This window comes from Vicia villosa, unplaced genomic scaffold, assembly GCF_029867415.1.
Source record: "Vicia villosa cultivar HV-30 ecotype Madison, WI unplaced genomic scaffold, Vvil1.0 ctg.002354F_1_1, whole genome shotgun sequence".
NCBI classification, from domain to species: Eukaryota; Viridiplantae; Streptophyta; class Magnoliopsida; order Fabales; family Fabaceae; genus Vicia; species Vicia villosa.
In genome coordinates, this window is record NW_026705905.1 from 120,708 (window position 1) to 192,796 (window position 72,089).

Below are 72,089 nucleotides of genomic sequence, written 5' to 3' on the forward strand. Positions count from 1 at the left end.
AAGAAAGAAGTGGTGCTATTCATGCAAGCGTTGTACTAGCTAGATTCATAATACAATTTGGTGGATTGTAATTTACAAATCTAGCTAGAGCAGAAAAACAAAGATTCTTACTCGGTGCCGATTTTGAGAGCATGTAAGGCATGCTATTGCACAGGGTCCGAAATTTTAAATAAAGTCTCATAATATATTGTCATTGTTCAACTTCGCTTAAATAGAGCCTCTTTGTTTTTCTGTTCAGTATTTGAATGTACGAATGATAATTCAGATCCATCAAAGGCGCATATAAAAGTAATATTTGTATATTTTATGTGTCACTTTAGTTTTAAACAACAAATCCTTGGAGGCTTTAAGGGGATCATGAAGTGAGATATGTGTAAGGAGAATGTCCTGTTATATATTTGAGATTGAGAAATTGGAACACCAAAAATGCATTAAAGATTTTTGGAACCGCGTATTTTAATTGGTGTATCTGAACAACAAAAATACGCAAGTAGAGAAAATTATCAGGTCCACCCCCTTTAGGGCCCAAAAAAATCTTTAAGTCAAATGTATTTTTTATTCTTTCTTTTGGGCCCGTTAGGTCTTACAATTGGTATCATACTCTCGCTCATAACAACATTATTGGGCACAATAGGAACCTTGTGCTCAAGGTCACCGTTTTGGCAACGTGAAAGGAATACAATCATTGGGAAAAGTTTGTTTTTTTTGTTGGCAAAATCAACATATTTTTGGAATCCAATGTGAAAAAGGTGGGAATCAAAGGTTGAGATCAATTCTTCAAAAAAATAGGAAGATGTTGCGGGTTTCAAAGTCTGACTTTGACAAGTTAAAAGATGTGTGAGGAGTTAAACTTATCGGAGAGATTTGAGAGAGGACATGTGGAAGATGTTGATGTGGAAGATGTCGATTGTATTGAAATTTTTCACGTGGATCAAATAGTGTATGGAAGGAACACTCTATGTGTGGCAGAGCACATGTTAAGAGACAAGGTCACTTTTTACATGTTGGGCGTCAAGGGAAATCATGATAAACTTAGTGGATAACATTGCAAATTTTTCCTTGCAATGGATCCTTACAGAGCACATGTTAAGAGACAAGGTCACTTTTTACATGTTGGGCGTCAAGGGAAATCATGATAAACTTAGTGGATAACATTGCAAATTTTTCCTTGCAATGGATCCTTACTAATGATTATAATTCAGAGATCAATTAATTACCTTTTGTAGTGTAGTTGTTTTTATCGTCGAAACAAATTGATCATAAGTGCAACAAGAACACCTTTACTTAGTCCACGCGAACAAAACTTACAATGAAAAATTATTCTGCCTGGAGTTCTAGCTGTGAACAAATGAAAGATTAAAAGAGAACACGAACTCAAAATCCTAGTGTGACTAGGTTTTGAGGATACATGAATAATGGATTGTCACTTTAGTATGACTGTTTGATTTACAGAGTGGAGCTTACAAAGTAGCGTGTTTCTCTAATTAGCATTAGTGCTTTTGGCATTGAATCATAAATAAATCTTATTCATTTATTTAATATATCATTATCTTTCTTCATGTGAGCGACAACGAAGAACTTTGTAACGATAATAATATTAAATTATATATTTAATTAAATTACTTATTCAATATTATAAACAAAGAGCATCGTTGTCTAGTAACATATTATCGTATCTAACTGATGAGAATGTCATATGACCTGTTGTAATTTTTTTGATAATGATCACATGTATAATTATGTTTTTGCCTTTATATCTATATTAAACACAAGTCATAATTTGTTTTACTATTATATAGTATAATATTATATTTCTTGATACTTGAGTATACTTAGTCTAATAATATATTTGATGACCATGCATTTGACAATCATACTCGATCAAGGGGTATGTAGATAATACTCTTGCATATGTAGAAGAAAAAATCCCATGAATGTCACTTTTGTCCTTCCACATGACTCGTTGAGTACCTAGCTTATCGACTTTATAATTGTTTTATTGCAAATAATATTTGACGGTACTAAAGTGATCAATTTCTCGTGTAGGGACTATAGTGGTTTCATGTCAAAGAGTGCCATACATCATTACTGATATGAGAACAACTTATGACATTTGCATAACTTATAATATTTATACCTATCTGAAAACTCGATATCTCATATGCATTATCTGTGAGATATGATCATCAACCTGCTCATATAATAGTCTTTACGCAATACATTTGTCCCATTTGACATTAAGGCTTAACTACATATACTTTTAGAATGACATCCTTGATTTAATGGCGTCTCACATTTAAGTCACGTTTAATGTTCCATTGGACGAATTAACTATTCTAGGGACTTCATTACTTTGAAAATAAACATGATAAAAAAATAATTTTATCTTAAATAGCTAACTTGATACAAGTTTTAAGTTGAATCATAAAAACATCGACCTTCAGGATTTACACTAATAGGACGCTACTCGAGGTCCCTATGTACAATGTTCATATCTGATGGGCATAAAGTCGGAGAAATCCAACAGATATTGGACGAAAGTCGTCCTCTACTATCTAACGATAACAAATGAATTGCATGCTCTCTCATATTTACCGTTTTTGTTCAAAGAATTTAAACTATTGAAAGGGCTTACCAGTAATTAACAAATGTACCAATTAAATTCCCCCTCTCCATCCTATTACATTAGTATCATCGTTAGATCAATTCTTTTAACGGTTGAGATTTGGTGTCAAATTAAACTTTGACACCTTGGTGTCATTTGATCCTATCCCTATATATATATATATATATATATATATATATATATATATATATATATATATATATATATATATATATATATATATATATATATATATATTTCACCCCCTGCAATAGTAGCGATATTTGATTTACCCCCTTTTAAAAAAACAAATTGGATTACCCCCTATCATATTAAAATTGTAAGTCTTTTGCTCCCTAAGAGGGAAAAATACCCCCTGTAAAATATATTTTTTTGATTTACCACCATCGTTTTTACACGCTTAGGGGGGTGCCCAAATATTACAGGGGGTAAATCATTTTTTTTTAAAAGGGGGATAAATCAAATCTCGCTACTATTGCAGGGGTGAAAACCATTTAACCCATATATATATATATATATATATATATATATATATATATATATATATATATATATATATATATATATATATATATATATATATATATATATATATATAAAATTTAGTTATGTAAATGTGTTTTTTTGAACGTGTACTTTTTATGGTGTTAATTATTTGTATTTGAGATATAGTAAAGGTGTTTTTTTTAATATGGAGTTAGTATTTAATCTTTAGTTTAATGACTTTAATTTTTTATTGAATTTGAAATTTTTTGTATTTAGGACATATGTAATTTGTTATATTTTTTTACTATCACTAGAAGTATTAATTTATTTATTTTCTTAATTTTAATAAATTGAAAATGTATTTTATCAAATTGAATAATACTACATTCACATACCTAATTTTTTTATCTTACGGGTCGCTATCACCACAATATTTATTTGATTTTAATTAATAATTTTTTTTATTTGAAGACAAAATTCTTATTTTTAAATGTTAAATTTTTTTTCTCTATGCCACAAGTTGTCTTTATTTTTTAATAAATATTTAATACAATTGAGTTTATATAATAATTATTTATTTTACAACTAAGTAATCCAATTTAAATTCATATTATAATCATATTGTAAATTTTTGTTGTAATATTTTGACTTCATATTTTTTCATTGCACTTTCTCAATTAAAATGTGATTTTACATATGTATATAAATAAATTATATAGCAATTAAATTTAATTGACTCGTGCGGACGCACCGGTCTTTTTACTAGTTACTATTAGGAAAAAAGCATGCACCTAAACTAGAGCTTATCCAATTGGTTCCAAGCACATGAGGGACGCATTACCCATGGTCGTATATTGTGATCCTCGATGTCTATTGTATGCTACAACACGATGGTGTGACATAAGAGGCTTGTAGATCCCCTTAAAATGAGTATTTAATGAACAATGATGCATTTCCACGTGGTATAAGTTTGAATTTTTTATGGATGACTAAGATCTATTCGTTAGATTTGATGGATTGAGAGGAAATTAAGGCATTAACTCATCTGACTTAACCTAGTGAAGTGGTGTCTTGGACTCATTCCTAATCTAAATCACAAAGGCCAGATAGTTTCACAAATTAGAAGAAGGGAAGAATATATCTTTTATATGATAAGCTATAAGGTACTTCAATTCACAATGCGTACAACAGTTGCATAATGGGTAACAAATGGCTTTGATACAAACTGAGTCATGTGTTGCATTGAGAAAAAAAAAGATCAAGCTTGATATTTTTCAAATAGAGAAGTCCTTAAATGATTTTTCAATAGGAGGAAGGATTCCCCAAAATTATGTATCCCTTTAGTGTTGGTCATCTATGTGGATCCATCCTAACTTCAATGAAAACATGGTGGTACTCGAATCATAATTGATCGCTATCGAAAAATACAAATTTAAGATCATATCCATCATTATTGTTGAGAGGTTGGCTCAAATCATGCCATCAATCATTTCCAAGGAGCGACTAGAGTACAATTAGTCTCAAGAATAATTCAAAGCAGCATTATTCATTATTATTATTTATTCCTTATTTACTAGTATTCTTAAAGATTTGGAAAAATGGTTAAAGAATTTTATAAGGACTGAAGACTTGAAAAAAGAAAATGACAACTGGAGCATGGCACAAGGTTTTCATACCAAAAGATGAAGGAGGTATAGGCCTAAGATCTTTTTCACAACTCAACGAAACTGCAAATTTGAAATTATGTTGGGATTTGATTGAATCCAACACTCAGTGGACTAGGTTCTTAAAAAGTAGGATCATGAAGAAAAATAAAATTATTAGTTACTATATTTACTATTCTATTTTGAGTGGAACAAAAGGTAAAGTTCAAATCATTCTTGTTAATAATAGTTGGCTCATAGGTAACGGATAAGATATAAACTTTAGGTTGGATACTTGGCTCTTCGTCCATTATTGACTTTTCAATTCTAAAAGTTCACAAAGTTATAATTTATCATCCTAAGGCACTAGTGATCAAGGAAGTGGCTTTGATGCCTTCATTCTTTAACTGGATAAAATGTAATATTGATGACACTGCAATTGGTAATACAAATATGCAACATGTTCGGATTTTTTCATAAATAATCAGGTTGCAGATCTTGGTTGTTTTGCAATTAATTTAGGTAAGATCAGTGTTTTTATATGCTGAGGTTTGTGGAGCCATTTATGCCATTGAGATAGTTGGTAGTTAAAGTGCATCAATTATAGTTAAAGTGTGACTCCAAACTAGTTGGGGAATACTCATTCCACCATATAGGATGTTTCCACATTTTGGTGAAAAGTCAAATGGTCACGTATAGTGACTTCAAAATAGTAAAGTTACCATGACTTTACCCTATTCTCCCTATTATTTTACTTTTTATTTATTTATATATCATTTGTTAATTAGTTTTTCTTGCAATAAACAATTAAATATGTGTTAAAGCTATTGTGACCTTCCCGCCAGAAAGTCATTGAATCTATTTCCAAAGTCACAACTGTTCATAGAATTCGGAAATGTGACGCACCCTTTCCACTCGCATGTCAGCTCAAATTACTAAGACACCCTTATTTTGTTAAAATTTGGTTCGGATATGCATCTCTGTATCAATATTAAGGTGAGTTTGGAGATGCATCTCAGTAACAACCCTTAATTTAATATTCAGTGAGTTTTCAACCACAAGCGCCTGTGAATTATGCTTTGTTAGGTCAAATTAGAAACAATGCCAAAATGTTGGAAAAAGAACATAAATTAACATAGAATACTTAACATTACATAAGTAATCGTTAACACAAATTTAACATTACATTTCATTACAAACGGGTGGTTCAAAACGTTGCAATTCCTTAGAATATCTTCGGTCGATCATGCAATCGTCACATCCACTTCAATGAGACCCTTTTTTGAGTAACAGTAAAATGTACTCCAAACAACCTTTAAATCCTCATTCGTCTTCATTTCAAGCTTGGCGTACCATATCTTCCCTTTGTCGTCAATCGAGGATGAATGTTACTCGAGCTTGACAACTCTTCGATTTTTCTGGATATTGTAAGAGAGTATTCAGTTTGGATTTTAGATCGATGAGAGGTATGTCCTTAAAGACCCTAAATTGAAGTGGGGGAATTTGCGCCATTGGAATACACAAATACAAGATGAGAATATGTTTTCATTCTGGTTTTATAAATAACATGGAATGAGAAACTTCTATTTATACAAATTTTAGATTAATTTGGACCTTAGAAACCATATCCTTTCTGATAACGCGAAAATGTATCACATATTTGACTTGATTTACATAGATTATTTCCCTATTTTATTTTAATTATGTTTTTTTATGTTGGTATTACGCTGGTATTTTAATGTGTTTCAGGAATTTAATGTTTGCGAGGCTCCCCGAAGAAAAGGAGTAAAAAGGAGAAGAAATGGATAAATATATATATAAATATAAAAATATATATAAATATATATATATATATATATATATATATATATATAGAAGTGGGCCCCATGGTTCATTTATATATATTTTATATATACATGTATATATAAATGAAGTGACAAACGTCACATGTGATTTGTGATGTAGCTAAAAGGGGGAGACGCCCGTCTCCTAAAAAATAGGGGGCAACGTCTCCTTTTGGGGGCGTCCGTCTCCTGTATTTTAGGGGGCCACGTCTCCTAGTGGAGACGTCCGTCTACCTATTTTTCTCAACTACACACGTTTCTAGTCTCCTCTGCGCAGTCAAGTAGTGTTCCTATAATTGAGGAGAAAAAAGGGGACCAGCTAGAACGAGCAGTTACCACAAAGAGCACTATATAAAGAACTGGATATTCACGTAAAAGGGGTTGGACCATGCTTTGTCCCAGCCATTGTTTTTAATATTATTTTCATTTCAGCATTTTACTTTTCCAGCAATTGCTTTCTGTTTTTGTTCATCTTTTCTCACAACAATTTCTACACCGGAAATTGTTGTGAACCTTTAACAGATCTAACTTTACGTTAGATTTAGTTTTTATTTCCTTATTTTAATTCCTGCGGAATAATTTCTGAAGAACGATCCAGCCAACCTGTGGTGGAAGTTCGAGTACTTCAAGATTCAATTTCATTTCAGATTAATTTTATTCAGGTTTATTATTTACCGCCTTTATTTATATTTATTTGCATGATATATTGTATGCCAATTAATATGCCTAAAATTATGAACCGAATCTATTTATGCATGTTTAACCATATTAATATGTCTGGCTAATTTATTTAGATATCGGTATGTAAAGTAATTTAACCGTAGGGATCCGAATTAAATTGGTTTAAATATGTTTTATTAAAAATCACTCGTTTCTGGTTTTGTGTCTAATTTAATTTGATAAAGTTATAAAACCAACAGAGCGAGAGTTTGAGGTTTTAGAACTTATAAAGGTTAAGGTAGGGGTGTTCATTGGTCCGGGCAAATCCGAACCAAACCGGAATCCAAACCAAACCAATATGTTCAGGTTGGGCATATTTTCAGTTCGGACAAAAACCGAACCGAACCAATGAAACCCGATGTTAATTGGTTCGGGCAACGAATTTCTAATTTACTACCCGTAAGCCCAACCCAAACCAATTAAAATTAAATTAATTAATTAATATATTAATATATTTATTAATTTTTATAGAATTAATAATGTTATTAGCACTTACCAAGGCAAATTGAAAAAAACGTATCAATTTATTACCATGGTCCATGAGCGAGTCTTAATAGTTACTACCATGTACCAAGTACCAACAATATATAATGAAAAAAAAGCCAAGAGTATGTGTGTTAACATTTTTCAATAAAAGAAGAAACGGCAGTCGGCGGAGATTATCAATACCAACTTTATCATTCTTATTAATCAAAGCCACAATCAATGATGAAACATAGAGAAACCAAACATCACATTAGAACCGTTATAAATCGAAATCAGTCTAACAAATTGCATATCAAGCATCTGGAATTCCTCAAATCTCAACCTTCTTTCCGAATCGCAAAACTGCAAATCCCAAATCGTTATCGGCAAATCGTAAATCACGTATCCAAAGTTGTATATTGCATATCTGAAATTGCAAATCTGCAAATCCTAAATCCCAAATCCCAAATACCAAATCGCAAATCCTCAAGGTATGATTTAACAATACAAATTCTTTTATCAGATACAAACTCTTTTTTATGTTTCTCATATAAACTCTTGTTTCTCCTCAAGTTATTTAAATCTGTTTATGTGAAAGATATTTCCTGAAAGATGAAATGTTTTACTTTTAACTCTTGAACTCTATTTTATGTTACTTATAATATTTTGTGAAAGATGATGTTTTAATTTTAACACTCCAAAAATTCAAAGAACCTGTCCAAAATAATGATTTGTTATTTATATTGTTTTAACTTTGTTTATGTTATTTGTAATGTTTTGTAGACATGGAAAACATTACCGATGGTGTTATATCTCCTCAAATTCAAATGTCAGATGCTCAAAATCAACAAAATATTGAAGTTGTTTCTGCTGTGCAAACAGGAGTTGAAGTTGTTGATTTGGTTCGTGAACAAGGGCTTGAAACTCCATCAACATCACCTACCAAGGTAAAGAAAAGAAAACCTTCTAGACCTCCTTCTAGTGCTTGGAGACATTTTACAAAGAAGAAAGATTTTGCATTTTGTAACTATTGTTTCACATCTTATGCTGCAAATAGCTCTAGCCATGAAACTAGTAACATGCTGAAACATTTGAAGGTTTGTCTAAAAAACCCATATAGGAAAATTAGTAGTTCACAAAAGACACTTGCACTAGGAAAGGGTAGTGATGAAGATGACCTTAACAGTGTTAGCTTTAAGCTTGTTGATTTTAATCAAGAGAACTCTAGATTGGCGCTTGCAAAAATGATCATTATAGATGAACTTCCTTTTAAGTTTGTTGAAAATGAAGGGTTTAAGAAGTTTATTAATGAGGTACAACCTAGGTTAAAAATTCCTTCCCGTGTCACTATTGCAAGAGATTGTATCCAAGTCTATAATGCTGAAAAAGAGTTGTTGAAATGCGTTTTGTCTTCAAATAACCAGATGGTTTCACTTACTACTGACACATGGACTTCAATACAAAACATGAATTATATGTGTGTTACTGGTCATTATATTGATGATGGGTGGGCTTTAAAAAAGAAAATATTGCATTTTGGCTTGATTTCTGACCACAAAGGTGAGTCCATTGGGATTGCTCTAGAGAATTGCATGAAAGAATGGGGGATTAAAAAATTTGTTGTGTGACAGTTGATAATGCAAGTTCTAATAGTGTTGCTATTTCATATCTAAGTAGAGGCATGTGTGTTTGGAATGGGAAAACATTGTTGAAAGGAGAGTACATGCATTTGCGTTGTTGTGCTCATATCCTAAACTTAATTGTTAGTGAAGGATTGAAATACATTGATGTTTCAATTTCTAAAATTAGGGTTGCTTGTAAGTTTGTTAAGTCTTCTCCTTCTAGATTGGCTTCTTTTAAGAGGTGTGCACAAGATCTAAATGTAGAAACTAAGGCAAGAGTAATACTTGATGTACCAACTAGGTGGAATTCCACTTATTTGATGTTAGATGTGGCTGAAAAATATGAACAAGTGTTTTATCGATTGGAATATATTGAGGCTGCATATAAGATTTCTCTTGAGAGTGATTTTGGAAGCTGTCCTAACCAAGATGATTGGAACCGTGCTCGTGTATTCACTAAATTTTTGAAGGTCTTTTATGATGCAACACTTTCTTTTTCTGCGTCATTGCATGCTACTGCCAACACTTTCTTCAAGAAGTTGATTGAGATTCAAAAGTCATTGAATATGTGGGTGAATAGTGATGATGATACATTGAAGAAGATGACAACAAAAATGCAAGAAAAGTTTAACAAATATTGGGATAGTGGTGAGATAAACTTTTTACTATTTGTGGCTATTTTTCTTGATCCCCGTTATAAGTATGATTACATTGAGTTTTGTTTTAAAAAGATGTATGGGGTTGACAAGTCTAAGGAGATGATGACAAAGTTATATGATCTTGTGAAAAAGTTGTTTGAACAATACATGGTAGAGTATCTTATTTCTATTGAAACATGTGGGGCTAGTATGATATCTTCGAATGTTGCTGCCCCTGAAGCTAATGGTGGGAATGTTGAGGAGGAGGATTGGGAAAACCAATTTAGATTTAATGTGAGGATAAAACAAGGTAAAGTTCAAAGAAATGAGTTGGAAAGATATGTAGAAGATGGTATTGAGGAAAGTGTGGCTGATTTTGACATTTTGAAATGGTGGAAAGTGAAAGCAAATAAGTATCATGTTCTTTCACGCATTGCTAGGGATGTTTTGGCAATCCCAATCTCTACGGTATCCTCCGAGTCTGCATTCAGTAGTGGTGGTCGAGTGCTTGATGCATTTCGTAGTTCTTTAAGTCCCTCCACAGTTCAAGCTTTGATATGTTCCCAAAATTGGATTAAGTCTCCAAAGATAATAGATTTTCAAGCTGAATTGGATGAAGAGGAAAAGATTGAATTTGGTATGTTTATTTATTTATAACTTTTCAGCATTTTAAATTTTTTACTTTTAATTGTTGAAAATTCTGAACTAATTTATTTTGTTAATAATTTTAGAGTTGTCCCAACTAGCTCTTGATAATGATGGGGCTGCAACTGGTGTTGGTCGTAACACATGAAGGTAATTTATTAATTCTTTTAGGGTTGACTTAATTTAAATCATTTGTTATAACTTTGTTGTTGTTAACTTGTTACTAATATATTACTATTGTTATTTTACAGTTTTGGTGTTTATTCCTTGTTTTTGGATGCTGTCTGGTGCTGCTTTGGTATTTATTTGTTGCTGTTGGATACTTGTATGCTGCTGTGGCTGTTTATTTTGCTGTTTGGTGCTCCTATTTTGCTGTTTATTTGTTGCTGGTGAATGTTGTCTACTGCTGTTTAGTGCTGTTGAATGATGCATGTTGTTGTTTGTTGCTGTTGGTTGCTGTTTGTTGCTGTTGGATGCTGTTAAATGCTGGTTGCTGCTGAATGCTGCTGGCTGGTGCTGTTTGTTGCTGTTTTTTTTGCTGTTTTGGTGTTATGTCATGTTGTTTAATTGTTGTCTCATGCTGTTTTAGCATGGTTTTTTAATACTTTATAAGCATTATGATGCTAGTTTAAATATATTTGAAGTTTATGTGGACAAATTATGAATTTTGTATGCATTTTGCTCTTGCTTATTATATAATCCTATTTTAATTTGAGTTATGGTGATTCTCTATTAGATTGTTTTTAGCTTGTATCAAAGTTATAATGGGTGAAGTAAGAATTTACTTGTGTGTAAATAAATTATGTTTTAAAAATATTTTTGTATATTTATTTTTAATATACCCGATCAATTCAATCCAAACCAATCCGTTATTTTTCGGATCGGTTTGGTTTGGGTTTTATGAGAAAAATATTAAAATCCAAACCAAACCAATCCATTTTTTTCCATTGGTTTGGGTATCGGATTATCTCAAAACCGAACCAAACCGGCCCGCGAACACCCCTAGGTTAAGGTCAATAGAGCGAGAGCTTGAGACTCTTAACTGGATAGTAGACATAGGACATTAGTTTTAAGGATGACGAAAGCGTATTAAAACTGATTAGAATTTATTCACTTTCAAAAAGTGTTTTTAAACCCGACGCGGGATGGCGAGAGCGCACGTTAGGGAATACTAGCATGATCCCAGTCAACAGAGCGAGAATTTGAGACTAGGAGATTTAAGTAGGTAACGTCTTCATGAAACGGGCATTTTATTAAATATGTTGTTTTCAAAAAGCGTTTCTAAATCTGGTGGGATAGCGAGAGCGTACATTATGAGTTAGGATCGTAGTCTGAATCAATAGAGCGAGAGTTTGAGAGGAGGACTTTTAAATGACATGGTTAGTAAAGGTTTTTGATTTAATAAGAATCTGGCCAATGGAACTTCGGATCACCTAAGTTAGACGAACTACATACCGATATCCGCGCAGTTATATTTTATTTAGATTTAGGATTTTAGTTTCCCCTTAAACATAACCAACTATCATTAGCCTTAGCTTTACATAGTAACTTTAGATAACGGTAGATCGATTTATAGTCCCTGTGGATTCGATATCTTTTAAAACTACACGACACGACTGTGCACTTGCAGTTATCCCGACTAGTAGACACGTAAAGTCGCGATCACTTTCATCATGACATTTTTCAGATATGCATATTCGTACACGCCCTATAGATAATATAACAATGATGTGATATTAGACAACAATTGGAAAAGCATTGGCCCAATTAATAACAGAATTTCAAGAACAACATAACGTTGAACAACATTTCACATTACAACATTTCAAATTAGGGATGAAAAACAAACCCAAACCCGCGGGACCCACCCGCACCCGAACCCTAGTCAACGGGTGAAAACCCGAGTTAATTGGGTTTGGGTTCGGGTGCCACCCGATATTTCGGGTGCGGGTTTGGGTAGTGTAAAACCCGCACCCGAAACCCGAAATCACACCCGCTTATATATATATATATAATATACATTGTGGAAAGTTATAGGAAAATTGTAGAAAAAAATGTATTTTATGTATTTTGCTGCGGGTTCGGGTTTGGGTGAAAAACCTGAACCCAACGGGTGTGGGCGTGAGAGTTATTTTGCCACCCGAACAACATTTCGATTTGGGTTCGAGTTCGGGTGCGGGTTTGGGTAGTGTGAAACCCACATCCGACCCGACCCGTTCTTGTTCCTATTTCAAATTACAACAAATCTTCTGGAAACATTACCCCTAATTACATTGAAAAACATTTCAAATTACACATCCTACTTCATTACACTTCCTGAAAAACATTTGACAGAGTCACTCCTCATCCTACTTCAAAACACATCCTGAAACTAGTCATACTACCAACACAATAATAATGGCAATCGAAAACTTCCAATACTTGATCTTCATATTCAAATTCTTGATCTTCATCTTCTTGGATCTTCCCTTTGTCGATTTTGACCTTTGCATTATTCAATCTCTGGTTCAGTGTTGCAATCATGTCTTTGGCTCTTGGGCCCATCTCTTCATCATACCAAAGAAAATGGTTGTATCGTTTGTACCCCTGAATCTACATAAGATACAAATTCTCAATGATTAGAAGAATTGGAAAAGCTGAGACTCAAACATAATTGATGGAATTTACAAAAACTTACCTTGCACATCCCACACCCGTAAAAACGACATCATGGGTTAGCATCAATGCATGATGTCATCAACGGTGCATCAAGACCACATCTACATTCGCCATGGACGGAGAGAGATTTTGTTCGACTGCTTGCTTCAGAACACCGAGACATGGTTGATTGACAAAGTAAAATGCGATTTTGTTATGCGGATAAGATGATTTCGTTATGAGGAAGAGGTGAGCTTGAATGTGCATATAATTAATGAAGAAGATGAAGAGAAATTTTTGGATCATTTAAAATTAGGGTTCATCAAAATATTATGTTCTCTATCTAGTTAATAAAGAGAAATTGATAACATCATTAATTTAAATAATTTTAAAAATTCATTTTAAAATTAAAAATAATGAATTAACTCATTTAATGACGTGACAATTTGTGGACAAATCCATGTAAAAATAATAGTGCAAATAGAGAGTCTTAAAACTGTATTTAAGCCAAGAATAAATTAATACTAGTACTACTACAACTTAAAAAATTTATTTTATTAAATTAAAGTTATGCAAAAATTATAAAATAAGTAAAAAAAAAAAATTCAACTTGTCTACTATCTAGCAATCAACACAATAGTCCTGCACAATTACATTATTGCCCTTCCTTTTTAACTAATTTTCTACTCAAGGGTTAGTTTGGTCATTTCATAAACCAACTATTTTTCTACACTTCCCACGTATCCTCACCTTTTCCTTTTCTTCTTTTCATTCAAATTTCAAATTTCCCCCCACATTTCTTTTTCTTAGACTATGTACAATAGTTACATTATTCAACACCCTACTTTTTCACTTTTTATCTTCCACATCATCTTCTCTCTCTTCCACCTAATAATTCAACACCTATTCAATTTTTTTTCACTACAATGGTTTTGTTTAATAAAATTCAACACCCTACCCCACATCATATTCTTATTTTCTTTTAAAGTTTTGTTTTTATGATTATATATTAATATCTATTATCAATTAAAAGTGAATTTTTTTTATGAGTCCAAATCAAATGAACCAAGTCTCTATTTATAGAGGAAAAAAAATAATGAATTTTGATAAAAATAAAAATAAATAAAAAATTTATTTACTATGAAATAATTAATTTTAAATGATTAAAAGAAAATAAAATCTAAATAATCACAACAACCAATAAAATTGTGTAAAGTGTTGCATGTGACCCCACTTTTTTCTCATTCAACATGTTGAATCTTTTCAACACCAATTAATCCACATCACATTAAACACCTCATTCAACAAACCATTGTAGACATTCAACTATTGAATAATTTTTTCAACACCCCCATTGTAAATGGTCTTACACTTACTTTCTTACATTTCAACTTTCTTATTCATATTTATTTTCTTATTTTTCTTACACTACTCTTATTCTATCTCACTTCTCTCTCCACATTTATTTTTCATTTCATTTCTACTTACTTTTCTCTCTCTTTCTCTCTTGCATTTTTCTCTCCAATATTTTCACTTTTATTTTAATTTTTTCGCTCACAATTTTAATAAATTGAATTAACATAATTATTAAAAAAATTATTTTCAAATGTCAAAATGATTCATAATTATTAAAAAAATTATTTTCACATGTCAAAATTTCTACTTTTCTCACGGATCACTATGAACAAAATACATATTTTGTTTTAGTTGACATTATACTTATTTGAGACACAAAATTCTTATTTTCAAATGTCAAAATTTTCTATTTTTCTCACGGGGCACTATCAATTAAATAACCATTTTATTTTAATTAACCATTCTTATTTGTAACGGAACACGATTAGTTAAATTCACACAAATTTTTTTTTGATAAAAATTGCTTTCAATATGCATTTGAATACAAATTAACTATACAAAATTATTTTAACCTATACAAACTCATTAATATCTAATTTTTTATATAATTATACTTATCATTCAATATTCTAAATATCTAAACAAACTATATGTTTATTTAAATAAAATCTATATCATAATATATAAATTTGTAACGGGACATGATTAGTTAAATTCACACAACTTTTTTTTTATATAAATATTGCTTTCAATATTTCTATTTTCTCACTGAAAACTATCAGCAAAATAAATACATATTTTATTTAGCAATTGTTTTTATTTGAGACACAAAATTTTTATTTTCAAATGTCAAAATTTTTATTTTTCTCATGGGGCTAGGGGTGATCAAAACCAAACCAACCCAATAGAAAACCGCAAACCAAACCAAACCAAACCGAAACCGCAAAAAACCGCATTTGGTTCGGATTAGTTTGGGTCATCTTTTAACAAAACCGCATGGTTCGGTTTGGTTTGCGGTTTGTATTTTATAAACCGAACCAAACCGAATCAAACCGCATTATGTTACAACCTAACTTTTACTTAACTCACATCCAACCCAAAATTAAATCTATAATACCTTAATCTTATGATTACGAACAATTTTCTCATCCTTATACATGATTTTAGTCCCGATCTTCTCAAATCTCTAATAGCATTATCGCGTCTTCTTTGCCACATACATCTTCCCTCTTTTTCTATAATCTCTACTCTCTTATATTCTTTCTTTTTCACCTTCTCATTTTTAGTCAAATGTTCCCTATTTTAGTTTCGTTTTTATCGCACATCTTCTTCTCTAATCTCTCAACTCTTTTGTTTTTTCTTTTTCACCTTCACTAATATCTCGTATCTTCTATTTTTTTTTGTTTCATTCTAATAATTTTTATATTGTTTTATACTATTATTTTATGTTTATTATTCCACTTTTGTCTAATTTAATTTTTACATATTAAATAGAAAGTTATTGTCAAAATATGACGGGTTTTGTTATTATTTAATAGTGTATGAATGTCTAAATACAAAGTTATGTTATCATCTATATGTATATGAATGGTTCAATAAAATATTTCTAAAAAACCGAACCAACCGCACCGAACCAAACCGCATTAGGTTGGTTTGGTTTGGTTCGGATTTTTTTTTAAAAGCCAACCGAACCAAACCAAACCGCACGATTTTTTCTCTTGCGGTTCGGATGATTTTTTTCGTCAAAACCGCCCAAACTGCACCGCGATCACCCCTACACGGGGCACTATCAATAAAATATCTACATGTTTATTTAAATAAAATCTATATCATAATATATAAATTTGTAACGAGACACGATTAGTTAAATTCACGCAATTTTTTTTTTTATAAATATTGATTTCAATATTTCTATTTTCTCACTGAAAACTATCATCAAAATACATATTTTATTTAGCAATTATTAAAATTTTTATTTTTTTCACGGAACACTATCAATAAAATATCTACATGTTTATTTAAATAAATTCTATATCATAATATATTAACGGTACACAATTAGTTAAATTCACGCAACTTTTTTTTTTATAAATATTGCTTTTAATAAGCATTTGAGTATAAAATCACCATACAAAATTATTCTAACGTATGCAAATGCATGAATATCATTATTCTTTATACAATTATATTTATCATTTAATATTATAAATATTTAAACAAATTATAGCCGCACGGGTGATTTACTAGTTACCAAAGAAATTTTAAGACTTGATTCTGTTGCCCTGCATCTTCGTGCACCGTTGAAGCTTGAAACTGAAAGAGAATTGAAGCTTGTAACACAACAATGGAGGAAGCATCTAAAACCATTGCACACCTAATCGGAGGTATCCAAAACGACATTCTCCGGTTCGGACTCCCCGGAGTCAAAAGCGACATCGTCGGCTCTCACCCTCTCGAATCATCTCTCCAATCTGTAATCCAATCCTCTCTCTCTTCTTTTTAATTTACGTTTTGTTGGATCTAGTAATTTCTGTTGCTACCGATTCCCCTTTTTAATTAGGGTTTTGAAAAAATTGATCGAAGAAAATCCTAAAAGTGCCCTATCTAATTGATCGAAGTTCGGTTTTTGAAGTGTTCTGTTTGTTTGTTCTTCATTTGGGTGTCATTGTTAGGTAAGGGGAGTGGAAGAAGCTATGACGAGGCAATGCAAAGTGAATCTGTATGGAGCTGCTTTTCCACTCAAGGAGGAACTTGATAGGCAAATACTTTCTCGGTATGACTGTTTCTAATTTTATTCTTCTGATTTTCAACTCTAGTTAGCTTTATAAAATGATTCAAAATCAAAACAGGTGGTAACATGATTTGAAACGTTGTTTGTATAAGTAGTGAGTGTTTTAATGTGTATGGTAGAAATTTCAGTCGCAGTTTATGTATTGGAGGAGATAGTAAAAACAATGGTATTCTAAATATGTGTTGGTATGTGAATGTGAGTAACTGACAATGACTCTTGGTGTGGTGTTTTTATTTTTGCTGTAGAGTAAATTGCTTAAATATCTTTATTGAAAAAGGTCAGTCATTTGAATTTGATGTAATCCGATTGTTTCCTATAGGTTCCAGAGGCCTCCTGGGGTGATTCCTTCTTCAATGCTGGGTTTGGAGACTATTACAGGAAGTCTTGATCACTTTGGTTTTGAGGATTTTCTAAATGGTGATATGATTTGCCTTTCTTTTTTCTTTTTGGCAGTTGTTATTACTCTATTTTCATTATCTGAACTATTTTTTTTTTTAAACTAGTAACAAACCCGTGCATACGCACGGGTTCTGCTCTGATACGCGCATTTGTTTACATAATACATTTATTTTAAATAGAACATTTAAAAAGAAAAAATATTTAGATCAATAATAAAGTTTTTCCCTTATATCATTCTTGGATCATAAATTTCATCTTTCTTATATAAAAATATGTAGACAAAAATATTTTTTTTTCTCGTATTCAAATATTATTTATGTTTAGATATCATCTAAAAAAATATTTGAATCAATAGTAAATTTTTGTATATCAAAATATTTAGATTAATAGTAGATTTTTTTCCCGTATATCATTTTTGAATAAAAAATTTTTGGATCATAAATATCATTTTTTGTATATAAAAATATTTAGATCAATAGTAAATTTTGTCCATATACAAATATTATTTTTGTTTAGGTTTCATTTATAAAAATATTTGAATGAATAGTAAATTTTCGTATAAAAAATATTTAGAATAATAGATTTTTCCCCGTATACAATTTTTGAATCAAAAATTTTTGGATCATAAATATCATTTTTCATTTATAAAAATATTTAGATCAACAATAGATTCTTCCCGTATTTAAATATTATTTATGTTTAGGTATCATTTATAAAAATATTTAAATCAATAGTAAATTTTCGTATATAAAAATATTTAAATTAATAATAGATTTTTTTCTGTATACCATTTTTGAATTAAAATTTTTGGATCATAAATAACATTTTTCATATAGAAAAATATTTAGATAAATAAAAGATTTTTTCCCGTATACAAATATTATTTATGTTTATGTATCGTTTACGAAAATATTTGGATTAATAATAAATTTTCGTGTATAAAAATATTTAGATCAATAATAGATTTTTTTCGTATACCATTTTTTAATTAAATTTTTTGGGATCATAAATACCATTTTTTATATAGAAAAATATTTAGATCAATTATAGAATTTTTTAAGGATTTGGAGACTATTACAGGAAGTCTTGATCACTTTGGTTTTGAGGATTTTCTAAATGGTGATATGACTTGCCTTTCTTTTTTCTTTTTGGCAGTTGTTATTACTCTATTTTCATTATCTGAACTATTTTTTTTTTTAAATGACTAATGTTAGTAGTTAGCTTTTATTTTTGTTAGAAGGGGAGTTTTACACATATCACTTTAATTCCTATGTTCCTCTCCCAAACCACCTCATGACTCCCTTTAGCTGATCTATGTATGGAAGCTACATGTAGTCAGTATCCAGTTCGGCAATTTGATAACACTGCTTGGCGGGACACATGTGAATTTAAACCAATATTTGAGTATGTTGAAAAATGTGTGTTAGAGGTCTGTTGCTCACACTCTTATAAAATTATACTTCATTACTAACATGAAACCGTTAGTGTAAGTTATTATGCTTCATTCACAAAATGAAATAGTATAGTTTTGATTCATTAACGGGAACTCTACTATTTTCACTTCTCTCTCCATTAAAAATGCCTAAAGTCAGGCAAAGGTAGAGAATGGAAAGTCAGTGAATCTGAACCCTATGATATAGTTGGATTTCATACGTTATGAATTGTTCTTTTGATTGGTGTAACTTTTTAAGTCTTTTAGACCTTTTCTTATGCATAACTAAATTTCGAAAAGAACTTATACTCTATACCTTATGACATTGTGTTCAACTTGTTTAAACTTAGATTATATTCATAAGAATAAGGTGTTTTTAGGTATATATAATTAAGTTCTTTGTTGTTTTGAGATGAGTATAGTTGTTTAGATTAATATTCAATGAACTTTGTTGTGAATCTTGTGATTAAGATGGGGGTACTTGCTATTATGCTCTATTTGTTTTCTGAGGATTATAAAAGTTGGAGGACTTATACGACACTAAGGCTCGATAATCCAACAGAGATATTAATATGAAAATTTTATTAGCTGATTTAGAATATATTATGAATAATGTTATCAAATATACGCCATGGCAGCGTTATGGCAGATATACATGACGGTTTTTGGGCTCGCCACAATAGTTAAAATCGACTGATATTGCGGGTTTTTCCGCCATTATCTGCTATAACGGCGCCGCAAAGCGGCTGATATAGTGGGATTTTGGCTCTCTCCATGGACCGTCATCAGCCAAACTGTTATTGTCCTAAAAGTGTGCATTCCTTAATTATCTGGAGGTTTCTTGTTTTAGTAAGTGATGTTGGGACCTTTATGGTGGTCCTTCAAGTGACCCAAACTCAATTAATCCATACGTATAGAAAAGAGAAAGGGGGTATGACTGCTAAAGTCAATGCTGCTGCTGCTGCACATGCTGGCATCCCTGTTATTATAAAACAGCTGTGTGCTATGACACTCATATATTTGCTGCATCCAATAGAAGTTGAATTATTGTGGATTAGTGTTATTGTCCCAGCTATTTTAGAGAATTGAATTTGTTTTAAGCACTATTTATACCCTTGGACTGAAATTCTACTAAATAGTTGAGTTACTTTCAATCCAAAAAAAAGCTATTGGATTGACTATTACTTTCAATTCAAAAAAAAGCTGTTGGATTGACTATGTTATTTTAGATCCATGATAAATAGTTAAGGATTATTACTTTTGGTTCCAAAAAAAAGCTATTGGATTGACTATTACTTTCAATCCAAAAAAAAGCTATTGGATTGACTATGTTATTTTGGATCCATGATAAATAGTTAAGGATTGCACTATTATATGATGCTTATTACTTTTGGTTCATTGGCATATGGCACTTTGTCAGTACTTCTCTGTACCTTTCTCAATGTTTTTAATGTTGCATGCAGACCCTCGCGAATCAGAGACTTTCCGGCCATTGGATATGCATCATGGAATGGAAGTTCGTTTTGGGATATCTAAAGGACCTGTCTACCCAAGTCTTATATGATTAAGTTTTACTGTTATTTTTGTACTAAGAAACCAGTATTTCTGTTGAGGTTATTAGAAGTAAAGGGTCCAAGGAACTTGCATATTTACTTGTTGACTTGTGTTTGCCTATGTTTTGGATACTATAAATGTTCTGGTCCATATAAACTTCGAATATCTATCTCTTAAAGTAAAGCATACTTTATGTATTTTAGGCATTTGAGTTGATCCTACTGCGTCTAGTCTAGCATGTCTCCTACTTCTGTGATTGGAGAATTCATAAAATTATCCATTGCTATGATGTGAGAAGTGCTAGTCATTGTTGAGATGATAAATTTAAAAGCTTTTAATGATTTTCATATTTTATATATCTGAGGTGCGAATTAGTAGAAACATGATGAAACTCAGGGCTGGACAAAATAATAGAAACCGGTCCAATCCGACCTATCCGTGTGGCCCGCTAAGGCACGGTTCGGGTGGGCTGGGTCTTCGGGTTAACTGGTTCAAGACAACTGGATTCACATGGGTTGGACCGGTTGGTTTCAGATGGTTTATTGTAGCCCACCGAAATCCAAACCCGACCGGCCTAGTATCAGATTTATTATCTTGTGAGGTTTTAATAGAGGTGGATTGGGGGTGCCCTGGTTTGAATCACTTGGCCCAAATGAAAAAAAACCTCTATGCAAACACAAACCCTTCTTCAATTCGAGACATTTCAATTGCAATTTTCATTTCAGTCTAGGGTTTTGTTATGAACATTGTCTTCCTTCCTCTACCTCCGCCGTCACTTGTGCTTCGTCTTTACATCATCGCGGCGCACCACGACGCCACCACGAACCACCGTTCATGTAAGTTCTTCATCTTTCTATTTATCCTTCTCTCTCTGTTTGTTTATCTTATTATTAGCATTTCTGTTACGTTTACCTGGGGTTTGACGTTGTTAGTTTGATGTCGGATGTTGTTTGATATGTTAGTTTTGTTACGAACACTGTTATGAATCAGTGGTATTATATCAATGAATGATCTTGTTCATAATATTGTTTGATATGTTAGTTTCATTTCAAATTCTGTTGTGTATTTTACAATGTCTGATTTCTCTTTGACTAGCAGGGAAAGTGAAACTCAACCTTTACATTTTATTTAAAATGCTCTACCTGAGGGTTCCAAAAGATTTTTGAGTTAGGTAATGAATAATACTCTTTGTGGGACTTACATATATGGATGTAAGTGATCTTACTTTGAGCTGCAGGTTGCTGGGGAAAATGAAACTTGAGCTTTACATTTGATTTACATGCTCTTTTAGGATTATATTTCTTTAAGAGATATGTCTAATTTTTCTGAGACTAAAATAACATGGATAATCTTTGAAGTCTTCCTATTTATAAAGCATTGTATGGTATCTCTGCTTGATAATTTAAAAAACCATTTAAGGCATTCTGTGTTGCAATATGTTACAGTTTATTATGATTACAATTTTACATGCTGTATGGATTGATTTTGCAGAGTGCAGTCTTGGTGAATTTTGCAGAGTGTCGTCTTGGAGAATTTTGCACTGCTGTATATGTATGAATTGGTTCTGCTGAGTGCAGTCTTGAAGAATTTTGCAGAGCTTGTTATGTGAGATGCTGTATGAGTTGATCTATGCTCTTCCGTTTAGCAGATAGGTTTGTTGTAAAATTTATCTAAAGTGAGTGGGTTTGCTTGAAATCACATGATGCTCCTTCCATGGCTGTCCACAGTTGTTTTCTTTTCTTTTTTTTAAACAACTTTTACTCTCTAAATTGGACTTTGACTTTCATCAGCATCTATACTTAACCGGAGTTTGATGCATTGGTTGACCTAAGAGCATTCCTATTCATTCATCACCTGTTCCTAGAAAAGGTGTTTATGCTTGCTCTGATCCTTGTTATCTATTAATAACATGAGAGTTTTATGCCTTTTTTTGGCAAATTAAATATTTGGTGTTCTATCAGGTTCTTATGTCAAAATGAATAATTTATTTGGTTGCATAATGTTGTAATAGCTAACAAAAATAACAAACTGATTTTAATGTCTTAATAGAACAATTATAGATGGATGGTGGTTTTTGGATTGCAGGATCTCATCTCAAGGGATTGTATTATTCTTGTCTGCTATTCAGCAAGTTGCTGGGATAAGTCATGCATCTTAGGCTTCCTTGCCTTTTTTTTCATTTGCAGCAGTATAGGGCTAGTAGACTGGTCTTGGACAAATATGGATAGTGGAATGTGTAGAACATGCCACTTGATTAGTTCATGACTAGTAGACTATCTTGTTCAAGAAGCTTATGACCCTCTTGTTAATGCAAAAAGTGTTAAATGGAACATTTTGTTATATTTGAAGGCCAGGTTTTTTTTTTTTTTTATATAATATTGCTTTATTTAAAAAAAATTAAAATGTAGTTGAATTTTTTTATGACAAAATTAAAGATCAATTAACCGAACAAACCAATCCATTTTACCCGATAAACCGATCAAACTGAATAAAAATTCAGTTGGAATTGAACCAAGCAAATGTATCCATGGTTTCAAATGGTTTGACATATTGGGCCCGAGCCCAATCCAAATCGATCGGTGTCCTGCCTTAGTACAACCTGTAAGTCGAGAATTTATCTTGCCACCCCCAATTTATACATGCCACCTCTCATTTTACATTATTCTCATTTCCAAAATGACTCTGACACTGTTTACTTAAATTTTTTATCTCTTTTGAAAAAAATTTATTGTTGCCAAAATCATTAAAAAGCAAATTTTGGGAGAAGTCAAAAGCTGACACGGGTGTCTATGTCAGAGGACACGGCCGTGTCAGCTGGAGCGGCCATATTTTACTGATTTTCTTAGTTTCGATATTTCAAACTTCATTAAGGGCGTTCTGGAAATTTCGCATGGATGAAAAGTAATCTAACATTACTTAGCCCAAGATTGGAAGGAGTCTTGGTATCTTGGATCGTATTGGAGAATTTTATAGAAGGGAGAGCTAACAACGGTTTCGGAGAACGAAGATCTTCAAAGGCAATCGCAATTGAAGAGTAAAGAATTCCAGAATTTTGTAATGTCTATCATCTCTGTTTTTAATTCTTAGAATATTAATACGAGTAGCTAAATCCCCCAATGCTAGGGGGTGTTCCTGAATTGCCATTGTTATGAACCTTATTTCCGTCAGTTTATGTTATTGAAGTTTTTATGAGTTTACTTTTATTGTGCAAAAGTATTAATGCCTTTTCTATCAAACAAATAATTATCGGATTCATAGTTGAGATTTATGTCAGACAAACCAACTCAACGCATTTTGCACAATAAAACTACGGTGAAATCGCTTAGGAATGAAGATTTAACCGTTAAATCTTGATAGATATTATTATATTGCTTGATGTTATCTTTAATGGCTAAGGAATTAGGATTAGAGATAAACACCAAAGGCATTACGTTATTTTTATTGTTATATTATATTGTGACAGAACTATTCACGTGAATTCCATGAAATCACGCATGGCAGATATCATGCGCCCGGTAAAAGGTGTTACAATCAAGGAAGCGATCGCGGATCGATTTTTATTTCAGTTCTCACATCATCTGGACATGGAAGCGGCGCTAAAAGGATGTCCCTGGACCTATGATAATCATCTGCTGATACTGGAGAAAGTGCAAATCGGGGTTCAGCTTGAGAATATTTCGCTATCTCATGTTGAGTTCTGGGTGCAGGTGCATAACCTTCCTGCAGGTATGATGTTAGAAAAAGTGGGAAGGACCTTGGCAAATTTTATTGGCTCTTTTGTAGAGTACGACAAGAACAACAATACTAGCTTTTGGCGACAATATATGCGTATTCGAGTAAGGATCGATGTTCGTCAACCTCTGAAAAAAAGTACTAGAGTGAAAAATAGAGGTGGAGATTGGTGCATTGTGAACTTCAAATATGAGAAACTCAGTTTGTTCTGTTTTGTGTGTGGAAGACTGGGTCACTCAGAGCAGCGGTGTGAGGTGCGTTTTGCGATGTCAGAGGACGATGGCATGCGAGAATGGTCGAACGATATTCGTGCTGACACTCGTAGGTACGGAGGAGCTGGCAAATAATCGAAATGGCTGAGGGAGGAAAAGCAAGAAGGACCTGTTATGGAGGAAGGAGTAGCAAACTCCCAGGCGCGTGAATCTCACGCTGGTGAAAAGGCGTCTGGCGGTGGCTGTACAACATGGGACCATCAAGGAAAAAAGTTTACTTTTTTTCCTAACGTAACTGCTCATTATTTTGAAAAGCAAAGTGCTTTGAATGCTGGTTATTCGCAATCATTGGTGAATCATGGACTTGAATGACCCAATCCACCTGGTCCCCCACAACCGAAACAAGCTATAACCCAAATAACAAACTTCCAAAACGTGCTCCCCACCCATTTTGACTTGTCCCAACCTATCCAAATAGACCATATTAACCTTAACCAGAATTCCACCAAAATACCAACCCCTTCGGTCCACCTGGCCACCCATCAAACTCATCCTGGCCCCACCCAATCACAAATTTCCGTGGCCACTATTACCAACACACCCATGCAACATGAATTTCTTTTCAAAGCCAACACTTCTCAACCCGACGATATGCCTCCCAAACCAATCGCCACACAGATATCCAACCCCTCAAATAATTCTCTTAACCCAAAACCCTTCAATTTCAAGACTAAAAATGCCCAACAGAAACATAACCTTAAACACCCCCTCAGTTCAAAAACCAGTAACACACCCAAAAGCAGTAACACACTTATCCATCCTCCCAACACCCTTCATCTCACACTATCAAAACCTGTTTCAACTGAGTGTCACCTTGGGCCTGAAAACATGGAGAAGAAAAGGAGACGAGAAGAATCTACTGTGAATGCGCGCGAAACTGAAACTGTATTAGAAGAGTCTCAGCATTTTTTAACGGCACGTTCTGGCAGCCAGGAGTGCCGGGACTTATGAAAATTCTAAACTGGAATTGTCGGGGCCTGAGCAACCCGCGTGCAGTTCCGAACCTGAAGAAGCTAGCTCAACAGCACCGACCTGACATTATATTTCTCTCTGAAACATTGACGAATAAACGTAAAATGGAAAGCATTCGTGTTTTACTTAAGTTTGAAGCATGTTTAACTGTCGAAGTCGAGGGCAGAAGTGGAGGTCTTGCTGTTCTTTGGAGAAATTCTGCTGTTTGTAGTGTTTTAAATTTCACTCGTAATTATGTTAATTTGCTGGTTAAAGAAGACAATAAGGAGGGTTGGAGGTTATCGTGTTACTATGGTTTCCCAGAACGTAGTAGACGCAAACTCGCTTGGGATATGTTGAGGGATTTGCGGAATATGGCGAATATGCCCTGGTGTATCATTGGAGATTTTAACGATCTCCTGACTCAAGACGATAAACGCGGTATTCACCCGCACCCCAATTGGCTTTGTTCGGGTTTTCGTCAAGCTATTAGTGAATGTGACTTGGTGGATATTCCTTTGTCTGGCTGCCAATTTACTTGGGTTAAAAGTAGAGGTACTGAGCATATGATTGAAGAACGTCTTGACCGAGCATTTGCGACCCCGACGTGGCTGGATTTATTCCCGACAGTGTCTCTTTCGAATCTTATTGCCTCTCACTCGGACCACAGCCCCCTTCTGCTGTCTTGTACAGCTAATCCACCTTCGCGCCGCAACTTCAAATTCCGGTTCGAAAACAATTGGTTGCAGGAGAATGATATTGATACTGTGGTTCACTCGGGATGGATGGGTGGAGTTGTTAGTACGGTTGAAGACCGTCTTGCCTCTTGCGCGGAAACTCTTGAAGCTTGGAATAATAGAAACCGTAGCAGCAGGAGGAGAGAGCTCGGTAAAAACTTAGAAGTTATGGAAATGTTTCGCGAGGGGAATGATAGTTATTCGTCGGAAAGATTCTTTGAAGCTCAAAGTCAATATAACAGAGCTCTTATTAGAGAAGACTCTTATTGGAAGCAGCGGGCTAAAATGTTTTGGCTCCGTGACAGTGATTTGAATACGAAGTTTTTTCATCAATCCGCGTCGGCTAGGCACAAGTTTAAAAAAATTGAGTCGTTGCAGATGGAGGATGGTAGAATAAGCAGTGATCCCCAAGAGCTTGGTGATATCGCAAAGAATTATTTTGAGAAGTTATTCCAAGCCGGCAGTGGTAGTTATGAACCGGTGCTTAGAATGGTTACCTCCAGAATTGAAGATAGTGACAACTTTCAGTTAACTCAGCCGTTGACTAGAGAGGAATTACATACTGCTCTCTTTGCTATGCAAGCCGATAAATCACCGGGGCTGGATGGTTTTAATCCTGCGTTCTTTCAGAACTTCTGGGATGTTTGTGGGAATGATATTTTTGAAGCGGCAACTTTGTGGCTGGAGCGTGGCTTTTTTCCTCCCTCTATAAATGACACTCATATTTGCTTGATCCCTAAAGGGAAAAATCCTAATTCTATGAAGGATTTCCGACCCATTTCCTTGTGTAACGTGGTTTACAAAATTGTTTCGAAAGCTCTCGCGAATAGATTGAAGGTGTTGTTGGAAAAATGCGTGTCAGAGAAACAATCTGCATTTTTGGAAGGAAGATCCATCCTTAATAATGCTATGATTGCTACAGAAATTATTCACACTCTGAAAAGAAGGACGAAAGGTCATAAAGCGCATTTGGCACTTAAAATTGACATTAGTAAGGCTTATGATCGGGTGGATTGGGGATTTTTAAGAGGTATGCTGTCTAAGATGGGTTTTGCGGACAAATGGATTCATTGGATGATGATGTGCGTTACTTCGATTCACTATTCTGTTCTTGTAAATTCGGATGTTATTGGGCCTATTGAACCAGGAAGAGGATTGAGACAAGGAGACCCACTGTCACCTTATCTGTTCATTCTTATTTCTGAAGGATTGTCTGCCCTTATTAAAGGGTCTATGGCCAGTGGAAACATTCACGGGGTTCAAATATGTAGAGGGGAACCTACTGTGTCCCATCTACTTTTTGCTGACGACTGTTTTCTGTTTTGCAGGGCAAACCTTACGGAAGTTAGACATCTGATGGGTTTACTTGGTACATATGCAAGCGCAACTGGTTAGGAGATTAACTTGACAAAATCAGAAGTTTTCTTTAGTCGTAACTTGAGATTGTCAGCGCAAGAGGATCTTGCCAATATCATGGGAGTTCGACATGTCTTGGGAACTGGTACTTACTTGGGTTTACCGTCTATGATAGGGAGGAGTAAGAGGTCCATTTTTTCTTTTATTAAGGATCGCATTTGGAACCGTATCAATTCATGGAAAGGGCGGTCCTTATCCAGAGCAGGAAAAGAAGTTATGATCAAATCAGTTCTTCAAGCAATTCCAACTTATATCATGAGCATATTTATTCTACCGGATGGGGTTGTTAATGAGATTGAGAAGATGTTAAACTCTTTTTGGTGGGGAGGAGGCTCTAATAGCAAAGGAATAAGTTGGAAGGCTTGGGATAAAGTGACTTGTGCAAAGGAAGCGGGAGGTTTGGGATTTAGGGACTTTAAAGCGTTAAATATGGCTATGGTGGCTAAACAAGGTTGGTTTCTTATGGAAAATCCGAATGCTTTAGTAACCAGAATCTTCAAAGCGAGGTATTTTCCGAAGTCTAATTTATTCGATGCTAAGGTGGGCTACAATCCGAGTTTTGTTTGGCGGAGTATTTGGAAGGCTAGAGAGGTCCTTATGCTTGGATGTCGGTGGAGGATTGGTGACGGCAGAAATATAAGGATTATGAATGAACCATGGCTGAGGGGGAGTAGAGAAGGTTGCTTGATGGGCCCTCAAAATCAACGTGTGTACACTCTAACCATTAATGATCTTTTGTTGCCTAATGTCAAACAATGGAATATGGGAGTTTTACGCGATTTGTTTGATTATTCAGTGGTTCGAGATATTTTACAAGTTCCGTTAGCAGAGGATGTGATGGAAGACCGCATAGTTTGGAAGGATGATGCTAAAGGTAATTATAATGTTCGGTCGGGTTATAGGATGTGGCGAAAGCATCAGGAAAGAGTTGGTTCGGTTAGGGAGGCAGTAAACTAGAGTAGCCTTTGGAAGATAAAAGCTCCGACAAGAGTGAAACATCTCTTATGAAGAATTTGCAGCGATTGCCTCCCAACTAAGGTACGTCTGGTACAACACCATGTGCCGTGTGATCCTATCTGTCAGCTTTGCGGTAATAACTATGAGGATGATTGGCATGTTTTCTTTGGGTGCTCGGAAACGTTATTTTGCTGGCAATCGGCAGGTCTTACTGATATTATATCTCCTCGTCTTAATATATTTCAGGATATCAGTTCCCTTATTCTGGATATTTGTGTGAAGGAGGATAGAAAAACCGCAGGAAGAGTTGCGGTTATGTTGGAAGGTTTGTGGAAGAATAGGAATGATTTTGTATGGCATAATGAGAAGGAAGATGCATCTAAACAAGGTTGGCTAGCTTTTCATAAGTGGCAAGAGTGGTTTCTGGCCCAAAATCTTCGGGAAACGCAGATAGATAACGGAGAGTTGGTTCATTGGAATCCGCCTTCTTCTTGTTGCTTTAAATGTAATGTCGATGCTGCCTTTAATCAGCATGCTGGATCTATGAATCGAGGTTGGTGTATTCGTAACGATCACGGTAACTTTATTGCTGCAGGGTCTGCGTGGGATAGTTGTACTTTCTCTGTGCTAGAGGCGGAGGCCTTAGCCCTTAAGGAAGCAATCCAAGCTAGTTCTACGTTACATAATACTCCGATGATTTTTGAGAGTGATTCCCAACAGGTGGTCAAAGCTCTTAGTTCCAGTTCGAAAGGTAGTTCGGAGTTTATCACTATTATTAATTCTATTAAGTTGTTACTTTTAGTTTTTCCCAACTTTGAGGTTAAGTTCATTAAGCGTCAAGCGAATATGGTTGCCCATACCTTAGCCAAGGCGGCCAATTCTTGGTCTCGTCGCTGTTTATTTGATGTAATTCCTCATTGTATTACTTTCCATTTGATTAATGAAAGCAGTTGAATTTGTTACCGTAAAAAAAATGCAAAAAATAGATGGATCATGTATCGAACCTGTGCACTATATTATTATAATTATAGCGAACGTATCATATGAGAATGCTATTTTTATGTGAAAACATGAGAATGAATCTGAACCATTAGATTTTAAATTAAATGGTTCAGATTATTTGTCATTATTTTTCTCTCTCTCCTCTATCATTTATTTTAATAATGGAGAATCTTCGTCATTTATCTACTTATATGATTAAATTATTTATTATTAAGTTCTTAGATTAAGAAATATCATATATTTATTAGTGGGTTGATCTTGTTCTATAAAAAATTAATTATTAAATTTTATTTTCGAATAATATATTTTAAAAAAATTGAATATAAGTATTTTTTTAATTAGTTCTTATGTAGTCCTAATAATAACTAAATATCTTATCTTTATATAATCACTATTAACAAATTTCACTCTTAATATTTAAAAAATAGAAAGTGATAGACAAACTTAATTCAAATTATTTATGATTATTTTTATAAAAATTAATCTGGACTGGGCCAAGATTAGGCCCAATCTACTTTCGGCCCACTTAGCCTTAGAGGCCCAAACCACTCTGTGCTCCATAATTGGGCTTAGAATGCTCGTCTCCACTATGCTCGGCATAATCCTCCTCGTGAACTGTCTGACGCCCGACAAGGATGCTCCCCGCGAGCATCCTCTCTGCCGAGGACCCTGCTCCTCGTAGGGCTCCTTCATATTCAACCCCCCGAATAACGCAGAGTCCACATGGTCCCTAAAAGACCACGTCTCCTGTAAACTTCGGAGCGGTTAACCAGGACAGAGGGCACTCACGCACCTCCGATATTTCCGCCTAGGAAACCTGGCAGTCTCCTAATTGGGCCTGGGCATCCAACCCAAATAGCGAGATCATGGCCCAGCGCTGGGGGCTATAAATACCCTCTTTCACTAGAGGGTCAGGTATTCACTTCTTTCTAACTCTTAGCTTGTACTTGCACTCCTTTGCTCGTTTCCTTACTTTGGCATCGGAGTACCTTGCAGGTACACCCCCCCTTTTCACTCCTCGAAGACCCAGTTCCGAGCAGCCCGTGACGATTCTTCTGATCAGGTACGATCAGTGGCGCCGTCTGTAGGAATCTTGCTTCCCCTTCTTTAACAAACAAAGATCAAAGCTAATCCATCCTACGATCGTCATGGCTGGCAACGACAACAACGTCAACGTCCCAAACCCTGATCCCTTCCACATGGACAATCTCATCCAAGGTTCCACCTCCGAGGGGACGAGTCGACATCGGCGGGAGGGACAACAGCATACCGCTGACGGGAAAGGGAGACCGAGGCATGAGACCTCGCAACCTAACAGAAGACAGCAACCTCAGAACGTCGAGCAGGCTCAAAACGGTGGGAACGAGCAACCTCAACCCCATAACGAACCAGAGCAAGCTCAAAACCTGAACGAAACTAACGCTAGAGACGGGCAGGTTGCCTCCTCGTTCACCCATACCTCTGATAGGCGAAGAGTTCAATACGAAGACGACCAAGAACAGGTCGATATCCCCGAGGAAGCCGACTCCACAACCGTCCTCTTGCTCAAAGAACTGCAGAAGACCAACCGCCTCATCCGGCTTCAAGGTGACCGCATTGACGAGCTAGAAAGGAAGCGACGATATCGTTCCCCCCCGCGGAGGCACTATCGGTCGCGTTCCTATTCTTCCTCGCGCTCACCGCCGAGGAGGTATCGTCGGCGTTCCCCATCTTCTCCACGCTCCCCACCTAAAAGATATCGTCGTCGGAGATCATATTCCCGCTCTCCCCAACGAAAGAGCAAGAAAAATCAGAGGCCCAAAGCCACAGAAATTGGGAGCCTCTCTCCCGAGCGAGATTCTCGGGGCCCCTCCAAGGCTGTGTTGAAACCCCGCGAGCGTTCCCCTCCCCGGGACAACCGCAAAAATCCAGGCAAAACACAGCTAAAACCCCGGCGAAGCAGACACTCGACCTCTCCAGGACCAAGTGACGAGGAAGACTTCCGCAACCCCTTGTCCGAAAGCATCCGAAGAGCTCGTCTTCCACGAGTAATGGAAAAACCACCGACCTTGGACCTATACGACGGAACTACCGATCCCGACGACCATATTCGAAGCATCGAAGCCGTCATGGATTATCACGTCGTCTGAGGATCCATCAAATGCCGCATCTTTCCGACCACGCTCAGGAAAGGGGCGATGACATGGTACAGGAATCTTCCTCCCAACTCCATCCACTCCTGGACCGAGCTCAAGGAACTCTTTTTGAGCCATTTCACAGCCTCCCATCGGCAACCAAAGTCAGAAGCAAACCTCGAGGTTGTGATCCAAGGAAGCAACGAACCTCTCCGAGAATACCTCGACAGGTTCAACAAAGAGGCCGTCCAAGTACAGACGACCGACTACATGAAGAGATACCTCCTAGAGCGAGGGCTCCTCCTCGGAAGCGACTTCAAAAAGGCTATAAAAATCGAGAAGGATCACACCATGAACGCCCTCCTCCATAAGGCCCAAGCCTTCATCGCTTTCGAAGAAGGAGAAGCGACTGCGATAAAAGCTTCAAGGGGCAATGATGCTGCCCGCAGCTCGAACCATGATTACTCGGGTTCGCGTCGGGGGCACGAGAAAAGGAAAGATGACATGCCCCACGACGCAAAAGAGCACCGAGGACCGGCCGTTAGATTGAACGACTATACTCCCCTGAACGCTTCGCGCGAGAAAATTCTGGCCGAGTGCAAAAGCATCGATTTCAAGAACTCTAACGTCAGGCCCCCGAAGTCGAACCCCATCAGACCGGGGACCGACAAGTCTAAATACTGCAAGTATCACAAGAGCCATGGGCATCTGACTGACGAATGCATACATCTCAAAGACGCCATCGAGACTCTGATTAAGGAAGGTCGCCTTTTGAAATACACAAATAAGGGAGAACCTTCCAGGAGGGAAGACCCTCGGAACTCCGACGAGGGTAACTCACCAGACAGTAGGCCGTTACAAGTAGCTCTGTCCATCACCCGACCAGAAGACTGCGCTCCCTCGGTCGGAGTAACAACCGCCCTCAGCACATGGGAAGGGTTCCCGACCGCGATGGTCATATTTAATGGCGGGGACCCCGGTTCCCTCACTATCAGCTTAGTGAAGAGGAAGTTTGATGAGTTGATTAGCGCCAACTCGGACCTCGGCCCTACCCTACAGAAGTTCAAAGGGAAATCAGACCCAATCACCTTCTATTTGGAAGAACTGCCCGGCGGAGCTCCGAACGCCACAATCCCCCTGCTCGTCCGAGCAAGGATGGCAAATTTCGACGTCCGACGGATCCTAATCGACGAGGGGAGCTCGGTCGACATCATGTATTCCCACCTTTTCCGGACCCTCCAGCTGGACGACTCACACCTCACTCCATATGTGGGCTCCGACCTCCAGGGTTTCATCGGGGCGACCACCAAACCTTGGGGTTACGTCGAACTGATCGTCACCTTCGGGGAAGGGGAGGCTTCCAGACAGGTCAAGACAAGATTTTTGGTGATCGACTGCAAGACCCTCTACAACTGCATCATCGGGCGCCCCACTCTAGCTGAACTCACAACCGTCCCCTCGACCGTGTATTTGAAGATGAAGTTCTACACGAAAAGGGGACGAGTAGCCACCATCAACGCCGACGTCGAAGCCGTCAGGAGGATATTCGACGCCTCGGTGAAAGGGTTGCAACTAATCACCCCTCCCTCCAACTCCAACAAGAAGCCAAGAGCCGAAGACAAGCCTCCTCAAGAAGATCATCAGCAACCGACCAGCGTCAGCTCAGTTGACCTCGACGCTCGCTTCACGAAGGAAGAGCTGAAGAAAGGCGAGGAACCACAACCCAAAACAACTCACCCCGTCCGACCTATCCCGGACGGCGACTTTGAGCTCGTCCCGCTGGGCGACAACCCCGACAAGGCGGTGAAGATCGGCAAGGACATCCCAGATCTGCCGAAGAGACAACTCGTAGCTTGCCTCCGAGCCAATGCCGACTTGTTCGCTTGGAGCGCGGCGGAAATGCCCAGACTCGACCCTGAGGTCGCCTGCCACCATCTCTCCATCGATCTAGCCGCGAAGGCAGTAGTTCAACGTAGGCGTCGGTAGTCTCCCGAGAAAGCGGAGGCTGCCGAGAAAGTTGTAAAAGACCTCCTAGAGGCAAATTTTATTTCCGAGGCCAAGTATTCAACTTGGCTCTCAAACGTTGTACTAGTTAAAAAATCTAATGGAAAATGGAGAATGTGTGTTGATTATACTGATGTTATCCGGGCATGTCCTAAAGATGCTTACCCATTACCTAGCATTGACAGACTTGTCGACAACTCGGCCGGTTATAAATTGTTGTCTTTTATGGATGCTTATTCAGGTTACAACCAAATTCCCATGGCGAGGTGCGAAAAGCAGTGCACGACATTCATGACCGAGTCGGACAACTATTACTACAACGTAATGCCCTTCGGACTCAAAAACGCCGGAGCCACTTACCAACGGATGATGAACAAGGTATTCCGAGGAGAGATCGGCGACACCCTCGAGGTATACATGGACGACATGATCGTCAAATCTCAAGAGGACACCGACCACACCACACATCTCGAGCGAGTATTCGAGCAGGCCAGATCCTGCAAGATGCGCTTCAACCCAGAGAAATGCACCTTCCATGTCCGGGCGGGCAAGTTCCTCGGTTTCTACTTGACCGAAAGAGGAATAGAGGCCAGCACGGATAAATGCCGAGCATTCTCGGAACTCCCCACTCCTAACAATAAGAAATCCATCCAAGTCCTAAACGGGATGCTCACGGCACTATCCCGTTTCGTCGCAAAGGAAGCGACCTTTGAATGGTCCGAGGAGTGCGAGCGAGCACTATCCCATCTTAAGCAAGTCCTCTCGGAGCCACCCGTCCTCTCCCAACCTGGAGACAACGAGATCCTGTATCTCTACCTGGCCGTCTCAAACGAAGCAGTCAGCGCGACCTTGATCCGAGAGGCTGAAGACGGGCAGAAGCCCGTATACTTCACCAGCAAAGCCCTACAAGGACCCGAGGTGCGATACCAACAAATCGAGAAGGTCGCACTGGCCCTAATAACAGCAGCCAGAAGGCTGAGGTATTACTTTCTCGCCCATACCATCGTCGTTCGAACCGATCAGCCTATCAAGCAACTTCTCAGCCGACCAGACATGGCCAGGAGAATGCTAAAGTGGTCCCTCGAGCTATCCGAATTCGACATACAGTACAAAAGCAGAAAGGCACTGAAAGCTCAGGCACTGGCAGATTTCGTAGCCGAGATGACCTCAATCGCCAACTCCCCACCCCCCGTCGAGAATAAGTGGACCATCTACGTAGATGGTGCCTCAAGCAGCTTGGGAAGCGGGGCCGGAATTATCCTAGAAAACGAAGAAGGGCTTATCATCGAAGTATCCCTAGTTTTATCTTTCACCACGTCGAACAACCAGGCCGAATACGAAGCCTTCCTAGCGGGCCTACGACTCGCCGAAGATGTCGGTGCTCTGAAGGTTAAGATCTACACCGAATCCCAACTCGTCGCATCCCAAATCAACGGCGATTACCAAGCCAAAAACGACATGCTCGTCGAGTATCTCGCACTCGTCAAAGACAGGATGAAAAGCTTTGCAAAGGCAGAAGTCGAGCATATCCCTCGAGAACACATTTCCCGAGCCGACGTCTTATCCAAACTCGCGAGCACGAGAAAAAAAAGCGGAAACAAGTCAGTGATCCAGGAAACACTGTCAAGGCCGAGCATAGACAAGAGCGCAACCCCCTATCAGTGCTTGCCATAGGCGACGACCACTGCTGGATGACCCCGGTGTACAACTTCCTTACGAAGGACGAACTTCCGACCGACGCCAAGGAGGCTTCAACGATCAAAAGACGAGCCTGCTCGTACACCATCGTCGAGAACAAGCTGTACCGGCGAGGATTTTCCATTCCTCTCCTCAAATGTGTCGATGCCTCGCAAGCGCTTGAGATACTACAGGAGCTCCACGAGGGGATCAGCGACCAACACCTCGGCGGCCGATTTTTGGCAAGAAGGGCCCTCAGGGCCGGGTATTATTGGCCTACCATGCAACAATACACTAAAGAGCATGTCCAGAAATGCGATAAATGTCAGCGTCACGCCGACATGCACTTGGCTCCCCCAAACGAGCTTAAATCTCTATCATCACCCTGGCCCTTCTCCACCTGGGGAATGGACCTCCTCGGACCATTTCCAGTCGGGTCATACCAAAACAAATATCTAGTGGTCGCTGTAGACTACTTCACTAAATGGATAGAAGCCGAAGCACTCGCCAAGATCACGTCCCAAAACGTGCTCCGTTTTTACAAACAGAACGTACTCGCTCAGTTCGGGATACCACAGGAGATAATAACCGACAATGGCACCCAATTTACCGATAGGAAATTCCAAGAGTTTGTAGCCAAGCTCGGCACAAAACAACACTTCACCTCGGTGGAACACCCCCAAACAAACGGACAGGCCGAAGCGGCCAACCGGGTCATCCTCCGAGGATTGAAAAAGAGACTCAGCGAGGCTAATAAGGCTTGGGTCGAGGAACTACACAGTGTACTCTAGGCATATAGGACGACGCCCCATTCAAGCACAGGCGGAACCCCGTTTAGGTTAACCTACGGCACCGAAGCCGTGATCCCCGTGGAAATTCGAGAACCTTCTCGGCAGACCGAGTCGCCTCTCGAGGAAGAACTTAACGACGAGGCTATGAGGGAAGAACTCGACATGGTCGAAGAGATCCGAGCAGGGTCTTCCCTCCAAGAAGCCAAATTGAAACAACAGATAGCTCTGCGCCAACGCCAAATTTATCAAACGCGAGTTCGAAGTCGGCGCCCTAGTGCTCCGCAGAAACATGAAGGACTCACGCGAGGGCAAATTCGCCCCAAACTGGGAAGGCCCGTACCGAGTTTACGATTAAACCGAGAACGGCGCTTATTATCTCGAGAACCTCCTCGGAGAAAAACTTGCTCGACCTTGGAATGCTGAAAAGCTCAGACGCTATTACAGTTAGACACGCCCTAACGCTCCCCGCCGCTCGACCCGAACACGAGGGGGAACCGGGCACGGACTCGCATCATGGTACAAACACGAGCACTCCACGATAGCGATAGTCGGAACTCCCTATCGAGGAATAGAACCGGCTACACGGCGGATTCTACACCTAGACCCACCGTGGCAGTACCTGCATGGCAGAACCCTAGCTCGCGATGGGACCGTTCACGCCGCGAGCACTTGGCCCCAACCGCGGTCTCGTGCTCACTCATAGCGCACACCTGCTCTGCACACCCGGGTCGTACCCCACACGCCCGGGAAATTAACCTCGGCCGAGCACAGTCCAAAAACAAAATATTCCTAAGTATTGGAATACCTCCCTGGAATACAAACATAATCCGGACTCAAAAACCTGCAACAATAAACATTCTAAAACACGCATTGTGAAAATCAAAACATAAAATGCGAAATAGTAAAGCAGTAAAAGCCGGCCAAATTGGCCGGCGATATCCAAATATTACAACAAAATGACGGACACGCAGGCCCCAAAAATTATCTGGGCATAGCCCAACATACAAAACACAAAGGCGCGCAGGCCAACAAAAGAACGGGCACGCAGTCCCAAGCTAAGATTCTTCTTCACCATCGGGAGACTCAGGCACCAGCACCCCGTCCACAATCTTTGACGAGAGCCCAATGTTGTCCTCCTTCAAGCCCGGGTTCAAAAGCTTCAACTGCCGAACTGCACAGTTGAACCCAGCTTCAGCCATCTCAGCAAGGTTTAGCTTCAACCCGTCTATCTTTTCGACGAACTCGGCTCTGGACTTCAGCACAGCCACATCGGCGAACTCCTCGGCCGAAGGTGCCCATTCCCGTTGAAGATCGACAAGCTTTTTCTTCTCCGCCTCAATCTCATCGTCCTTCTGCTTCAAAACCCCATCAATATTCTTCTTCAGCTTTTCCCGGTCGGCTTTTAAGGTTTTTACCTCATCCTCGGCATGCTTCCTGGCCGACTCCGCTTTTTTCAAAGCCTCGGCAGAAATTGGGCTACCCCTAGCCAGCACTTGGGCCATCCCCAAAACCCTCATAACGGCAGCACCGTCACTCGCTAGCTGCTTGAGGAGAGCGGGGGATCCCATCTTTTCTACCCGACGGACTTCGTCCGGAGAGGTTGCTAGAGGAAATTTTTCAAAGTAACCTTCGTCTTTGAAGCAAGGAGGCAGCACAAAAGCACGGTCAGGCCCAAGGCTCGACGTCTCTTCACGAGCTGCGTCTGCATGACGAGCCTTCTTTGGGGTCCTTTCACCGTACAAGTTCACTCGGGGCGAACAGGCCGAGCCTTTGTTGTCGCCAGCACCCGCCGCCCGGGCTTTCTTCTCTCGAAGCTTCTTCCCATCTTGGGTTACCATCTTCAAGAGCTTATCTTCCTTCGCCGGTATGGCCTCTGAAAAAGAAAACAAACGAGTTAGCAAAAACATCAGACAAAGGAGACAAATAAGATAAATAGCCCGAGTATAACCTAACAACGCACGGGCCTCCTCGGGGGTCCGACACGATAACAGGGCCTTCGTATTGATTGCCCGCGGCTCTACTCTCGACACACCATTCTCGTCCAAGACGGGTTCCCCGCTCCTCGTCACCCACTGCGACATTGTGAAACTATCTACATACTTGCAAAGAATCGCATACGAGGCTGTATCCTGCTCGTCCAACTCCTCGTCTTCCCAAGCATAATTTGTAGGAGGAGCCGAGAAGTGGCCCTTCCACCAAAAGAATGGAAACACGGTACAGAACTCCTTCACCACCTGCCCGTTTTCGTCCCTCTCCGGGGCACCAGCCTCATCCCGCGCCTCCACTATGTCAGACAGAGCAGAATAAGCTGCCGGGCTGTGCGGACGGAAGAGGAAGTACCGATCCTTGAAATCCTTCACTGAGTCGGTATGCATTTTGAAAAGTTTTCTATCAGCATTCCTAAAGGAAACCCAGCTATAACGCCCGTCCGCCGTCTGCCTTTGTACGCGGAAGCAGCGGCCAAACAGAGCAGTCGTGGCTCCGATGCCCAAATAATCACAGACAATCTCGAATGCCCGCATGAAGGCAAAGGCATTCGGATGCAGTTGAGATGGCGCCAGGGCGAGAAACGCCAGCAAAGAAGTTTGAAAACCGGAGAAGGGCAGGCGAAAGCCGAGCTCCTTAAACACGTATTCGTACATAGCGAAACTGTCCCCGTCAAAACGAGAACACACACGCTTGTCCCGAGACGGGCAACCTACTTGATAGTTCAATTCATCGTCGTCTCCCCGGACTTCGACCTCCCTACAAGCCCCGTTACAAGATTCAGTGTATCGGGAAACAACCGACATAGGCTCGTCGGCTACCCAGTCAAGCTCGACCGCACAATCATAGCTGAAGAGCGGCATCGGAGAAACACCCCTCTCGGCGTCAGTACCGGGGGAATCTCCATGGCTCTCCTCGGCTGTGGCCCCGAGGGGCGTACTTTGGACCTCAACAACTTCGACATCAGAGCTACTCGCTGCCGTGTTATCCGAGCCACTGGCCCACGAGCCAGATTCCGAACTGGACCCCGAACTAGAACTCGAATCAGATTCACCTGCATGCAGAAGGAAAAAATGAATTCGACGGTTCATCAAATCCACCCTTCCACCGCAACACAAGCGAAAGGGTAGAGCAGGAGCAGCAGAGCCCCCGGCTAAACCCCTCATCGAGGATAAACCCATCCGTCAGCCGAGGACTCGCGCCAAAACTTAGCAAAGGGGGACGTGATTACGACAATCGAACCCAGAAAATCACGAAGCATCAACCGGAAACATTGTCCAGCCCACAAACTGACCCCCGAGCATCGCTTGGATAACCCGAGGAGAAAGTGACGACTGTGAATAGGGCACAGCCGATGTAGACGGTGAAAGCAGCGAAAGTACGCAGTCGCGAGATCCCGAAACCCTACAAAAAGGGCATAAAACTACAAACAGATTCGTGAGCATACTTGACGATGACATAGCAAAGATGAACGAAATGAGTTCCTCGGCGGACGGCGGTGGTTTCTACGAATAGTGGAACGACCAACTACTCCCGGGTATCACTTATTTGGAGCCGAGCGCGCAAACAGAGAGAAAAACGCCTAAATGTGAGGACTCAACCCTTTTTATAGGGAAAAGCTCAGAATGCGAAACGTCGCGTCGCTGACACTGTCTCCCAAGCGCCGCCACCTAGACCCTAGCCAATCATTGCCTATGCCACGTCAGCGCATGCTATACACGCGCGACCTTTCGTTTCAACCCATGAACCACTCCATCCGAGCATATCCAATCGACGAGGATCCGTCCCACCGGAGCCGAGCATCATCAAAGTCGCAGCTTCTTGACCAGAAAACTCCAACTTGGGGGGCTCCTGTTCTGGACTGGGCCAAGATTAGGCCCAATCTACTTTCGGCCCACTTAGCCTTAGAGGCCCAAACCACTCTGTGCTCCATAATTGGGCTTAGAATGCTCGTCTCCACTATGCTCGGCATAATCCTCCTCGTGAACTGTCTGACGCCCGACAAGGATGCTCCCCGCGAGCATCCTCTCTGCCGAGGACCCTGCTCCTCGTAGGGCTCCTTCATATTCAACCCCCGAATAACGCGGAGTCCACGTGGTCCCTAAAAGACCGCGTCTTCCCGTAAACTTCGGAGCAGTTAACTAGGACAGAGGGCACTCACGCACCTCCGATATTTCCACCTAGGAAACCTGGCAGTCTCCTAATTGGGCCTGGGCATCCAACCCAAATAGCGAGATCATGGCCCAGCGCTGGGGGCTATAAATACCCTCTTTCACTAGAGGGTCAGGTATTCACTTCTTTCTAACTCTTAGCTTGTACTTGCACTCCTTTGCTCATTTCCTTACTTTGGCATCGGAGTACCTTGCAGGTACACCCCCCCTTTTCACTCCTCGAAGACCCAATTCCGAGCAGCCCGTGACGATTCTTCTAATCAGGTACGATCAAAAATATATATTATCATATTTATTTTATAATATATTATTAAAAATATAGTAATATTTGTATTATTTATAACAAAATATTTTAATTAATTGTTTAATTTTTTATTGGGGTCCATCTTATTATTTGCTCTGGACCTTCAAAAAATCGAGACCGGCCCTGCTTATAATTAAAGTGATGTTCAATACTCAAAAGGTGAAAAATATAATTCTTCACATGCTATGCATTAAAATTTTTCACTACATTGAACTAAGCACATTTTTTTAATTCTCTCTCTCTCTCTCTCTCTCTCTTTCATTCTCTCTATTAAAATTCCTCATCTCGCGAACCCTTAATTAGCTAATCTCATGTTCTAGTAAACCAATCCAAGTATATGCGTGGCTTAAAATAAGACAATTTCTTTGTAGACCCTTCAAAGGAGAGAATATCTGCTAAAAACCCCTGCTTCAGAGATGTATCTCCGAAGTATTTTTTTTCTAGATTTTGCCATAATTCGGAGATGCATCTCCGAAAACTTCAATTGGGAGGTGTTTCCGGAGATGCATCTCCGAAATCACCATCTCCGAAATATGAAGAAAGCAATTTTTGTTTTGTTTTCTAAATAATGTTTAGTCACGTATTTTAAATTAAACGGCAATATAACACGTAAATGTCAAAAAATAAATATAACACGCATAATGGAATAAAATACTAATATTATATATACAACTAATAGTGTACGTAAATGTCAAAAAATACAACCCGAATACAATAAAGTCAACAATGAAAAATAAACCGGAACCAGCTACTGAGTATGCCTAATCCTAACTCCCTAGGACCTTCTTTGCCTGGTATATGCTGCCGCACCGGCCACTTCACTGACCATCCTCTCCACGACGACAACTGCCTCTGGACCACCATGGGCAATGATACCTCGGTTTAATGCGTCCTGCCCAAGCATCTCTATCCGCTGGCATATTAGAAGGAGATCAGTGGCATGGTCATCTTCGACCTACTGCTTCTCCAAGATCTCCTCGTGTGATGGCCTAGAAGCTCTGGGAGCGTCGGGTGTCAGCAGAGGATGTGACACCCGATAGAACCATATCATGTACCCCTCCACACAATGCCACTCCTTGGTGGCCTGCATACGCCGATACTCCTCCGGGACCAAATGATGCGCCCAGTCCTCAAATATAGTAGTGAGCTCCACTAAGGTAACTGTGTCGGGAGCAGCCTAAAATGGTGACCTCAGTATCATCTGCACACGTGAAAACTGCCTCATGCACCGCTCAGGCAGATACCTCACCATGGTGTTGGCCCCGCATGCCAACCATCCAAAGTATAACGACAACAACACTGTAGTTAGTGAAAGGCGTCCACCGAATGTCATCGTGAGATGTGCGGTCGAGGTACACGCGATATGGTGGCACTGCGTTGTTTCCCTTTTGGAGAAAGTATCGGGCGACCCTGGGCATGGTGTTAGTGTACGCCGGATCAATGGAGAAGCCGTGGATGCAGGGGAAGTAGGAGATGATCCAGCCCTGAAACACCAATACGATATTATGTTAAAAATAAATATGAACCATGAATAAATGTGAAATAATTAAAAGGAAACGTATCGTCAGAGTGTGGAAGATCCTGTCAACTGCCTGGTCATCTAGTTGGAGGCTTCATTCAGCTTCTTGTATAGGTATACCAGAATAGCAGACGCCCAGTTCCACTGGTGAATGGTAGTCAGGTCCATGAAGTAGCGGAGATATGTCACGTCGACGTACGTTGCACTCTTTTCCACAAAGAGTGCAGTGCCTACCAAGAACATGAACCAGCACCACAGAGTGCAGGCACACTGATACTCTATAAAAAGCTCGTCCCCCTCTTGCTCTGACTCGGCCGCCGCCACCAAGTGGTTCTCATACAGATCTCTCAAGCTGGAGAACCGGATATGGGCCCCACTCGTCGCCCGACACTCATAGTCAGCCATGTTTGGGTCCATACCCAGATGGTCGACCATCCACTCAATTGCCTCGACCCTCTGTATCCGAGAATGGTGCAGAAGCCTACCTCTGATCGGAAGGTGGAGCAGGCTCTGAACATCGTGCAAGGTGATCGTCAACTCCCCAATAGGAAAGTGGAAAGAAGACGTCTCCTTGTGCAACCGCTCCACGAAAGCCCCCTGCATGTCGTGGCTGATAGTCGTATAGCCGGTCATGCACAACCCGCTGAGCCCAAAAGCAGTTACCACATCATTAAACCACTGGGCCTCTGGTTTAAGCAGATCAAAAATCTTCCGCGTATGGTTAACAGATTTTATCGTCGGCCTTTCCTGTTACAACAAAAACAAAAACAAAAGAGATTGTTAGTTAGACCGTTAAGACAAAGTGGAATAAAAAACTAAATAAAAAATGGTTAAATTATAAAGTCGGTTAAATTAAAAAAAAAAACCTCTTCCTCCCAGACACGTCGAGCGACGTGGTCGTGGTAGGAAATCAGTAAGGAAGTGTCCCTAGGACCTCCCGGGAAGCCATCCTCCTCCTCCTCCTCCCCGTGCGGAGGGTCAGCATTAGGTATCTCCTCACCCTCCTCGTATCTCACCTCCTCCTCATCCTCCCGTACCTCCTCCTGACGGGAAGAAGACACTCGAGTCAGCCGACTCTTCGATCCAGATGAGGAACCAGCCTCATCCATCTGTACAAGTACTCGTACTCTACCCCGTCTCTGTGTCGATGCCAGCTGTGCCGCCTGCTCGCGTCTAGCCGACGCTGTATGGGTCTCTTTGCCCTGTCTAAGTCGTGCGGGGTTTCTTGCCATTTTCCTGAAAAATTGAAATCCATAAGAATACGAAACAATCAAGAAAAAAAAAATGATTCTGGGTTCATTTTGGAAGTACATTTCCGAAACTGGTCAAGGAGGTGTTTTCAGAAATGCACTTTCGAAACCCCCTTGCGAACTCCATTTTTGCAGAACCTCCACATGTTGCCCTAAGTGCTTCAAAATCATATTTTTCCTATCTAACCATACTCAATGACATATAATAACTTAAATATACTACATTGTACTAATTTCTAATACCCCTAATATCAATTTCAATCCTACATTTAAAGTTGTGAGAACTTACAGATTTGAAGTGATGTTGGTGGTGCTTTAGAAGTGGTCTTTGAATGTTGGAGAGCAATAGGATGTTGTTTTGAAGTAGCCTTTGTAGTGTGCTTCTGCAAATGCTTGAGAGATTTGAAAAATTTGAAGTTTAGGGTAAAATGGAAATGGGGGGAGGCTGTTTTGTTTAAACAGCAAAACGCCTGACATTTCAAAAATGCATCTCCGAAATGTTGTTTTCGGAAATGCATATCCGCAATAAGTTTTTTTAAGTAAAAAAAAGGTGTTTTCGGAGATGCACTTCCGAAATCATTTTTTTTTTTAAACTTAGGAGATGCATTTCCAAAATATATGGGCATTTTGGAAATTTCGCCGCGAGTGACCAAAAAGATAGGGATTCTATAAAGAAATCGTCTAAAATAATTCCTTTTAAATTGGTCAATAGCTCCATAGGAGGCCCAATTGTCTTTTTAATTCTCATTATTGCAAGAACATATAAAAAATAACAATTTGATTCAAAGTGTTGGTCCTTTTAAGCCGTCCATAATTAAGAAATGAAGCAGATAATCTAACAAATTAAAACGATAAGCAGGACTCTTAAGAAATACTTGTAGATAAACAATAGTATTAGTTCTTAGCCTCTAAAACCATGTCATTATCATAATGATGCAAGAATTCCCAACTTTTTTTTGCCAAATGCATAATTTTCAATCACCTTTAAGAATTCATTTGAGCTTTTCCATAACAGTATATAATCCATAACAAAAACCATTGAAACGTATTAAAGTTTGGAACTAATATGATTAACCTGGTTATTATTATCGGTAATTGTCATCAGGTGACCCCATGGACATAAAAGCAAGTTAACTTTGTCGGTTTGTCCTTTCTCAACGCAATAAGTTACATGACAAATAATTAGGTCTATCCTCTTATAGTTTCCACTAAATATTTAGTACTAATTCAAGCGTAATTTACAAAACAAAGATGTTTTTTTTGAGAAAATTATGATACATAGTTAGTATTTATAATGAATCTGTCAAATAAGTTTGATGGAAAGATTTCTTTTTTTGTTAGCAGAGGGCCTAAGCACAAACAAGAAACAAAATTACAAATTAAAAAGACGAGAGTGATTTGTAGTCGTTAGATTAAATATGAAGAAAGATAGAATAATGTTATATAGTAAGAATTATTTGAGCAAGAAAGACAAGAATGTATATTTGTTATTGTTTTAGAGGATAATTTTAAATTTAATTTTCTTTTTAATAGAAATCATGGGATAATAATAGTAATGAATGGTTGAGATTTAATTCTTGTCTTTATTACTTTTATATTTTTTTATTAATAAATATTTTTCAATAAGATATTACTTCTCTATCCTATCTCATACTGAGCAAAACATATGCACATCTATTAGCTCTGTGAAATATTTAAGGGTTTTCAAAATATTGATGACTAGTAACAAACCCGTGCGTTCGCACGGGTTCTGGTACGGGACGCGCATTTGTTTCAGATTATTTTTATTCACTAAAATAATATTATTTCTGTTTCACAAGTAATTATATTTTGAAATATTTTAATATTAATATTGAGAAATTGTTTTTATATTAATAACTTTAAGGAAGTGTAATTGTATTTTTATTTCTATTTTTAATCAATTATTATATTGTGGTCTTTTGATTTTTAAATTTGTGATTTTGGTTTTTTTTTAATCAATTTTTTTACACTTTAATCCCTTTATTTTTAAATTTGAAATATAGGTTCCCCTATTTTGTTAGTTTTGGAAATTATCCAAAAAAATTTAAAAATATTGACTTGTTATTTATTAATTTAATAAATTATTGTCATATTAAATTAAATTCTTATTTATATAATTTAACAAAATAAATAATATTAAAATTATTTAAAATACAAGAAAATAAAATAAAAAATTATACAGTAAAATCCACAAAAATATAAGAAGAAAAAAACAACTTAAACATCATTTATTGTGTACATTAAATAATCATAGTGCTATATATTTTAGCAAATAAATATTGTGTACTTAAATTTCACTCATTAAAAATATATAAGTGAGCCGCAACATCATGCAATTAGATATTTCTGTATAATTTAATACAATTATTTATTTTTATTTAAATATATTTTTTAAAATTTTGAAAATGCTTATAAGTTTATCTCTCTCAATATGGTTGTGTATTGAATTGGAAAAAGTATAATATTATCGCTATGCTCAAATAGAAGAAAACAGATTACTACATTTTCCCGTGTTTTTAAATGAGTTTTATTGATTTTAATTTTTACTTATGAGTTTTTATAAATGATTTTATGACATTTTAGTTGGTTTTTCCAAATTGTTTTGGATTTTAATTTTATTTTTTTCTTTTGTTAAATTATTATAAATGTGAACTTAATATAAATTTTAGTAATTTATTAACTAAATAAATTTCACATCAATACTTTTATAAATATAGGTAAAGTTTTTGAAATAATAGAATAAATCAAAATTGCAATCTCAAATCCTCAATTGATTATAAAAAACTAAAATTATGAACTTAAAAAAGTCAAGATACAAATAAATAATAAAAAATAGAATTTAAAAATACAATTACATGTAAGCAGATCAAAATAACCAATTAAATGGGCTATTTAAACCAAACAAATCAAAATAAAATCAAGTATTTTTAGTTCGATTCTAAAATCGGACGAATTAATAAAATTCAATATGGTTTGATTCGATTCTCTATTTTAATTTTTAAAAATCGTTGAATTGAACCAATGGATATAATTACACTATGAACTTTTATTCCATCCATCATTAAGCTTTCAGTACAACCGTACAACCATTCTCCTTCTTTATTTACACCTCAATCCTTTTAGCAAAATACGTATCTAAAACGTTCCAACTCCAAAACATGGAAAGTAGAAATCATAGGTGATAAAAACTTAGTTTCACCGACCTGCTGCTCTTGCTACCCGCGACAACTGTTGCTTTATCTGCCGTCGTTTTAATATGTTATGGTTGTTTTCTTTGTGTTCAAGTTCTCTTCGTTAATTTTTATATTTTTAACCCTATTTTTAGTTGTTCTTATTTATTAAAATTCCTTTTAGTTTTGTTACAAAATAAATTTGATGTGCTTGAGGTGTGAAACATGTTAATTCATGTGTGTTTTGTTGTGTTCTATTTGTTAAATTTTTAAATTTCTTCCTAATCTTCTGATGCTAAGTGTCAACCTTTATATTTAATAGTAAATTTATTTCATGATACATTAAAAATCATGTCACTCTTTCGTACGTGTTAAGAGAAATTTGTAATTTTTAAAAAATAAAACATAGATAATTTAGGTAAAACATATTATTTAAAAAAATAATAACATAAAATATATTTAAAAATACACCAACGTATTTAACATTTGAAAAAAATTGTAAATCTATCAACCACACCAAATCAAAACAAACTAATAAATTTTATTTAATTCTACTTTTAAAAATGTTAAAAACTTGAAGATATCATCAATTTAAACCTATTTTTTGGTTACACCCCTAATTAAATTTATAAACTATCTGTTAATTTAGAAACACAATTGATTAGTGATCAATTCCTCTCATCTAATAAAAAAAACTCAACATTGTCTTGTCTTTAAGGAATGTTATTAGAAGTAACATTATTGTTTATAATCGTGTTCTAGAACAAAGACATTTACATATATATAGACATAATCATTGTCTTGTACGATTTTTTAAAATTATTTTATTTTGTCAATAAATTTTATAAAAATAAAAACAATACTAATATAAAGTCCACATCACCTCCGTATAAACAATCTCAAAGTCGGTTTGGTCCTAAAACATCGGTCGGTGATCAGCCCCAAAACATCACATCAACCGTACACGTGTCATCACCAGATTAAACAGGAGGCTCCCACCCCACTTTTTTTCAAAATCACTTTTTCTTCCATTTCTCATCGTGACTTATTTCCACAAAATGTTACAAACTTAAAATGCTGCACCATGTTCTTACTATATATAACACCACTTTAACAAACACAAGTATAAATTAACAAAGCTTAAAGTGCAAGATATTAATAGTATCAATTAAAATTCTAAGCTTAAGTAAAAAAAAATACAATGCCAATTTCAAGAATTGCAATTGGAAGTCCTTCTGAGTTTGGCAAAGCTGATGCACTCAAAGCAGCATTAGCTGAATTCATTTCAATGCTCATATTTGTGTTTGCAGGAGAAGGCTCTGGCATGGCTTATAGTAAGCATTTTTACTAAGACATGTTTGGATTATAGTTTATTTGAGTTCATTATCTGCTAATATAATCACTTTTTTGTTGACAGATAAGCTTACGGACAATGGTGCAGCAACACCAGCTGGGTTGGTGGCTGCATCACTATCACATGCTTTTGCTCTTTTTGTTGCTGTTTCCGTTGGTGCTAACATCTCTGGTGGACATGTTAACCCTGCTGTTACTTTTGGTGCATTTGTTGGTGGACATATTACTCTTGTTAGAGGTGTTTTGTATTGGATTGCGCAATTGCTTGGTTCTGTTGTTGCTTGCTTGCTCCTTAAAATTGCCACTGGTGGATTGGTAAGACACATTGCATATATTCATTCATTTGTTACTATATTTAATCATTACTAGTACCATAGTGTTAGGAGAGTTGGTAACATACTTGTTCCGGTTGAGAACTAGAAATGATCGGTGAGACTGAGAGATAAGGTTTTGGATCGGTGGAGCAAATTTCTGATGCGGTAGAGAGGGGGCTGACCTATAAGGTTAGCACTCTAACGCTCACGTCGATAAGAAAATGATGAGTAATGAGAGAGTGAGAATGAATTTGAATATTTGAAATGACGCGTTTTCTTCATTATATAGTGTGAGCGGTTAAAACCGTCTGCATGAGAGAAAACACGTGCGGATGGTGGTTAGATCTAATCAGACATTGGTTGACGTGTCTGGAGAGTGGAATCATTTGCCTTTGTAAGGGGTCACCTTTTCCATGCGCTCTTTCATTTGATGCGGCTCTTAGGCCTTTTGCTATGGGCATTGCGAATGGCCAAAAACACTCCAAGCTTAAGGCCTAAGAGTGTGTTCATCTCTAAGTCTTAGAATCAAATCTACTATTTCTCTGTTGGGTCGGTCCATACAAAAATTTTATTCTGACTTCAATAAGATTCTCGACAAGTAGATTGTGAGACTTGTCCCTAGATTAGTCAGTTTTAAGACGAGATACAAAGTTTAATATGAATTTGTGCATGTCTATTGCAGGAAACATCTGCATTCTCATTATCTTCCGGAGTAGGAGCAACAAACGCACTTGTGTTTGAGATTGTGATGACATTTGGTTTGGTTTACACAGTGTATGCAACTGCAATAGATCCAAAGAATGGTAGTCTTGGAACAATTGCTCCAATTGCAATTGGTTTCATTGTGGGGGCCAACATTTTGGCAGGTGGGGCTTTTGATGGTGCTTCTATGAACCCAGCAGTTTCTTTTGGGCCTGCTGTTGTTAGCTGGACTTGGGCTAATCATTGGGTCTATTGGGTTGGGCCATTGATTGGTTCTGCTATTGCTGCTGTTGTTTATGAGATTTTCTTCATTACCCCTGGCTCTTATGAACAGTTACCTGTTGCAGATTATTAAGTCCTAGAGTCATAGGTTGTTTGTTGTTTTGTATTTTCTTGTTTTCACATGTTTTAATTTTCTGTTATTTTTGTCATGTTCTGTAAGATTATTTTCCTAAGTAATGATGATGATGTTTTATAATCTTTAAACATGTATTTGTCTCCGACTCCGTGAATATTTGCTTATAATTATGTTGTAAGGGAGATGATACATATTGTGAGTATTATATCAACCCAACTTTTCGAAAATCTAACCGATAGTTATTAGATTATATGTGTATCTAAAAATCAAAATCAAATCTAAGTTTTTTTATTTTATCATTATTATGGAACTTCCACTAGCTCAACACGTGTGATGGATGATGAATTCCTTTAACTTGACCTATATATGTTGTGCATCTTATTCTATTCTAATTGAAAAGTTTAATACATATATTATTCACGCATTAGTTAGTGGCTGCAAATAAACAATGAAATTAAGTGCTATAATGATAGGTATCCAAATCAGATTGAAACAAAATCCAACTAGTGCTTGATATTTTACATTCAGATAAAACATACCACTTTCACATTGGAACATTTCTTGAAAGTAAAAGCACAAACATTGATATCTTCATCTTATACATAACAATCTTGATATTGATTACAGCTGTGTCACATCATCCACAACCATGCTTAAGCCTTTCAAAGATATGGATCTGGATTCCATGTCGCAATTCTTAAACTCGACCGTTGATTTAAGATCAGACGACTCAGATTGCATAATAATAAAATCAGTTGATCTCCACCGTTGATTTAGATCACATGGTCAAGTCCGTTTCCAAAAGATTTATACTATACTATACAAGTTTTTATTTTTTGGTTTCAAAGAGACCATCAACAAAATTCACACACACAGTACGTAGTACGTGCAGAGAAGTGGAGAGTTGCAGGATTGAACTCGCGCCTTGACTTATCAAATATCCTGCAATTTTTAGTATCGTTGTACTTACGGAACATTAAACTATACATGTTAATTCGACTATACCTTACGACAAATGACACACATATGAACACGGTATCGAAAAAAAGAATAATCTTGATTATTAACCAGTTAGAAATGTGTTCCCTTGTTGATCATAAAAGGAGAAACATTGATCACCAATAGGAGGGAACAACATCTTGCTGTCATCTTCATCCATAACCCACAAGGGATCTAAATTAGAATAATCCCATGATGATGATGCAGAAGGCATTATAGGAGAACAAAAGTTATTGCAATTCTCTTCCCTAGTTCCATCATAAACAGTTTGTTGAAGAATGTTTATGTCATCTTCTTCTGACATAGCAATATCTCTCCATATATCATCCATTGAGTAACTTTCTTGAACTTGGTAATTCTCTTCTTCTTCTTCTTCGGTCTCTTTGTTTGAAGCGCGCGAATCCACAGCGTGATTGTTGTTCGAAAACAGCGAAGATTGACAACTAGAAGATTGATCAGGTGATGAAATTGAAGAAGGTGTTTTTGTTGCTGCATGTTTTTTCTCTTGTGCTCTCTTTTTTCTCATGTGTGTCCTCCAATAATTCTTAATCTCATTATCCGTTCTTCCCGGTAGTTTTCTCGCAATTCTTGACCATCTGAAATTCATAATCATCACACATAGCTTTGTAAATTTAACTTGAATAATCAAAGAAATTCAAAAACAACTATATATATTATATGTAAAAATTAATTCTTAAAGCTGCTGCAGATAGCATCATCTGCTGCAGCTGCCATAGAACCTGAGACCTTAAGATGAACATATTCTTACTCCTACTCTAACTACTATAAATTTAGAGATAAAATTTCACTCTATAAATCAAACCGGTTCTAAAGCTGCAACACGATCTGCAGCTGTCGTAGAACCTGAGACTTTGAGAGAAGCAGACTTAAAAATAAAAATAGTGAGTATGGAGGAAGAAGAGGTGATTTTGTCAAACCTATTTCCCCATTTAGAGTGAAGGTCCATAACAAGAGATTCTTCATGAGGAGTCATCTTGCCACGTTTGAGATCAGGGTGAAGATAGTTAACCCAACGTAACCTGCAACTTTTACCTGATCGACTCAAACCTACAATAAAGTGTGAGAAACAAGAAAAACCTGGTTAAAGGAATTAATGTTTCTGTTATAATTTCAGCATGCCCTTTATAGCATACCTATCTATTACTCTCTCCCGCCACCTTCCAAACCTGAAACCTTTGCTATAAAATCCCATCTACGATCACCAAATAAACCCACAAAATAGGCTAGTTTGTAATCCTCTTGTTCTGTCCATGGACCTTTTCTGCTTATTTCTTGTTCAACCATGTCTTTCTTCAATCTTGATACTATGAGTTTTTTTGTTTTTAGGAAAGAGGATTTGTACTTAGGCTTGAGGAGACCTGTGCATACACTTGGACAGTATTTATATGTATTCTGTTGTGTCACAAACTCACATTATCAGATATTTTATTCTTTTATTTTAATAGTAAAAAGTTTAGAGAGTTGGGTTGAGCGACTCAATAGACACTAACAGATAGATATGATGCTTACTAAAAATAAATCATATCATTTTTATGGTCTAGAGAACGCTACCAGATAAGCTGCTTTCCCATTTGTTTTAAGCAATTGAGTATTCTTTACGTGTAAATGCACAAATTAATTTTTTGAATCTGAACAAATTATATTAGTCGGTAAAATATTTTTCTAAAAGAATTTAGGGATAATAGACATTTACCCCTGCCATATAGGCGAGATTCGGGTTACCCCTATTAATTATTTTTTTTGGATTACCCCCTATTGAAGAGTAATTCAATATTCAGAAGATGAGCATCAGAAGTTCTGATGTGGGCTGATCTTCTGATGATTACTCAGAAGATGTTATCTTCTGATGGTTACTCAGAAGATGTTGTTGACCAGAAGATGTTATCTTCTGGGTCCCATTAGCTTAGCTGTTTAGTAGTAAGGGTACTTTAGTATTTTGTAGTACTGTACTGTTTGTACCTTAAACTTGTTCACTAAGTTTAGTCTGTTAGGGCCTACGTGGCAAGAATTTTCTTTTGTATAAATAGCCTTGTAGTAGCTATCATTTATTAAGATCAACAACTTTATTCTCTCACATTAATCTTTGCGCCGTTATTCTCTTTGTCATCATCTTTATTCATTGTGCACCAACAATTGGTATCTAGAGCTCCGGTTCCAAACGCAGGGAAACACGAGTGAACGTGAGTTTGTGTGACTGTGTGATTGATTTTGTTTCTGGGAAACAAAGTTGTGTTGAATCACATTTTCTCTTGGTTGTTTGTGGGTTGGGAAACACTGCGTGAGTGTGAGTGAAATCTGTTTTTGTTTGCACAAGTTTAAAGATGAGTGGAAGCAACTTGAATACGAAACTTCTAGTTCTTGATGGACAAAACTGGAATAGATGGATGATTCAAATGCGTGTATTATTTGGTGCTCAAGATGTTTTAGATCTTGTCACTAGAGGATATGTTCCGGTTGCAGCGGATGCAACGGAAGAACAAAGAGAAGCGCAGAGGGAAACGAACAAGAGAGATCAGAAGGCGTTGTTCTTCATCCATCAGTGTGTGGATGTGAATGTGTTTAAGAAGATTTCTGATGCTATGACGTCTAAGGAGGCGTGGGATATACTGGTCAGGTGTTACGGTGGTGACGTATCGGTAAAGAAGGTGAAGCTTCAATCCCTGAGAAAGCAATATGAAAATCTCAACATGAAGAACAATGAGAAAGTTTTTGAGTATATCTCTAGAGTGATTGTGATCACTAATGAGATGAAGGCTTGTGGAGAAACTCTTTCTGAACAAGTAATCATAGAGAAGATATTGAGGTCTCTTACTCCTCAATTTGATTATATTGTTGTATCTATTGAACATTCTAAAGATCTGGAAACCATGAGAATAGAAGAGTTGCAAAGCAGTTTAGAAGCACAAGAGTTGCGTCTGACTGAGAAAACTTCTGAGAGAGAAGTTGAGCAAGCTCTGAAGGCTTTTTTTGTCAAGAAGGACCAGAAGCATAAACGTGGTGATAGATTCCAGAAGGAAGCCTCAACTTGTGATGAGAAGAGATATCAGAAGGGAAAGGATAAGAAGAAAGTTCAATGTTACTGTTGCAAACAGTTTGGCCATTTTGCTAGAGACTGTTTGACAAACAAAGGAAGGATATCAGAAGAAGCAAATATAGCTAGAGGTGATTCTGATGACGAACTTGTGCTATTGATGGCTTCAGAGTCTGAAGGAAGATGTTCGTCAGAGTGGTGGTATATGGACACTGGGTGTTCAAATCACTTGACTGGAAACAAACAATGGCTGATAGACTTTGACTCTGCAAGGAGGACAAAGATCAGATGTGCTGATGATAAGTATCTTTATGCAGAAGGTATGGGAAATGTCAAAGTCAAAGTGAAGAATGGAAAGACTGTTCTGATCAAGGATGTTTGGTATGTTCCTGGAATCAGAAGCAATCTGATGAGTGTAGGTCAGCTCATTGAGAAAGGTTTCTCAGTTGTTATGAAGAACAATCTCTTAAAGTTATATGATTCCAATCAGAAGTTGATTATGCAATCTGAACAGGGAAGCAACAGAACATTCAAGGTGAATGTAGAAACAACTGAAACAGAGTGTCTGAGTGCTGAGGGCTCAGAAGGTGATAGTAAGCTGTGGCACAAGAGGTTGGGGCACTTGAACTATAGAAGCCTGGGGCATCTAAGTTCTAAGAAGCTTGTACATGGCATTCCAAAGATTGTGAAGCCTGAGAAGTCATGTGAGGTATGCATGAAAGGCAAACAACCCAGATTACCATTTGTATCAGAAGTTGCTCCAAGAGCAAAGCATGCTCTGGGAGTAGTGCACTCTGATGTGTGTGGACCATTTCCAGAACCTTCACTTGGAGGAAATAGGTATTTTGTGTCTTTTGTGGATGAGTTCACAAGAATTACGTGGGTAACACTTATCAAGTTTAAGACTGAGGTGTTCACAGAATTCCAGAAGTTCAAGGTGAAGGCTGAGAAGCAGAGTGGTCAGAAGATAAAGATTCTCAGAATGGATGGTGGAGGTGAGTATAACTCTACAGAATTCCAAATTTTTTGTGATGATAATGGAATTGAGCATGAGGTTACTGCTCCTTATACTCCTCAACACAATGGTCTTGCTGAACGTAAAAACCGTACTTTGCTTGATATGACGAGAAGTATGCTAAAAAAGAAGAAGCTTCCTCATAATCTATGGGGAGAAGATGTTGCTACTGCAGCATATATGCTCAACAGGTGTCCAACGAAGAGGCTGAAGGAAATTGTTCCTTTAGAGAAGTGGACTAAGGAGAAGCAGAGTGTTAGTCATCTGAAGGTTTTTAGTTCTGTATGTTACAAACACGTTCCAGAAGCTAGAAGGAAGAAGCTGGATGATAGAAGCAAAGTGATGTTATTGGTGGGGTACCACAGTACAAGTGCATACAAGCTCTATTGTCCAGAAACTAACAAAGTTGAAGTTAGCAGAGACGTCATTGTGAAGGAATCAGAAGTTTGGGATTGGAGAGAGTCTTAACCAACTTCTGATGTAGAGATAACTTTTGAAGAAAAGTTAGAGTCAGAAGATGAAGAATCTTCTGAAGACGAGTCAGGAGATGAAGCATCTTCTGAAGATGAGTCAGATGGAGAATCTGATTCTGATCCAAATTCTGATGATGACCCAGAATCTGGTGGTAGTCATGATTCTGGAAGGGAAAACTCTAAAGACGTAGAGTCTGAAGGACAAGCTTCTGGAGATGATCATGAAGGTGGAGACTCTGGAGGTGGTGACTCTGGAGTAGTTGACTCTGAAGTAGCTCAACAACCACAAAGAGTCAAAACAATACCTAGAAGGTTTGCAGATTTTGACATGTTGCAAGACACAGAAGTTGACTCAGAAGGAGATGTCATTCAGTGTGCCATGTTAGTAGATTCTGAACCAGTGAGTATTGAAGAAGCGCTCAAGAAGAAGGTCTGGCTGAATGCCATGAAAGAAGAACTTGAGGCTATAGAAAGAAACAAGACTTGGAAGCTGACAGAACTTCCAAAGAAGAAGAAAGCCATCAGCGTCAGATGGGTTTTCAAGGTTAAGCTGAAGCCATATGGATCAGTTGGTAAACACAAAGTGAGGCTAGTGGCTAGAGGTTTTCTTCAGAAACCTAGACTAGATTACTTTGAGGTGTTTGCTCCTGTAGCTAGACATGAAACAATCAGACTGGTGATTGCGTTAGCTGCGAACAGAGGTTGGTCCCTAATGCATCTAGATGTAAAGTTCGCATTTCTGAGCGGTCCATTACAAGAGGAGGTATATGTGTCACAACCCCCTGGCTTTGTGAAAAAGAATCAGGAAGGGATGGTGTACAAATTACATAAAGCTCTGTATGGATTGAAGCAAGCACCCAGAGCTTGGAATTTGAAGATTGATTCATTTTTCAAGAAGCAAGGGTTCCAGAAGTGTGAGATGGAATATGGAGTCTATGTGCAACATTCTGGAAGCAATATGATTCTGTTGTGTCTGTATGTTGATGACATATTGCTTACGGGGAGTTGTCCAGAAGATCTGATGAAGTTCAAGAAGGTGCTGATGAATGAGTTTGAGATTACAGACCTTGGAAAAATGTAATATTTTCTAGGGATGGAGATTATGTACTCAGAAGATGGTTTCATTCTGCATCAGCTGAAGTATGAGTTAGAACTTCTGAAGAAATTCAAGCTGGAGAATTGCAAAGCTGCTGTTACACCGTCACAAACGAATCAAAAGTTGGATTCTGATTCTGAAGGTGAAGATGTTGATGCTACGATATTTAAACAGCTGGTTGGTTCTCTAAGGTATTTGTGTAATATCAGGCCTGATATATGCTATGCAGTTGGATTGGTTAGTAGGTTCATGAGTAAACCTAAGTGGTCCCATTACCAAGCTGCTGTCAGAGTCTTGAGATATGTCAAGGGAACTCTGAAGTATGGCATATTGTTTCCTTCTGGGAGAAAGGAAGAATCAGAGTTATTGAGTTATTCTGATTCTGATTGGTGTGGAGACAGAGTTGATAGAAGGAGCACTTCTGGATATTTATTCATGTTTCTGGGAGGTACTATTTCTTGGAGTTCCAAGAAGCAACCTGTTGTTGCTCTATCAACTTGTGAAGCTGAGTACATCGCAGACGCTGTAGCTGCATGTCAAGCTGTGTGGCTTCTGAACTTATTAGAAGATCTGAAGATTAAAGTGAAGAAGCCTCTGAAGCTGATGATTGATAACAAGTCTGCAATCAATCTTGACAAGAATCCGGTGTTACACGGAAGAAGCAAGCATATTGAGACTAAGTATCATTTCTTGAGAAGCCAAGTCCAGAATGGAACATTAGAAGTTGTGCACTGTAGCATCCAGAAGCAGATGGCAGATGTTCTGACTAAGGCGATCAAGACAGATCAATTTCTGCTCTTAAGGAATGGAATTGGCGTTGTCAGCTTTGATTGAAGAGTATGAATTAAGGGATGGTATTGAAGAGTAATTCAATATTCAGAAGATGAGCATCATAAGTTTTGATGTGGGCTGATCTTCTGATGGTTACTCAGAAGATGTTATCTTTTGATGGTTACTCAGAAGATGTTGTTGACCAGAAGATGTTATCTTCTGGGTCCCATTAGCTTAGCTGTTTAGTAGTAAGGGTACTTTAGTATTTTGTAGTACTGTACTATTTGTACCTTAAACTTGTTCACTAAGTTTAGTCTATTAGGGCCTACGTGGCAAGAATTTTCTTTTGTATAAATAGCCTTGTAGTAGCTATCATTTATTAAGACCAACAACTTTATTCTCTCTCATTAATCTTTACGTCGTTATTCTCTTTGTCATCATCTTTATTCATTGTGCACCAACACCCCCTGTATTTTTAGGGTACCCCTAAGTGTGTAAAAAAATAGTGAAAAATCAGGGGGTAAATCAAAAACAACTTTACAGGAGGTCCTAGGGGAATAAATCATAGAACTTTTCATATTTCAAGGGGGTAATCTAAAAAAAAATTAATAGGGGGTAACCCGAATCTTGTCTATATGGCAGGGGATAAATATCTATTATCCCAAGAATTTAATAGAGTAATATGTTTAGACAGAGTTTGAATCCAAATTTTTTAATGAAGTTGGAAGAAATTTCTTACGAGATTTAAAAATTTAAATTCTTATAAAATGTTTAAAAATGAATGAAATTAGAAAAAATGTTTACGTGAATCATACGTGCAATGGTAAAAGATTAATTTTTCGAGTTGGAGAAGATTTCAATGCACGGTAAAGCTCTTCCTTAAGTTGGGGATTATCCAAGACGTATAATTAAGTTGAAAAAGATTTCTTACAATCTTATCTAAATACTCTTGCATCTACTTACGCCTTATCTATCAGAGGTTTTAAAGTTAAAAAATTTTTTACAGCAAAAAAACACGGAGCACACAGAAAAAAAACATGGAACACAAGAAAAAATGATGAAATGACCCGAAGTTAAACGAAAGTTACCAAGGAATCACCTTCTTAGACACAGGCTAGATCTCAACCAATCGTATCCACCATCAACAGATCTGGTTTTAGCACAAGTCTTAGCACAAGAGGAACATAAGAGTCACCACCAACCCAAATCATAAAGTTTAGAGAAAATTACAATCACCTTCATTGAGGTATGTTAAAATAACACTGACACTTCTTATAGTATCGAAATATGCACTAATCTCTTCTAAACTTATATATACTAACGAATTTTTTTGATAATAGACCAAAAAATCGTAGATAAATGGTAAATGACTTATAATTTTTAGTTGTTATTAAAAGTTAGAGGAGATGTCATGTCATTTTAATACGTTTCAAAAGAAATTAGTACATGTTTTAAAACTAAAGAGAGTGTCAGTATCATTTACCTTAAAGTTTAAATTTTTATAAAATGTTTAAAAATTCCTCACCTTAGATTTAAAATTTTATGCTTTGTTAAAATTTTAAATCAAAGTGTTTACAAAAATTATGTGTCTTAGTAAATTAGTAAGGCTCTAATTGGTAAAATTGACGGTTGAGTAATAAGTTAGCTGATAGCTTATAGTTTATGACTGATGCCTTATGGCTTATAGTTTATAGTTGATGGTTGATGACTGATACCTAATAAGTTAATTAATGTATTTGGTAAAATTAACAGTTTAACTAGTTCTTAAATGTAAAAGACATAAAAAGATATTTCTTAATTAATAATTAAATATAAATTTAAAATAATTAAAATTTATAAGGATAATAATAGAAGAAAAAATGACGAGCTATAAACTAAAACTCTATTTAAAATAGCTTCTGGAAAATAAACTATAAGTTAGTAAAATAAGCTATAAGCTCGTGATTAAAAAACTATTATCAAACATGTCTTTTATTATCATACAAAGTTATAAGATATAAATTCAAAATAGGACTTCCCAAACTAATGTAAAAAGAATTTCAAGACATTTAAATTCGTCATAAAATTTAGTATTTGCATATATTTTATAATTTAAACACACTATTACCAGCACCGGTTTTAAGGCGTATAAAACAAATCATTATATATGATCTAAAATTTGACACGTTTAAATCATAATTAATTTTTTTTTATAAAATATTCATCACGATTAAACTATAAAAATTAGAGTTTCTATTTGATTTACTACATTTAACTATACGTTAAACAATTAATTCGTTTAGAAAGATCTAACTTAAAGAATTCTAAGATGGATTTGGCTAAAAAGAGTATAAGCAAGTTTGAATATCAACCGTTGATGTGGTGCACGCTTGTTCCCTCATGATTTGAGGATAATGATGTCACTGGTAGAAAGAATTCTCCAATAATTAATTAGTGGAATGGAATAGTAGCTGCAGCACTTGCTGCTTATAGTATTATTTTGGATTCATTCTCAATTTGACACATATAGACAGAATTTTTCACTTATTCTTCCTTTTTTCTGGGCCACATATCAATAATGTTTGTCAAGTTAATCAATCATAGTTTATCATTTGGGAATTAGATTTGTTTTGTTTTAGGTGACTAGGCTAGCCTAAATGCTTACCAAGTAGAACGGAGCGGAATGGAATGGAATGGAATGAACGGAGCGAAATGGAATGGAGCGGAGTGGGATGGAGCGGAGTGGAACGGAGCGGAACGAATGTACCATTCCATTGTTTGGAAATTTTAGAACGGAATAAGACAAATTATTCATTCCGCCCAAATCGGAGGGGAAGGAATATGGTGGTAAGTGATGGAATGGAATGGAACCCATACCACTCCTTTCCGCTCCGCTCCATCCGTTTTTAAATTATCCAAACAACGGAATATCATTCTATTCCATTCCATTCCGCTCCGCTCCATCCGATTCCATCAATCCAAATAAAGCCTAAGGCTTAATTTTGAACGTTAATAAGTTCTTACGAAAATTTAGACCTATATTTAATAAATGTTTTTCATCAAATAATTTATAATTTATTTTACAAGTTTATAGTTTATTTTTTAGACCTTATAAATTTATTTTCACAATCCATTGATAAATTTTATTAAATTATAGATAAATATTATAATTTAGAAAATAATTTAAAATACATTAGTATAATTAGTTTTATATTAATTTTTTTTTACTATTTACCTCAAGCTTATAATGAATCTTAAGGTGAAGAAAAAGATACAGGTTATTAAAATTTTGGGTTGAATATGCTTTTATCCTTATAAAAAAAGACATATTTTAAATATTATAAAAAATTTATACATATAGTTTTAATTTTTATTATTTAAAAAAAATTAAAAACTGTTCAATTATCTTTTCAATTTTAAATTTTTGAATAATTTCTTTCATGTATTTTTAGAATAATTTTTAGAATTTTTTAAAATGAGAAGAATTAAATATGAATTTTTTAAATTTCACAAGATAATGATAAAAATAATGAAAATCTCGAGTTAGAAATTAAATTTTAACTTTTTTTAAGAAACTTTTTAAAACGTTCTAAAATATATGTAAAATAATTATTCAAAAATACGCATTGCTAAAGCAGTAGACTAAAACTATGTGCATAATAATTTTATAGGGACAAAACATATCATTTTTTTCTAGTGACCAAAAATAAAAATTGATATTTTATAGAGACAAAAATATATTTAACTCTAAAATCTTTTGTATAAAATGAAACATGTAACTATAATTTTAGACTTTGAATAAAAGCATGATCAGAAGAAGAAATAACAATATCATATATCTATTATTAATAAATCCCTGACATCGTTCTTGAAACAAAAATGAGGAAAAAGACAAACACAGGTAAAATGACAATTAAAACTACATAGCTCCCCGAATAATCCTTGACATCCTTGGTCGTCTGCACTCAAGGAGCTCCATGACACTAATCAAAACTGGATCAAACAGAGACTCCCCGTCCTTACTGATAATCGGGCGACCCCTAGCTACTCGCTGCACTACACCCAAGCCCTCAACTTACTATAACTGGCCATATCCTCGTAATTCAACGATTCCTCCTTCACTATTTAAGCATCTATGCCTTGATAGTAATGCATCGAGCTCTATTGGAAAGTAAACTTTTGGGCCAACTCGTACCTCAACTCCCCGCTCCTGGTCGTCAAAGGAGTCCCATCCGGTCGACGATGGAGCTCCGAGGTGAAGATGTTACAGTTAGCCCCCTCTAACAAAGGCTTAACGAGGAAAAACTTGTCCTTGAAACCACAGACAGACTTCGAAAACGCCTTGAAAAGCTTCCTTGGATGCTTCAACGAGACCCACGCAAACCGACCACCTTCAACACCCCGATGGAGGTGGAAGCAATGAAAAAACAAGGGCAGTGTGGCCCCGATCTGTAGATAGTTGCAGACGAGCTCAAACGCTCTTAGGAAGGTTATTGAGTTTGGATGCAGTTTGGAAGGGGCAAGATTCAGGTAGTCGAAAATGGCCGCCTGCAGGTCGTTAAAAGGAAGTCGGAGCCCCAGTTCTTGAAAACAAACATCATACATGGGAAGGATATTGGGCGAATACAACGAACATATTTTGTCATCCTCCTCAGGAAAGAGAACCCTCCATTCCGCCTCAACCCCGGGCGGGTACGTTTCTACCGCCACATCCGTGAAGGCCTCCCCAAGGTGTGAGACGAAATACGAAGGCGTGGTCCGAGGGCCGACGATCACCATTACGCATTTATGCATTTATGACAGCACGTGGCTCAACACACACAGGCGACGCCACCCATTCGTCTTCCCTCAGCTACTCATTTCCTCGACAACGCTTGACCTCCGCGGCGATTCCCCTTCCTTCGATAAATTGAAAAAAGCTACCCCTTATAAAACAGGCATTTCCCCGTATACTCTTCCTCGAAATCAGGTCCTACCCTTAAGTCGTCACTCCCATGCTCGGCGCAACGACTTGGGGGGCTCTTGTTCTGGACTGGCCCAATGGCTAGGCATGGTCCAATTCGCTCCTGCTCCTAAGATGGCCGAATAGTCTTGGCCCTATAACCTAAGGGCAGCGGGAACGTCATCTCCCCCGTCCTATGGTCGGGCTCACTCCCCACTCATGTCGAGGATAGCTCACCATCGTTGCGGTCAACTAGATTAGCCTTTGCGCCTGCAACAAGGCAGACACCCTGCTCCCCGTCGATGAGCAAAGTAAAACCTTACTCGTTAAGCGCCCTTGTAGACCAGGAACCTCCCTCTGCCCGACCAACGACTAGTTTCAGACACCTTTCCAAGATTCCTAGGCTTACTCCTATAATCTTGGTAGTCACGCGTTTTAGGCCTAGATCCGCGATCCAGCCCAAGACGTGGACCAATGGCCAAGCGTTGGGGGACAATATAAAAACCCTCTCATTTGAGAGGGTGAGGTAACACAATTTTAAACTCTTGAAACATTAAAACGTATATGTGCTCCTACTTACTTGCTCGTCAAAGTGCCTTGCAAGTACACCCCCTCTTCCTCTTCATCAACATCGTGCAGACGTCTTTGGCCCACCTTCTGGTTTTGATCACCCTCTAGATCAATTTTTAGTTCTTATTAAAAAATGACATATTTTAGTTTTTACAAAAAAATTATACATGCAGTTTTAATTCCTCCTATTTTAAAAAAACATTGATAACTGTTTAATTATATTTTCATTTTTAAATTTTTGAATAATTTCTTTCATACATGTTTAAAATAAATTTTGAATTTTTCAAAATGAGAAGAATTAAATATGAATTTTTTAAATTTCACAAGATAATGATAAAAGTAATGAAAATTTCGAATTAGAAATCAAATTTTAAGTTTTTTTAAGGAACTTTTTAAAACGTTCTAAATATATCTGCAAAATAATTATTCAAAAATACACATTGTTCTAATAGTAGATTAAAACTATGTGTATCATAATTTTGTAGAGACCAAAACATATATTTTTAATAGTGACCAAAAACAAAAATTGATATTTTATAGAGACAAAGACATATTTAATTTTAAAATCTTTTATATGAAATGAAACATGTAACTATAATTTTAGACTTTGAATAGAAGCATGGTGAGAAGAAGAAATAACAATATCATATATCTATTGTTAATAAAGAGAGAAGAATCATACTATATTTAACTAAAGAGCATCACAAAGATTAGAGCATAATTTTCATACCTTGCTTTATGTGCATGTTTCAAAATAGAGAAGGAACATTTGAACTTACACACCCTTTGATGAAGAGAGCATGCCTAAAAAAGGAATCATATAAATATCTTGCCTAAAAAAAGGAATCATATAAATGCCTTCAAACATATGAAGAAAAAAATTATTTACATACTTTTAACAAAGACTTCCCTCATGAGAAGAAGTTATAGGGAAAACTATTTTCATTTTGAACAATGTCTCTTCATAATTAATTTTATATATTTTTTAAAAAAATTAATATAAAATATTAAAGATAAATGGATCATTCATAATTTCGTTTTTCATGATATTCCTAATTGCAACCTATAAATTTGACATCAGAAGAAAAAAAATAATGTCACATGTAAAATTTTATTGAAGAGCCCGATTCTCATTTTTTTAACCAACACACAATTTTAAATTCTATGAATGATCAGTAAGAATAAATATGACACGTCATACATGATACATCGTTGGTGAATACATATATTAGATTGAGGAATAATAGAAAAATTAAGAAGAATAACAATATCATTTATGAAAGGATAAAAGCAATGAAACATAATTTAATTGTAAAAAATGTCACAATTCAAGAAAAGTAGAAGTGATGGTTAGACATCACAACACATATATCCTTCACATGATTTACTACATCTCAAATCTCAAATATGCATAATAAACAAAATATGTTCCAAACTTATGCCATTCAAGCATAGATAGATAAATAATCGGATAAGAAACACGATTGATCAAAAAGACATTTATGAAAAGAACGTCTACCAAAAATTAGGATGACACTAAAGTTTAAGTAAGTTGGATGTTACATCAATAAAATTGATTCATGCGTTCTACCATTTTATTTATTTGAGGGGTTTTAGGACAATATTGTTGAAACAAAATGCCTTTTTTAAGGTACTCTTGAAACTCACGAGACATATATTCACCATCATAGTTATAATTTTTTTAATATGCCCATCATAGTTATAAATAAGTTTTAACAGTTGTTTAAAATTTAGTTTAAACATATTACATGAAGTTTTTAAACATAGAAAATACTTCATATTTATATCAAATAAAATATATTCAAATAAAATGATTGTAATCATAAAAATTGAGACAATATTTATTATGAGCATTAGAATCTAAAAGTGACATTCTTCATACATTATTATAAATCATCTCAAAACAACTGGAACGTCGATGAGCACTAGATGCAAAAGAAGATATTTTAGTTTGAACTAATTTTCAATCCAAACATAAAACATAGACATTAGATTCATCATTTTTATTTTCCAATAAACCAATTTTATATAAATAAGACAAAAAAACAAAGTTTGGATGATCTGATTTTTTATTTCAATGCTTATAAGAGATAAATAATGTGGACTAATTTGGAGTAGAAACAATGTTTCAACTTTAGACTCTTTATCAATCATATTCCCCGACATTTACTCCTACACAGAACATCCGACATGATAAAAATTAACAATACAACAGTGATCCGCTAATCGACCAACTAATAAATTGGAAGCAAGCTTAGATGATACGAGTATATCCCAAAAATATGATTTAATGTCACCAACATTAGTGATAGAGTGTTACCATCATATTTGAATTTTATTATTACCAAGATAAGAATGTAAAATTTGCAAATATTCAGTGGAATTCGTTACGAAATTGGATGCACTGCAATCAAGAAATCATGGGAAACAAATATTAGAATTCACATGGGGGTTTGAATTGTGGGTTTCAAAAAAATTAATTTGAAAAAATTTACAATTATTTTCAAAGTTTAAAAATGTTTTTTTAGAAAATATACAGCAGAAAAATAAATAAGCAGAAAATGGAAACAAAAATAACTCGATCCTCTCAAGTCTCTCCATCCTACTTATCTGAAGACTTAGGAGTGTAAGCGGATAAAAAAAACCAATTGAACCAACAATCTAAACCAAACCGTAATAAAGCCGATTTTTTCTGGTTTGGTTCAAAAACCGAACCAAATCAATAAAAACCGATGTGGTTTGGTTCAGTTCTTGGTTTTGGTTTTTGGAAACCGCCAAACCGATGAACCGAACCAATGTATAAAATGACGCTCAAAATATTTTATTCTATCCCAAATTTTATATCGATCCGACCATTCTCCATCTTTTTTTTACAATTCATTCCTTTATACAAAATACAAATCTAAAAGGAAACTACAAAACATTGAAAGTAGAAATCATAAGTTACAAAAACTTACTTTTACGGAACCGCTGCTCTTGTTGCCCACCATGATTATTGCTCTCTATATCGTCGCTCTGATATGTTATGGTCGCCATCTCCGTGTTTAAGTTATCATTGTTTGTTTTCATATTTTATTTTTAACTTTTTTTTTTGTTTCTTCTTCTTAAAAAAAATTGTATTAATGTGTGTTTTGTTATAATCTTGTTTTGATTTGTGTTTGAGGTGTGAAACATGTTAATTAATGTGTGTTTTATCGTGTTCTATTTGTTAAGCTTTCAAATTCATTTTCAAGTTTATGATGACTAGTGTAAACTTTGATATTTAATAGAGAACTTATTTCACGATAGAATAGAAATTATGTCACTATTTATATGGATTCAGAGCAACTTGTCATTTGTTTGAAAAAATAAAACATGAATTGTATTATTTTATAAAATAATAGCATAAAATACACCAAAAAAATACCATAATGAATACATTGATGAATATAATGTTTGAAAAAAACATCATAAACCAGTCAACCGAACCAAATCAAACCGGTTAATTTGGTTCGGTTCTATTTTTGAAAAATGTTAAAAACCAAATCAAACCAAACCGATGGAGATATCATCAGTTCAGACCTTTTTTTGGTCCAAAATCGGTCCAAACCGATCCGATTACACCCGTATGAAGACTTTTCCACTCAAGAACAAGAGAACACATTCAATCAATATTTTGTTGAAAGAAAATTATATGTCTCTCACTATTTGAATGAATTTTTTTTGAAAATTTCTTTACCCACCTCCCTATGGGGGTCACCCTCAGCGAAAAACCAAAACTGCCCCTGCTTCGGAGATGCATCTCCGAAGTTTTTTTTTTTTTGAATTTTCATACATTTCGGAAATGCATCTCCGAAAACACCAAAAAAGTGGTGTTTTCGGAGATGCATCTCCGAAGTTAAAAAAATTTAAAAACGTGAATATTTTCGGAAGTTCATTTCCGAAAATATTCCTGCATATACAAATTTCCCTCCTTCACTATTTCATCATTTCTCTCCAAAACATCTCAAAACCCTCTCCAAAACCCAATCAATCTCCATCCATTTTTCGCCCTAAAATCAAGTTTCAAACTGTTGATCACGTTAAAGGGAGCATAGAAAGCTACAATTTCTGCTGAAAACCGATATGGTTCGGAAGTTCATTTCCGAAATATATTACCTGATAAATTTCGGAAATGAACTTCCAAAATATGCCCTGGCAGTTAAAAAAAAAAGTTTTGGCCAATTTTGCTAATTTATTCATTTGTTAGGTATGGTGCATCCGGACAACATTGTGCGAGACGATGGAGTATTAGTTCCGGAAATTGTCAACGTTAATAACGATCCGGTTATTGACGTTACTCCTATGATCGATGCGGTCGATGTTCGGCAACATTTTACAAATGATCGGAGCTTCGGTAGTCGCGAACAATTGATTGATTGGGTTCGGAAGGAAGCTAACAAACATGGATTTGGAATTTTTATTTTAAGGTCTGACAACGCAAATAATAGGCGGAAAGCTTTCGTTGTTTTGAATTGCGAACGGGGTGGTAGTTATGTACAATCAAACCGGGTGCTAAAACACGAGGACACGGGATCGAGAAAGTGCGGGTGTCCGTTTAAGTTGCGTGCTACTCGGAGGGTTGATGATTTGTGGCGGTTAACCGTAATTTGTGGAATTCATAATCATGCCTTGGATGTCAAGTTACACGGACATCCAATGGCGTGCCGTTTGTCCCGCGAAGAGAGGAATGTGATATCGGACCTAACGATAGTCAAAGTGGCACCTCGCAACATACTTGCGATTTGAAGCGTAAGAATCCGGATAGCATTTCAAATATCAAGCAAGTTTACAATGAACGGCACAATCTCAAAGTATTGAATATGGGCCCTCGGTCGGAAATGCAACAACTTTTGAAACTACTAGACGATAACAAATATGTTTCAAGCTTCCGAACCTCCGAGGATAAAGTTACGGTGCGTGATATTTTTTGGACTCATCCCGAAAGTATCAAATTATTCAACACATTTCCAACCGTTCTAGTCATGGATTCGACGTACAAGACAAACAAATATAGGCTTCCGCTTCTAGAGATCGCCGGTGTGACCTCGACGGACAAGACTTATTCGGTGGGGTTTGCTTTTTTGGAGTGTGAAAAAGAAGACAACTTTACGTGGGCCTTGGGAATTTGCAAGTCTTTGTTAGTTGATCAAGAGGTTATGCCAAACGTCATTGTCACCGATCGGGACAATGCTTTGATGAATGCGGTTGATACCGTCTTCCCGACATCTACCGCTTTACTTTGCCGGTATCACATAACTTGCAACGTGAGAAGCAAGTTAAAACCCGCGGTTGGGACAAAAGATAGGCCGGATGAAAATGGTAAAGTTGTCAAAGCCGGTGTTGTGGTTGATAGGATAATGGCGGCATGGAGGGAAATTTTGGATGCATACTCCGAAGAGATGTATACCGAGAAATTGGTACACTTTAGGTCTTTGTGTGGTTCCATTAAGACTTTTTGTCATTACGTCGAATCCACCATTCTTGACAAAGTTAGAGAAAAAGTCGTGTGCGCTTGGACAAATCGGGTTAGACATCTTGGTTGCACCACGACTAACCGAGTTGAATCCGCACATGCGGTCTTCAAGAGGTGGTTGGGTGATAGCAAGGGAGATTTGTGTCGGGGATGGGACACCGTGAACCAAATGCTTGAAAAAACATCGTTCGGTCGGAGCAAGACGGTTATGGAACACCGGTATAAGGGCTAAATTCTATTCTCCCAATTGATTTACAACATATCTCGAACGGGTTTGAATTTTTTGTTTCATGAAGCTAAGCGTTCGGAGACCACGGGGACGGATAGTTCATTATGTGGGTGCACCATTAGAACTACATACGGCCTTCCGTGTGCTTGTATAATTTCAAAAAAGAAGAAGTTGAATTCACCAATACGCATGGATGAGGTAGCCGACCATTGGAAGAAACTTCGTTTTGATGATTTTGCCCCGCCGAAGGAAAATGACTCCAAAATCACCATCTCCGACGAGTTGGAAGTGATAATGGAGAAGTTTGCTAAAGCGGACGACACAACAAAAATGCACATAAAAGATCTATTGCAAAAGATCGCATTTTCGGAGACAACCGATTTGAAACCGCCATCTCAACCGGTTAAAACGAAAGGTGCACCGAAAAAGTCCAAAATTACACAAGATGACACGTCAACAAAACGATCTCCTTCCTACTTTGAACATGTTGATGCATCGTTTCCGGAGCGCGAGCAAAATAGAGAGCGGTCGAAGAACGTGCCTATTTTGGACTTAGGATCCACCGATTGGTTCGGTGAATTTTAGTTCGTTCCGGATCGTTTTTGTTTGTAACGATCATTTTTTTGTATGTATTGTTGTTTATCATGTAAAATCGGACCGATTCAATACATATATAATATAAGTATGTTATATGTCATCTTTGTCTAATTTATGTTTAATGTCAATTCCATTTGTTCAATTTACACAACACACTAAGCAATCAACAAAATGTAAAATTTATGTCTGTTTCTGCATAATTCGGAGATGAACTTCCAAAATATACATGTCTGCCTCCTATTTTCGGAAGTTCATTTCCGAAATGTCCCCTGAGGCAGGATAAGGTTTGTTGGGCCATCAATGCTCCAATAAGTCTATAAATACTACACGCTCTTGTTCATCCTCTTCACACCACAAAACACAAATGACACAAACCTACCCCCACCTAGCATTCGTGTACTTTGAAACCGGCTACCCGATGCCGTTCCAATTTCGCTTCTCGCGCGACACGCCGTTTGCGGAGTTGATACCGTCGCTTAACACGCTTTTGCGCTATCCCGAGAATCGAAAGGTTGTCAAGCTCGAGTACCGCTCGCCATCGCTTAACGACGAGGGAGGCATTAAGTTCACACCTTTTGAGATCAAGAACGACGAAGATTTAGCGGTTTTGTGGACAACGTTCGACCGATTTTCTTCGAAAGGCCCGATCGAGTTGGACGCGAAACTTCAAAGATCGGCGGACGATGTTATCAAAATGTTAACTCATCCCCACCTACCCGTGTTCAACAATATGTAACTTTAGTTTTCAGTAATATTATCGTTGTAATCTTCACCCGATTAAATAAAGCGAATCGTTGTTGTTTTTCATTTTTCTTCTGTCCAGACATAAATTCGGAGGTTCATTTCCGAATTCCCTCAAGGGGGGTGCGTTCGGATATGAACTTCCGAAAACACCACATTTTCTGAAAAGTAACTTTATTTCGGAGATGCATCTCCGAAATCAATATTTTATATTTAAAAAAACACGTTTTCGGAGATACATTTTCGAAAACACATTTTTTTACAAAAAAAATACCTTTTCGAAAATGAACTTCCGAAACAAGGGGTAGTGTGGTAAATTCACCAGGGGTGGACAGGAAGGTTAGGAGGTGGGTGAAGAAAATTTTTTTTTTTTCAAATATTGTCTTCTCTTATAAGCTTTCAATGATGCCGACCTCAAGAACTTCATCTGTGCCTTAAGAAAGGTATCTCAAATTAGTAAGAATTTTCTACGCGAACCTAATATACTCAAAATAATGTCATTAGCTCCGAATTTAAGAAACACCCTATTTCTATATTCCCTGAAGAACTCGCACAGGCTTGCAACCTAAATTGATTTAAGGCTAGTAATACCAACTACTTTAAACAATGTAACCGTCAATATACCATTAGAGGTGTGAAAGATTCAATTGAAAAAAAAATAATACTGAATATTTGTGGGTTATTATGAGTACATTTATGCTTTTAAATAAACTAAGTTGCTTTTACTTAGCATAATGATTTCATGAGTACCTTTCAAATTTCAAATTATTTTTCATATATAATAAGTTTAGGATTTTGAAAAGCCATCTGAGACACACTAAAACAAGACATATTATTTATTGTGAAAGAAAACAAATTATGAAAGAAGAAATTGCAAAATGGTAGGGTGCAAGAAAATAGCTAATAAGGTGTGGCAAAAAAATAAATTTTGATTTTTGTAAATATAAATATAATTCAAAATACTCAAGTAAATGTTGTGTTCCAAGAAGTGGATCATATTTAGAAATTGTGAGCACACAAAAAGTTACGACGCATGTTATCATCTGAGTAAGGATCCATTCCATTTCTTTTCCATTACTATAGTTTTGTATGCATAAAGTAAAATAAATAATGAATATGTGTCACATGTCTTAAAAATACGTGTAATATACACAAAAAACTATGGTAATGGAAAAGAAATAGAGTGTAAGAAATGGAGTAGATCCTTACTCTGTTATCATGTATACGAAATCATGATATTTGACAAAATTTATATAAATTCAAAATCTTTTAAGGACTAGTTGAAAAAAGAAATTCAAAGAGAACATATTTTATATGATATATTAAAAATTTTGATTACGAAATTTATTTAAAAAATTAACTTTTTAGAGAATATTTGTTATATGTAAAATTTATAGTTTCAAATTTGAAGTACTGAGATTTTCTCGAAATTTGGAGGATAAAAATATAAATAAAAACTAATCATTGATTAAATCATGTGGGTAAAATTAAAACATAACTTAAGTGAGTCATGTAGTACTCATACGCTCACTTTCACTCTTAACTCTTTCTTTTTCATAATAAAAATATAATCTCTTTATTAAGCATATGAGTAGCATATAACTCACTTAAGTTATGTTTTAATTTCAACCACATAATTTAATTTAATGGTTCATTTGTATTCTCATCATTCTTATATAAAGTAGATATATAATGTATCCTCTATCAAAATAATTTTTTAAAAATAGATAAAAAATCGTAAATAAAAATCATTTATACTATTGACTTTTGATTCTCATTAAAGCTAAGTAGGGTGTAAGTGTTATTTTTATAGACATCAAAATAAATGAGTACATAATCAAGTGTTTGGACTCGGGTTCAAGTGGCAAACGAGTCTCTACAAAGGACGATGCAGAAACAACGCTTGATCAGTACACGTGTCTCCGTAGCATGAGCCAGATTAGTCGATCTTATTATTTAAGAGTGTGACACACACATTTTAATAGTTTATATTTTAGAGAATTTCTTTGCCAACCTCCCAACTCTCTAGCCCACCCCTGGTGAAAAACCCAAACTACCCCTGACTTCGGAAGTTCATTTCCGAAATGCAAGAAAAAGGTGTTTTCGGAGATGCATCTCCGAAAACGCTTTTTTTTTGAAAAAATTGTCTTGTTTCGGAAGTTCATTTCCGAAAACAGCATTTCGGAAATGAACTTCCGAAATAATGCGCGTTTTGCAGATTAAGCAAAACAGCCCCCCTCCCCCTAATCATTTACCCTAATCATCATCAAACACTTCCAAAGGAGAAATCTCTGCAAAAGCAAGTGTGAAGTAGCCAAACTCTTCTTCCAAACTCAACCAAACTCATCATCAAACACTAATTGGTAAGTTTATCATTATTTTTTCAAGTTTTAGATCTATTTGATTAAACTATATTAGGGTGTTTAGAAACTGAAAAAATCACATTAAGAT

The 72,089-nt window shown here is 36.9% G+C and overlaps 6 protein-coding genes across 6 annotated transcripts; 5 read left to right on the plus strand and 1 right to left on the minus strand.

Annotated features, from left to right (window-relative positions):
- The first annotated feature begins 16,912 nt into the window (after positions 1 to 16,912).
- Positions 16,913 to 21,060, plus strand: LOC131638633 (cyclin-B1-2-like). The gene is made up of 4 exons (XM_058909203.1): positions 16,913 to 17,155; positions 17,355 to 17,455; positions 17,793 to 17,890; positions 20,768 to 21,060. The coding sequence occupies exons 1-4, from the start codon at positions 17,027 to 17,029 to the stop codon at positions 20,866 to 20,868; spliced, it is 429 nt and encodes a 142-aa protein (XP_058765186.1). The 5' UTR covers positions 16,913 to 17,026; the 3' UTR covers positions 20,869 to 21,060.
- Positions 21,061 to 24,352: 3,292 nt separating this feature from the next.
- LOC131638638 (uncharacterized protein At4g02000-like) lies at positions 24,353 to 24,937 on the plus strand. Its single transcript, XM_058909208.1, has one exon. The coding sequence runs from the start codon at positions 24,353 to 24,355 to the stop codon at positions 24,935 to 24,937; it is 585 nt and encodes a 194-aa protein (XP_058765191.1).
- Positions 24,938 to 28,023: 3,086 nt separating this feature from the next.
- LOC131638639 (uncharacterized) lies at positions 28,024 to 29,877 on the plus strand. The gene is made up of 2 exons (XM_058909209.1): positions 28,024 to 28,840; positions 29,129 to 29,877. Exons 1-2 carry the CDS (start codon positions 28,024 to 28,026, stop codon positions 29,875 to 29,877), a joined length of 1,566 nt encoding a protein of 521 aa, XP_058765192.1.
- A 1,196-nt stretch (positions 29,878 to 31,073) lies between these two features.
- On the plus strand, positions 31,074 to 32,054 carry LOC131638640 (uncharacterized). Its single transcript, XM_058909210.1, has one exon. The coding sequence runs from the start codon at positions 31,074 to 31,076 to the stop codon at positions 32,052 to 32,054; it is 981 nt and encodes a 326-aa protein (XP_058765193.1).
- A 15,977-nt stretch (positions 32,055 to 48,031) lies between these two features.
- Positions 48,032 to 49,886, plus strand: LOC131638645 (aquaporin TIP1-2-like). Its single transcript, XM_058909212.1, has 3 exons — positions 48,032 to 48,266; positions 48,350 to 48,600; positions 49,282 to 49,886. The coding sequence occupies exons 1-3, from the start codon at positions 48,134 to 48,136 to the stop codon at positions 49,654 to 49,656; spliced, it is 759 nt and encodes a 252-aa protein (XP_058765195.1). The 5' UTR covers positions 48,032 to 48,133; the 3' UTR covers positions 49,657 to 49,886.
- Positions 49,887 to 50,146: 260 nt separating this feature from the next.
- On the minus strand, positions 50,147 to 52,112 carry LOC131638644 (transcription factor MYB59-like). The gene is made up of 3 exons (XM_058909211.1): positions 51,846 to 52,112; positions 51,597 to 51,726; positions 50,147 to 51,254 (listed from the first exon to the last, which is right to left on the minus strand). The coding sequence occupies exons 1-3, from the start codon at positions 51,961 to 51,963 to the stop codon at positions 50,723 to 50,725; spliced, it is 780 nt and encodes a 259-aa protein (XP_058765194.1). The 5' UTR covers positions 51,964 to 52,112; the 3' UTR covers positions 50,147 to 50,722.
- Positions 52,113 to 72,089: the final 19,977 nt, after the last annotated feature.

Coding starts and splice junctions, on each gene's coding strand:
- LOC131638644 (XM_058909211.1), bottom strand. CDS start 51,963: ATGGTTGAACAAGAAATAAGCAGAAAAGGTCCATGGACAGAACAAGAG. Junction 51,727..51,845: donor TTTTATAGCAAAGGTTTCAG/GTTTGGAAGGTG, acceptor ACTTTATTGTAG/GTTTGAGTCGATCAGGTAAA. Junction 51,255..51,596: donor CACTCTAAATGGGGAAATAG/GTTTGACAAAAT, acceptor TATGAATTTCAG/ATGGTCAAGAATTGCGAGAA.
- LOC131638633 (XM_058909203.1), top strand. CDS start 17,027: ATGGAGGAAGCATCTAAAACCATTGCACACCTAATCGGAGGTATCCAA. Junction 17,156..17,354: donor TCGAATCATCTCTCCAATCT/GTAATCCAATCC, acceptor TGTCATTGTTAG/GTAAGGGGAGTGGAAGAAGC. Junction 17,456..17,792: donor GATAGGCAAATACTTTCTCG/GTATGACTGTTT, acceptor TGTTTCCTATAG/GTTCCAGAGGCCTCCTGGGG.
- LOC131638639 (XM_058909209.1), top strand. CDS start 28,024: ATGGGAGTTCGACATGTCTTGGGAACTGGTACTTACTTGGGTTTACCG. Junction 28,841..29,128: donor TTGGAAGGATGATGCTAAAG/GTAATTATAATG, acceptor GGCAATCGGCAG/GTCTTACTGATATTATATCT.
- LOC131638645 (XM_058909212.1), top strand. CDS start 48,134: ATGCCAATTTCAAGAATTGCAATTGGAAGTCCTTCTGAGTTTGGCAAA. Junction 48,267..48,349: donor AGGCTCTGGCATGGCTTATA/GTAAGCATTTTT, acceptor TTTTGTTGACAG/ATAAGCTTACGGACAATGGT. Junction 48,601..49,281: donor AAATTGCCACTGGTGGATTG/GTAAGACACATT, acceptor TGTCTATTGCAG/GAAACATCTGCATTCTCATT.
- LOC131638638 (XM_058909208.1), top strand. CDS start 24,353: ATGGCAGATATCATGCGCCCGGTAAAAGGTGTTACAATCAAGGAAGCG.
- LOC131638640 (XM_058909210.1), top strand. CDS start 31,074: ATGGCTGGCAACGACAACAACGTCAACGTCCCAAACCCTGATCCCTTC.